This window comes from Chiloscyllium plagiosum, unplaced genomic scaffold, assembly GCF_037043375.1.
Source record: "Chiloscyllium plagiosum isolate Xiang-an unplaced genomic scaffold, Cpla_swu_hap1 HiC_scaffold_3, whole genome shotgun sequence".
Lineage (NCBI taxonomy): Eukaryota > Metazoa > Chordata > Chondrichthyes > Orectolobiformes > Hemiscylliidae > Chiloscyllium > Chiloscyllium plagiosum.
In genome coordinates, this window is record NW_028270141.1 from 16,080,045 (window position 1) to 16,152,133 (window position 72,089).

The following is a 72,089-nucleotide window of genomic DNA, read 5'->3' on the forward strand; positions in this document are numbered from 1 at the left end:
ACTGCAGCGGACAGCTGGAACTGACAACCGGAAGCGGCAGAGACAAACCACTATAAATTCCGGAGGAAACAACACAGAAGTGCTTCACAGGAGGCTCCCAAGCACTGAGGATGTCACCGAGACAGGGGACAAAATGGTTGCAACAAAAATTCCCAGCTCGGCGAACAGAACCACAACAACGGCCATGGAGCGTGTTTAGAGGAGTTTCACGAGAATGGTCTCAGGAATGAAAAGCTTAACATATGAGGAATGTTTGAGGATTGTGTTTTATACCCAGTGGAGTTTAGAAAGATGATGGTGTGGTGGGAATCTAATTGAAACATAGAGAATACTGAATGGCCTGGACAGAGTGGATGTTGGGAAGATGTATCCATTGGGAGGAGAGACTAGGACCCGAGGGCACAATTTTAGAGTAAAGAAAAGACCTTTTAGAATGAAGATAAGGAGAAACTTCTTCAGCCAGAGAGTGGTGAATCTATGGAATTCATTACCACAGAAAGTTGTGGAGGCCAGGTCACTGAGTATATTTAAGACTGAGATAGATAGGTTCTTGAGTATCAAGGGGATCAAGGGTTACGGGCGGAAAGCGGGAGAATGGGATTGAGAAACTTATCAGCCATGATTGAATGGCAGAGCAGACTCAATGGGCTGAATGGCCTAATTTCTGCTCCTAGGTCTTATAGTTTTATGGTCTTATAGTATTTTAGTCTTTTCCTTTTGACCAATAGAAAAGAGTTCATTTTTTGCATGCTTCTTTCAATGGTTTCATTTGGACATATAGTGGTCATCTAGAATATATATATCTAATGTACACACATCTCACCTATATTTGTTAATAGCTTCAGCTAGGTACATGTTATAACTTTCTGATTAGTCCGTGATTGCACTTTGCAGTACAATAAGTGATAAACAACTTGTCGAGTAAATGAGCAAAAAAACAAAATCAAGTTCATATCCTGGGTACCAGGAGACCACGAACACATAATTAAATGATAACTCACAAGTGTCAATGGCATATGGAAATCCTCAGAGACAAAGTTAATACATAAGGCGTGACTACAGCTCTTGGAATGGATTACATATTCCTGATAAATCATAAGAAAAAAAAAGAGTTATTGCTGTAATGCTGCAACATTGTTAAAGACAACGCAGAAGAAATGAGGCAAATGTCAGAAAAACTGAATCCCTTTGAAGGAAGCAAGGTAGCATTCAGGAAGAATTTGAAATGTGTCTGGAATGCAAGAAGGTTTCTGTCAGAATGCAAGGCGTAACAAGGATAGAAACTATTTTTTGGAATGTTAATGGAGAAGCATGAAATTACACTTCAAGGGAAATAAGCAGGTTATTTATTTTTGGAAGTAATTCAGTAGAACTCCATCTCTTTCAGGAATGACTATAATCAGATACTAGCTTCATATGTCATACAGTCCACAGAACAGCATGTAACATTCACTATTATATTTCTTTACAGAGCAGTATTTCAACAACAGAGAATTATGTGATGAGAAATGCATTTGTTTCACAGAGGTTACAGTGTGTTCATTGTCAAGTCAATGACATGGAGTACAAATTGTGGTGGTACCCATACATTAATCTGAAAGTAACAGATTATTTTTGTTTGTTTTATGGGATATAGATTTGATGTCCAGGAAAAGAAGTAAGAATGGCATTTTTAAAATCCTTCTCTACCTATTTTTATTACTCCTTCTTTTCCTTAGCTTCTTTAATTGGAATTAAAAAGACCATTACCAAACTGAGAACAGCAGGTATATGACCTATCCCCTCTTTTGTTGGTACCATACTGTAAGTATGGCTATAAGTCAAAAGTTTTGTTTGTGTTGAAATATGTTTATTTCTTGTTTGATGGTTCAGAGTTTAACTTTCATCCTTTATGGCAATGTTTTTGTTATTGTGGAGAACTAAATATACAGACTTTATAGAATCTTACATTCTTAGACTGATATATCACAGAAGGAAATCATTTGTCTTATGTACACACACACAGACACACACACATACAGACACACACAGACAAACAGACACAGACACACACACACAGACACATGCAAAATCACCATTTTAAATGAATTTGCAAACCAACTTGGACTAAAAACAAAATCCCTGGTGTAACTTCAGTTTTCCTAAAATAAACCGGTTTAACCTGTCGAACTGAGGGACTAATTAAAGGTCATGAGTAAAAAGAACAACAGATGGGTACAGAGAGGCAAGAGACATTGATGTTTGAATCTGTGAAGATTAGACCTTGTGAAGATGATAGAATTAGATGCAATGAAACATAGTTTTCCACAAATATCACTTTTTTAAAATTCTGGACATTTGAGGACATGGGCAATGGAAAACTACTGAGAGGAAGATATAGTGTTTATACATATGAGAAACAAAAAATAGAATTTGCTGGAAAAGGTCAGCAGGTCTGGCAGCATCTATGAAGAGAAATCAAAACCAGTTCTGAAATGCAGTGACCAGTTCAGGTCACTGGTCCTGAAACATCAACTTTGATTTCTTACCACAGATACTGTCAGAACTGCTGAGAATTAGACTCTCTACAGTGTGGAAACAGACCCTTTGGCCCAACAAGCCCACACCAAACCTCCGAAGAGTAACCCACCCAGACCCAGTCCCCTACTACTCAACATTTACCCCTGACTAATGCTCCTAACATACACATGCCTGAACACTACGGGCAATTTAGCATGGCCAATTCACCTAACCTTCACATAGAATCATAGAGTCATAGAGATGTACAGCATGGAAGCAGACCCTTCGGTCCAACCCGTCCATGCCGACCAGATATCCCAACACAATCTAGACCCACCTGCCAGCACCCAGCCCATATCCCTTCCTATTCATATGCCCATCCAGATGCATTTTAAATGTTGCAACTTTACTAACCTCCACCACTTCCTCTGGCAGCTCATTTCATACATGCACCACTCTCTGCATGAAAAAGTTGCCCCTTAGGTCTCTTTTATATCTTTCCCCTCTCACCCTAAACCTATGCCCTCTAATTCTGGACTCTCTGACCTCAGGGAAAAGACTTTGCCTATTTACCCTATCCATGCCCCTCATAATTTTGTAAACCTCTATAAGGTCACCCCTCAGCCTCCGACACTCCAGGGAAAACAGCTCCAGCCTGTTCAGCCTCTCCCTATAGCTCAAATCCTCCAACCCTGGCAACATCCTTGTAAATCTTTTCTGAACCCTTTGCAAGTTTCACAACCTCTTTCCGATAGGAAGGAGATCAGAATTGCACGCGATATTCCAATCGCGACATCTTTAGACTGTGAGAGGAAGCCCATGCAGACGTGGGGAAAATGTGCAAACTCCACACAGACGGTTGCCCGAGGTGGGAATCGAACCCAGGTCTCTGGTGCTGCGAGGTAGCAGTGCTAACCACTGAGCCACCGTGCTGCTTTTCTAACAGCTTCTGTTTTTGTTTCTGGTTTACAGCATCTGCAGTTCTTTCCGTTTTGATTTACACACATGAGGTCTCACTCAAATTCATCTCTCCAGTATTGCTCTTAATATGCTTTCTGCAACAAAAAAACACACTCATCATAATCATTTTTCTTCCTTATTTTACAAACTGAATGAAATTTCATGGGGGACCTAAAAGACATGAGAATAGTGTGAGAAGCCTTTCTCCATGCTGGGAGCAGCTTGTTGCATTTTCAAATGGAGGTTGACATGAGGTTGTTGCTCGGTAGCAGTGAGATGCCAGTTAGTGGGAGTTCTGAGGAAGGGTCACTCAACACAAAATGTTAACTTTGATTTCTCTCCACAGATGTTGCCAGACCTGCTGAGCTTTTCCAACAATTTTACTTTTGTTTCTGATTTACAGCATCTGCAGTTCTTTCGGTTTTCATTAACGGCGATTACTGTTTGTTAACAGCCTCATTAACACTGTGTCTTGACTCTTTAATATGCAGTTCCCTATTCTATCCCTGCCATCAGAAAGCTAGATATTAACAATTCCCGATGTGAAACTCAGAGGGGGCTTCCTGACAACTGCTTGTCCCTCAGGGTTGCCATCTTGGATATCCAACAGCAAGAACTTGAAACACAATCCAGGGCACCATCTGCATGCACCGCACCCCATCTCCACTGACACTGGCATCTGACTATCTCCAGCCTTTCACAACCCTCATTGAGGCTGTCTAATTCACTTACTAGACCTTTGGGCACACCTGAAACAACTACTGCAACGTTGTTGCAGGGACAAATATCTGATGTAAAGGTTGGATCAGCTCACACCTCAGTGCTGCTCATTTGCACTCTTAATGCATGCTCACTTAATGCATAGTTGAATGCTCACAGTAACCTGAGCTTGCTTTATAATGGATGCATTTTAGCATGACAATGCTTCACTCAGAACTTAACGCTCACTGTTTTACCACATTGACTTGCTGTTTAGGACATATACTGAGTGAGGCTGCATGTCATTGCCTTTCCCTAGAGATCAGTCCGGAGTTGAGTGGTCAGCTTGCTGTATGGAATAGTAAGATGTCAATCTCACACCTTCAACATGTGGCAGCTGTCTGCCCAGTGTACATACTGCATGATCTTTCAACCATAAGGTCATCTCTCAAAGTACATTGGGAGGATGTTCCCAGCCATGTTGGGTGTGGGGTGTGGTGTCTGCTATTAGTCTGGGGGAACCTCGTACCATCAGTCAAGGGCAAAGTCCATACACAGTACAGAGGTTTTAGATCACAGTCAGCCATCCACATGGGGTTCTTATGGCCCAAGGGTATATCCAACTGCAGCCTGGAGATTGGGCCATGGTCAGTCCTGTTCAACCATTGTAAACAATCAGGAGTGTCATGTACCATCAGTCAGGGAGCTGCAAGTACAGCAGTAAGAGGTCTGGTCAGTCCTTTCCTGGGTATGTCCATCAGAGTCAGGTGGGGAGACAGTCTCTGTACATAGAGCAGTGGAGAGGGACAAAGGGAGGCTGGAGGGAATGGACTGTTCAGTGGCAATAGGAGGTGGTGGCATTTAAGGCTTGGAATAAGCAGAAGCATGTGTTGAGATGGGGACAAGTCAAGCTGTGGGGGAGCATGAAAGGCAGTGGGAGGGTGGTATTGGCAGTGACTACCAGTGTGGCATCCACTGGGGGGAGTGTACAGGACCATGGTGGGAGTTATCAAACTGTAATGGTGGGACTTGGGGGCAAATAGAAAAGTTGGAGGTGGAGCTCTGTGTGAGAGTTTCCACATGTCGGGGCGTTGTTGGAAATGGGTTGCCTGGATGGAGAAAGGTCAAAGTGTATGTGGAGATTCCGATGTGTATCTGATGGCCAGACACAATCCAGTGCTGAGAGTGTCCACCAGGGGCTGGTTTCCCTCCAATCACTCACCATTTCTTAGACGTGACCTGCAACTCGAAAATACCAGGGTTGGGATGGGCAGAGTCAGAGTCAGTTTGCTGGGCATATGGTTAGATTCCGCCTCTGTAAAAGGAGGGCAATGAGTGAAGGGGAAGACATCAACCGTGCACTTGGAAAATGCAGCTGCGTGTCACTGTGTTTGTCAAATGGGTACAATGTGAAAATGTCTCGGGTGAAACAATGGTCACAGATGACATCATTGGCCTTTGTAAATTGCACATGGAGATCTCAATGAAGCAGATTTTATCATCACGAAATGGAAAAGAGGAAAACTCTAGCTAAAACCAGCTCAGTCAGCCCGGCTGAGGAAGCCTGGCCGGCCAAGTGGCAGGAGCTGGAGGCCAAAGTCTCGGCTCGTCTAGGCCGCTGGACAGGACTGCTCCGAGTGCTGGTCATAAACCAGCTGGTGGCCGCCATGCTGTGGTACCGGCTGGTCACTTTGGTCCCTCCTCCTGGCTTTGTCGCTGACATCCAGAGAACATTGGTCGACTTCTTCTGGGACAAAAAGATGCACTGGGTCGCCGCGCAGGTTCTGAGTCTCCCTATTGAGGAGGGCGGTCAGTCGCTGGTGTGCGTCCGCACCCAGGTCGCGACGTTCCATCTTCAGACCTTGCAGCGATACCTTTACGTCGAGCCTCCTCCTAGGTGGTGCGCCCTGGCGACGTATTTTTTCCGCCAGGTGCGTAGCCTCAACTACGACATGCAGTTCCTGTTCGTCGACGGTGATGGTTTGGAGGTCACCCTCAAGACGCTGCCTGTCTTTTACCAGGACCTGATCACTGTCTGGAACATGGTCGAATCGCGTCACGCCTACCATCCGGCAGGAGTAGAGGCTGTCGCCAGGGAGCCGTTGCTCAGGAATCCGCACCTCCGTACTCGCGGGTTCGAGTGGCTGTCGGAGGGGAGGGCCGTGGCGGCGAGGGTGACCAGGGTCGGGGACGTGCTGGGTGCCGGGGGCCTGGGCTGGACGCTGCCGCAGGACATAGCGAGCAGGGCAGCGGTAGACGTCCAGTACGTGGCCACCGCCATCCGACGCCTTAAAACGGCGGTGCTCGGACCCGACGTAGTACACCAGTTGGAGGACGCTCAGGTGTGCGGTGGGATCCCGTCCGCGCTCACCCCAGCCCGGACGGATTTTCACATTGGCCCCAAGGTCCCGTACTTCCCGTGGGAGCCTGTGCCTCACAACCTGAACCGCCTCCAGAATTTTAGTTTTGTCACTTTTAACGATGGAAAAAGGTGGGCCCCTGTATTGACTGCTGCTGCACACTGTCCACCTCTTCTCCCTCATCCACCGTCCGGACACGCCTTGGCGTGCCCATTTGCCACCGGGCAGTGGGGATCCCCAGTGGAGGGCTCTCTACGCGGGAGTCCGCCCCCTTTCTCTCGGGGATCTGGGGTGGAGGGTGCTGCACGTAGCAGTCCCCTGCAACCGCAGGTTGCGGTGGTTCACGGACTCCCAGCCCAACTGCTTGTTCTGTGGCGCTGTGGAGTCCGTGGACCATGTATATATTGGGTGTGGGCGTTTGCACTCCCTTTCTGATTTTCTTAAAAACCTCCTCCTCTGCTTTTGGCTGCACTTCAGTCCCACGCTCCTGATCTTTGGGCACCCGGTACGGAGGAGGGAGGGCAGGTCTGAAGACCTCCTTGTGGGTCTGCTCCTTGGCCTGGCCAAACTGGCCATCAACAGGTCGAGGCAGCGGGCCATGGAGGGAGTCATTAGGGCCGACTGCATGCCCCTCTTCCGCGGTTACGTTAGAGCCCAGGCATCTCTGGAGAAGGAGCACGCGGTGTCCACCAACACCCTGGAGTTGTTCAGGGAGAGGTGGGCGCCGCATGGAGTGGAGTGCATTATTTCCCCCTCCAACTCTATTTTGATTTAATCCCTGGCCTCCCCCTCACTGTTTGATCACACAGCATCGCCCTTTGATGTGAAGGGCACTGCTTGTCACAGGCCACAGAGGTGTTTCCTTTCTTCCTGGTGGTGGAAATTTGAATAAAGATTTGTGCACCTTGTGTCTTTCACTGTGTCTCACACCTGCAACACACAACATGGGTGCTGGGGAAAAATTAATAAGCACTGCCACAGTTAGGCAGTAGTGTGGGGGTAAAATAAAGGGGAGTGTCAAACATAAGAAAAAATAAATAGGAGTGTCAAAAAAAATAAAACCAGCTCAGTATTTGTGAGACCTTTGATGGCACTGTGGGACGGAGACCCAATACCTTCTGCACCATTCATTGAGTAAAACAATAGAGACTACTGCTTCCAGTGATCATTTCCATGGTTGATGAGGGGCTTGGATGGGAAGGGGTCAGACTGCATGGCACCGAGTGTTGTGTTAGTCACTTAGAGAGTGCAGCACCCCCCCCCGACCAGGAGGCTGTCCCAAAGAGCAATGAAAACTTAATACGTGGCCCCCTGTTGCCAGGGAGCTGCTTGTCTCATTGAGTGTGTGCAGCATCGTCTGCAGGGTATGTCAGTACTGACCCTTTGTTGCACAGAGAACCTGCTCTGTTCCTTATGTTCCCAACATAGGCTGCTGGCAGCAGGAGCCATGGATCCATCTACAGGGAGGATATTGGCTAGAGTGGCTGTCTTGCTCAGAGAGTGAGAGCAGGAGTGACAGCAAGTCCAGGAGTAACTTCAAGTTTAGGAATGACAAGATCAGGAGTGACAGCAAGTTCAGGAGTAACAAAATATTCAGGAGTTTAGGAGTAACAGCAAGTCCAGGAGTAACAAATGCAGGAATGACAGCAAGTTAAAGAGTGACAAGTTCAGGAGTAACAGCGGGTTTAGGAGCAACAGTAAGTTCAGGAGCAACAGCGAGTTTAGGAGTAACAGCAAGTCCAGGAGTAACAATGAGTTTAGGAGTAACAATAAGTTCAAGAGTAACAGCGAGTTTAGGAGTAACAGTAAGTCCAGGAGTAACAAATGCAGGAATGACAGCAAGTTCAAGAGTGACAAGTTCAGGAGTAACAGCGAGTTTAGGAGCAACAGTAAGTTCAGGAGCAACAGTAAGTTCAGGAGCAACAGCGAGTTTAGGAGTAACAGCAAGTCCAGGAGTAACAACGAGTTTAGGAGTAACAATAAGTTCAAGAGTAACAGCGAGTTTAGGAGTAACAGTAAGTCCAGGAGTAACAGCGTGCTTAGGAGTAAATGTAAGTTCAGGATTAACAGTGAGTTTAGGAGTAACAGTAAGTTCAGGATTAACAGTGAGTTTAGCAGTAACAGTACGTTCAGGAGTAACAGCGAGTTTAGCAGTAACAGTAAGTCCTGGACTAACAGTGAGTTTAGGAGTAACAGTAAGTTCAGGAGTAACAGCGAGTTTAGGAGTAACAGTAAGTTCAGGAGTAATAGCGAGTTTAGGAGTAACAGTAAGTCCAGGAGTAACAGCGAGTTTAGGAGTAACAGTAAGTTCAGGAGTAACAGCGAGTTTAGGAGTAACAGCAAGTACAGGAATGACATCGAGTTTAGGAGTAACAGTACGTTCAGGAGTAACAGCGAGTTTAGCAGTAACAGTAAGTCCTGGACTAACAGTGAGTTTAGGAGTAACAGTAAGTTCAGGAGTAACAGCGAGTTTAGGAGTAACAGTAAGTTCAGGAGTAATAGCGAGTTTAGGAGTAACAGTAAGTCCAGGAGTAACAGCGAGTTTAGGAGTAACAGTAAGTTCAGGAGTAATAGCGAGTTTAGAAGTAACAGCAAGTCCAGGAGTAACAGTGAGTTTAGGAGTAACAGCAAGTCCAGGAGTAATAGCGAGTTTAGGAGTAACAGTAAGTCCAGGAGTAACAGCGGGTTTAGGAGTAACAGTAAGTTCAGGAGTAACAGTGAGTTTAGGAGTAACAGCAAATCCAGGAGTAACAGCGAGTTTAGGAGTAACAGTAAGTCCAGGAGTAACAGCGAGTTTAGGAGTAACAGCAAGTCCAGGAGTAACAGCGAGTTTAGGAGTGACAGCGAGTTTAGGAGTAACAGTAAGTCCAGGAGTAACAGCGAGTTTAGGAGTAACAGTAAGTCCAGGAGTAACAGCGAGTTTAGGAGTAACAGCAAGTCCAGGAATGACAGCGAGTTTAGGAGTAACAGCAAGTCCAGGAATGACAGCGAGTTTAGGAGTAACAGCAAGTCCAGGAGTAACAGCGAGTTTAGGAGTAACAGCAAGTCCAGGAATGACAGCGAGTTTAGGAGTAACAGCAAGTCCAGGAATGACAGTGAGTTTAGGAGTAACAGTAAGTCCAGGAATGACAGCGAGTTTAGGAGTAACAGCAAGTCCAGGAGTAACAGCGAGTTTAGGAGTAACAGTAAGTCCAGGAGTAACAGCGAGTTTAGGAGTAACAGTAAGTCCAGGAGTAACAGCAAGTTTAGGAGTAACAGCAAGTCCAGGAATGACAGCGAGTTTAGGAGTAACAGCAAGTCCAGGAGTAACAGCGAGTTTAGGAGTAACAGTAAGTCCAGGAGTAACAGCAAGTTTAGGAGTAACAGCAAGTCCAGGAATGACAGCGAGTTTAGGAGTAACAGCAAGTCCAGGAATGACAGCGAGTTTAGGAGTAACAGTAAGTCCAGGAATGACAGCCCCAAGTCACAGTGGAGGGCAAAGAAAACCCAATTCAAGAAGAGCCCCTCAGGCTGTGCCAGGGTCACAAATAGATCAGAGTCTTTTCCCTCCAATCCATGTTGAAATGAGTGAGGTGCTGTATCGATACTGGCTCTATATGTCCTGGGACACTGTGTCAGAGCTGCTCCAGCTGCTGGATTGGGATCCGAGGGCTGGAGGACTGGGTCTGAAAGGTGGCGGCTTCTTTGAAATTCCTTCTAACTGGCTTTTTCTCGGAACTGGCAGGAGGCCTGTGTGGAATCGCTCAGTCATGTACCACAAATGCATTAGAACAGTGACTGACAGCATCTGTGCAAGGTCACATTGGTTCATTTCGATAACTGTCACACTCTCCACCAGACTCTGGGAATGTGTGGTCAGAGACCTATTTGGTTTTAATGTAAGGTCTTGCTTCACTGTCATACATTAATTCTCCTGATGGAGTAATCGTACCATGATTATAGATATGGTTATCTGAGTTTTACATGAGATATTCGCAATGCATGGGATCCCTAATGAGGTCATTCCAGACAGCAGAACACCATTTTTTAATGAGTGCTTCAGCCAATGTACAAGTCGTTCTGGATTTAGCAGTTCACTAGCTCACTGAGGTACCAATAGTCAAATGGGGAAGGAAGAGTAGTTCACACTTGAGAAAGAATATAACTTCTATATGGCATTGCTAAATTATAGATCGCCTATTCCAATGTGATCCAACACCATCAGTTTTGAATATTCAGCTCCTCTATCGCAGTAGTTGACTTCACACTTATACCTACAGGATTATTAAGATGTACATAAATAAGGGGCAGTGCTATCTTATACCACAGGTCACACTACAATGAGGGATGGCGTGCAAGACAGCTTAGAACAAAGGTAATGGGTATGGATCAGGGATCTGACCTGAAAGGGCCCTACAGACCTCGCACTGACAGGAAGAGATTCAACGTTCATTAGACACCCAGGAGACTGCCATTCTTCCGAGGATAATTTATAACTAGTTGCTAACACCCAATAAACTATATAGCGGTAACAACGAGAGATGCTTCAAGTAAGGCATTGTAGTTTCCTACACTGCAAGAGGATGATGGCAGTAACCTTTATCATGAGCAGCAGTTTGTATACATAGTAAGCTGGCATGATCTTGGAACAGTGACTCCAAGGTTAGAAACCCTGCACTTGGCTCTTGAGATAACTCAGGAGAAAGTGAGGACTGCAGATGCTGGAGATCAGAGCTGAAACTGTGTTGCTGGAAAAGCACAGCAGGTCAGGCAACATCCAAGGAACAGGAGAATCGATGTTTTGGGCATAAGCCCTTCTTCAGGAATGAGGAAAGTGTGTCCAGCAGGCTAAGATAAAAGGTAGGGAGGAGGGACTTGGGGGAGGGGCGTTGGAAATGCAATAGGTGGAGGGAGGTCAAGGTGAGGGTGATAGGCTGGAGTGGGGTGGGGACGGAGAGGTCAGGAAGAAGATTGCAGGTTAGGAAGTCGGTGCTGAGTTCGAGGGATTTGACTGAGACAAGGTGGGGGAGGGGAAATGAGGAAACTGGAGAAATCTGAGTTCGTCCCTTGTGGTTGGAAGGTTCCCAGGCAGAAAATGAGGTGCTCTTCCTCCAACCGTCGTGTTGCCATGGTCTGGCGATGAAAGAGTCCAAGGACCTGCATGTCCTTGGTGGAGTGGGAGGGGGAGTTAAAGTGTTGGGCTACGGGGTGGTTGGGTTGGTTGGTCCACCTTCCTAACCTGCAATCTTCTTCCTGACCTCTCCGCCCCCACCCCACTCCGGCCTATCACCCTCACCTTGACCTCCCTCCACCTATCGCATTTCCAACGCCCCTCCCCCAAGTCCCTCCTCCCTACCTTTTATCTTAGCCTGCTGGACACACTTTCCTCATTCCTGAAGAAGGGCTTATGCCCGAAACGTCGATTCTCCTGTTCTTTGGATGCTGCCTGACCTGCTGCGCTTTTCCAGCAACACATTTTCAGCTCTTGAGATAACTCATGTTGGTTCTTAGTTGTTCAGATTTTCATCTGTATCTCAAGTGGATTTCTTTGACATAATTTGTGCATAAACTGGTAATGCTGACATTCCCTCAAAATATTGGGTAGGAATTGTAAGAGTCATCACTTTTCTTCCTTGATTATAACAGTTTATATTAAGTGGGAACCCCACCATTGGGATTTATTTTTCATGATGTTCACCGTGCAAGGAGATTTGCCTTATTTCAGTGGGTTCCCTGTGGAAATTTAATCTTATGGAATATGGACAGAATGAACCTGATAATCTTTTAGGATTACTACGAGGATCTTGGAATTGTGGGGCTGATTTAAAAAAAACTTCTGATTATCTTGGCCTTAAAATAAATAATTAGAATTATTCAAGTAATCATTATGAACAAGCTGCAATATAGTACACTAAGAAAAAAGACACAACTCCCCCTGTAGTCTTCTTTGAGAATGCAATAATGTCCCAGCTTCTGCGACAGGTATAATGTGATTGGTGCATTTATCCAGTTAATTGATGCATGCTTTGCTAACGTGTAAATCTTCCAGAGACTTGTGGTGAGGAAATGCTAGCCTGTGAATTGTGAATCAGTACAAGTTGTTAGATGTTCAATTACCTGCTCAACCAGTTTCACAAAAAAGCAACATTTTTTCCCTCTGTTCCCCATGGATTTTACAAAATTGCAGAGTTACCACCTTAAATGACACATTAAATTCATCACAGAAAGTTAAAGCTACTACTTACAGCATTTAGCATCTCATTTAAGGAGCGGATTTACTATTTCCCTGCAATGGCTTATAAAGGGGAAAAATTTAGTCATGAAACCTTTTACCTCCAAGTCACAAATCATGATTAGAGATCTTCTAAACATAAAATTTTATTTAATTTTCCCTTCAGCCTGTTTTCTTTCTCTCCAAATCCAATGCGTTTCCCTCTATTTACTTACTTTTCCTTTTTGCTTTGTTCTGATCCATTTTAGAACATAGAACATAGAACATTACAGCGCAGTATAGGCCCTTTGGCCCTCAATGTTGCGCCGACCTGTGAAACCAATCTGAAGCCTAATCTATCCTACACTATTCCATTTGCATCCAGTTGTCTATCCAATGACCATTTAAATGCCCTTAAAGGTGCCGAGTCTACTACTGTTGCAGGTAGACCGTTCCACGCCCTACTACTCTCTGAGTAAAGAAACTACCTCCGACATTTTTCCTATATCTATCAATCTTCAATTTAAAGCTATGTTCCCTCGTGCTAACCATCACCATCTGAGGAAAAAGGGTCTATCTGTCCACCCTATCTAACCCTCTGATTATCTTGCATGTCTCAATTAAGTCACCTCTCAAATTTCTTCTCTCTAATGAAAACAGCCTCAAGTCCTTATGTCTTCCCTTTCAGCTTTATATCCTTCTCCACCATTACATTTCTTTTCTTTTTCAATGCACATGTTTTATGGGTGAAGATTGTTGGTTCTAACTGCTGTTAAACGTTCAGATGTTCTATTGGCCTTACAGTTATTAGCTGACACTTGCAGCAGCCTATGTTTTTTTTCTTTTAGCAGAATTATGGGGGTAAAATCTAACCATTGGAGTAATTTTCAGGACTCCACAGGATTGTGACAAAGTCCTTCTATCTTCATTCGCTTCATTGGTGACTGTCCCTCCACCACAAGCTCAGGAGTGGAACATTTGCTGGTGATTACACAGTGGTCACTCAGTTCCATTAGTAATTCCTCAGAAAATGAAGCAGCCCATGTCCATATTCACAGTTGGGGGTTGGTGAGTGACAAGGGACATCCATGCCACACGGGTGCCATAGTCTCGATTCAAGAAGTGTGAATCTAACCATCTCCCCTTGAAATTTCATGGCAATCGTCATTGCTGAATTACTTAACTGGAATGGCCACTGACACACTGAGTCCTCACCACCCATCCCGTAATAAACTTCAATATCTGCAGGACGCAAATCAGGAATTTGATGGAATACTCTCCACTTGCCTGGATGAGAGAAGCACCAACAACATGTTTCATCAGATGAAACAGAGGAAAGGCTAGCAATGCTTACATCCCCTAAATTAAACCCAAAACATAACTTCTATTGGAAAAAGGGCAATAATGATACTGCAAGGACACTACTTCCCCCAAGTTTCCCTCCATGTTATACACCTTTCCGACTTGGGGATATCATCATTCCTACATTGTCAGTGTGCTAAGGTTCTGGATTCCCCTTCCTAGCAGCACTTAGATTTTACTGCACATGCACCATCTAGACAACAACAGGTCAAGAGGCAGTTCACCATCATCTTCTCAAGGGAAATTAAGATGGGTTGAACCAATAATTGTTGACCTTGCCAATGATAACCACATGCTGTGAATGAATAAATAAATAAGGAAGAAAGTTCAAATAATTCTGGGGCAAAACTCCCCCTTTAGTGAAAGAGTGACAGTATTTTCAAAGTACTGCAGTTCAATTAGCCATCAGCATCCATTACTAACTTGCCTGAAGTGAAAATTGCTAATTAGTCCCTTGGGGGGGGGGGGGTTCCTGACAACCACAATGTTGGATCCAAATAATATTGCAATTTACATGGGTAATTGCAGGTTCATGTTTATTTCTAGAAATGAATCATCAACATCATTAATTGCAACAAGACTGGTGGATAATAAAAACAAAGTGAACAACATCAAGATGTAAAGGAGCAATTTACTTCTTTGCATGACTTCAGTGAAAAAGATTTCCAGCTGAATTCTTTAATTTGTTACTTTGTTTATATAATGCTGCACATTTTGGATTTTTTGATTATTCTTTGCCTGCAATGGTTTGTTATTTTTGATCAATTAATCACTTTGCATATTGCACCTCCTGCGCACAATCTCCATGCCACTCTGTGCAGAGGTGGGGAGGACAGGTTAGAGGAACTTCTCATGGGTCTGCTCCTGGGCCTGGCCACATTGGCCATAACCAAGTCCAGGCAGTGGGCTGTGGAGGGGGTCGTTGTGGCCGATTGCCTGCCCCTCTCCTGTGTTTACCTCCGTGCCCGGGTGTCTCTGGAGAAGGAGCACGCGGTGTCCACCAACACCCTCGAGACTTTCAGGGGGAGGTGGGCACTGAAGGGAGTGGCGTGTTTTATTTCCCCCTCCAACTCTATTTGATTTTTCCTTTCTTCATGGTGGTGAGAATTGAATAAAGATGTGTGTAGTTGTTGTCTGTCACTGTCTCTCACACCTGCACACACACAACACGGGTGCTGGGAACATATAAGCACTGCCACAGTGAGGCGGTAATGTGGGGAATAAATAAAAAAAAACGATAACCAGGACATTTAGAATCTCCAACAAGAAAAAAAACAATCCCCATGCAATTATCCATATTAATTACTATCCCACAACCTATTATCCTCACACTGTTAATGACAGATTTACCGATGGCCAAACAGATATTACTCCAGCATATATTTGAGGTGTGCATGGGGAATCCTGTGGAATCCATAACACTGGGCATTTAAACAGCCCAGTGTAGCAATCTCAGATCGGCATGGTGGTTACCTTGTCCTGGAGGGGTGGTCTCAGTTTGGCATGGGAGTTACCTTGTCCCAGAGGGTGGTCTCGGTTTGCCATGGGAGTTACCTTGTCCCAGAGGGTGGTCTCGGTTTGCCATGGGGGTTACCTTGTCCCAGAGGGTGGTCTCGGTTTGCCATGGGGGTTACCTTGTCCCGGAGGGGTGGTCTCGGTTTGCCATGGGAGTTACCTTGTCCCGGAGGGGTGGTCTCGGTTTGCCGTAGGGGTTATCTTGTCCCAGAGGGTGGTCTCGGTTTGCCATGGGGGTTACCTTGTCCCGGAGAGGTGGTCTCGGTTTGCCATGGGGGTTACCTTGTCCCGGAGGGGTGGTCTCGGTTTGCCATGGGAGTTACCTTGTCCCGGAGGGGTGGTCTCGGTTTGCCATGGGGGTTACCTTGTCCTGGAGGGGTGGTCTCGGTTTGCCGTAGGGGTTATCTTGTCCCGGAGAGGTGGTCTCGGTTTGCCATGAGGGTTACCTTGTTCTAGAGGGTGATCTCAGTTTGCCATGGTGGTTACCTTGTCCCGGAGAGGTGGTCTCGGTTTACAATGGTGGTTACCTTGTCCTGGAGGGGTGGCCTCAGTTTGCCATGGTGGTTACCTTGTCCCGGAGAGGTGGTCTCGGTTTGCCATGAGGGTTACCTTGTTCTAGAGGGTGATCTCAGTTTGCCATGGTGGTTACCTTGTCCCGGAGAGGTGGTCTCGGTTTACAATGGTGGTTACCTTGTCCTGGAGGGGTGGCCTCGGTTTGCCATGGTGGTTACCTTGTCCTAGAGGGGTGGTCTCGGTTTGCCATGAGGGTTACCTTGTTCTAGAGGGTGATCTCAGTTTGCCATGGGGGTTACCTTGTCCCGGAGAGGTGGTCTCGGTTTGCCATGGTGGTTACCTTGTCCTGGAGGGGTGGCCTCAGTTTGCCATGGTGGTTACCATGTCCCGGAGAGGTGGTCTCGGTTTGCCATGGTGGTTACCTTGTCCTGGAGGGGTGGCCTCGGTTTGCCATGACGATTACGTTGTCCTCAAGGGGTGTTCTCATTTAGTCATGAGGTTTACCTTGTCCTGGAGGGATGGTCTTGGTGCGGCATGTTATTTATCTTGTCCTGGAGGGGGGGGGGTTCTCAGTTTGCCTGGGGGCTACCTTGTCCCAGAGGGGTGGGTCGGTTTGCCATGGGGGTTACCCTGTCCCAGAGGGGTGGTCTGTGTTTGGCATTGGGGTTAACTTGTCCTGGAGGGGTGGTCTTGGTTTGGCATGGGGGTTACCTTGTCCCGGAGGGGTGGTCTCGGTTTGGCATGGTGGTTACCTTGTCCCAGAGGGGTGGTCTCAGTTTGGCATGGGGGTTACCATGTCCTGGATGCTTGGTCTCAGTTTGCCATGGGGGTTACCCTGTCCCAGAGGGGTGGTCTCGGTTTGGCATGGGGGTTAACTTGTCCCGGAGGGGTGGTCTTGGTTTGGCATGGGGGTTACTTTGTCCCAGAGGGGTGGTCTCGGTTTGGCATGGGGGTTACTTTGTCCCGGAGTAGTGCTCTCGGTTTTCCCATGGGGGGTACCGTGTCCTCCAGGGGCGGCCTTGCTTTGGCAGTCTGGTCCCAGCGTGGAGGTCTTCTTCGGTCACCATGTCCACATAATCCAGTATTTGTCATTTTAAGCAGCATTCCCTGAACGGAAATTAATCTGTGATGAACTTTGCCTTCATTTTTACTTTTTCTTTTTCTTATCTTTGGCTTATGTCATTAATATGGGGGCGCTGGTACGGCTAGCTAGTGCACTATGGTCTGTTGTCAAATGGTATTTGATCTAGGCCATGAAATATACTGGAAGGAGCACTCACTGTTTCAGCAGCAGTTATGTTCATTGTGTTGCTAAGTCACTGACGATTGGAAATTGACATAAGTAATCTATAACAAGTTTAGATAAGTAATCAATAATAAGCATTGTCAATAATTATTTTGCTACTTTTGCCCAAGGAGTGGATGAAAAATTATAAAGGTGCAGAGACCCTCCCTCCACTGCTGGGGTTGATACAGTTGACATGCCTCACCTGCGTTCATGAGTCATTGAATATCCCAATACATCCCCTGCCAGTTAGTAGACAAGTTGCCTTATGTCTTAGAACATAGAACGTAGAACAATACAATGCAGAACAGGCCCTTCAGCCCTCGGTGTTATGCTGACCTGTGAACTATTCTCAACTCATCCCCCTACACTATCCCAAAATCATCCAAGTGCTGATCTAAAGATTGTTTAAATCTCCCTAATGTGGCTGAGTTGATTACATTAGCAAGTAGGGCATTCCACACCCTTACCACTCTCTGCATAAAGAACCTGCCTCTGACATCTCTCTTAAATCTATCACCCTTCAATTTGTAGTTATGCCCCCTCGTACAAGCTGACGTCATCATCCTAGGAAAAAGACTTTCACTGTCTACCCTATCTAATCCTCTGATCATCCGTATGTCTCGATCAAATCCCCTCTTAGCCTTCTGCTTTCCAATGAGAACAGACTCAAGTCTCTCAGCCTTTCTTCATAAGACCCTCCCTCCAGACCAGGGAACATCCTGGTAAATCTCCTCTGCACCTATTCCAATGCTTCCACATTCTTCCCGAAATATAGGGACCAGAACTGTTCACAATATTCCAAGTGTGGCCAGCATTTTGTATAGTTGCAGCATGACATTGCGGCTCCGGAACTCAATCCCTCTACAAATGAAACCTAACACACCATATGCCTTCTTAACAGCACTATCCACCTGGGTGGCAACTTTCAGGGATCGATGTACATGGACTCCAAGATCCCTCTGCACATCCACACGACCAAGAATCTTTCCATTGACCCAGTATTCTGCCTTTCTGTTATTCTTCCCAAAGTGCATCACCTCACTTTTAGCTGCATTGAACACCATTTGCCACCTCCCAGCCCAATTCTGCATTTTATCCAAGTCTCCCTGCAACCTGTAACATTCTTCCAAACTGTCCACTACTCCTCCGACTTTAGTGTATTCTGCAAATTTACTCATCCATCCACTTATGCCTGCGTCTAAGTCATTTATAAAAATGACAAACAGCAGTGGTCCCAAAACAGATCCTTGTGGCACACCACTAGTAACTGGACTCCAGGCTGAATATTTTCCATCAACCACCACTCACTGCCTTCTTACAGAAAGCCAGTTTCACATCCAAACTGCTGAATCACCCTCAATTCCATGCCTCTGCATTTTCTCCATCAGCCTATCATGTGGAACCTTATCAAAGGCTTTACTGAAGTCCATGTACACCACGTCAACTGCCCTACCCTCATCTACATGCTTGGTCACCTTCTCAAAAAACTCAATGAGGTTTCTGAGACACGACCTGCCCTTGACGAAACCATGTTGACTATTCGTAATCAACTTGTTGTTTGCTAGATGATTATAAATCTTATATCTTATAATCCTTTCCAAAACCTTTCCTATAACAGAAGTAAGGCTCACTGGTCTATAATTACCTGGGTCATCTTGAACAAGGGCACAACATTTGCAATCCTCCAGACCTCTGGTACTAAATCTGTAGACAATGATGACTCAAATATCAAAGCCAAAGGCTCTGCTATATCCTCCCTAGCTTCCCAGAGAATCCTCGGATAAATCCCATCCGGCCCATGGGACTTGTCTACTTTCACTTCTTCTAGAATTGATAACACCTGTTTGTAACTAATCTCGATCCTTTCTAGTCTAATATCTCGTACCTCTTTCGTCTCTTCCACAATACTCTCCTTTTCCTGAATGAAAACCCATGAGAAATGTTCGTTTAGCACCTCTCCGATCTCCACAGGGTCCACACTCAACTTCCCACTTCTGTCTTTGACTGGCCCTATTCCTACCCTAATCGCCCTTTTATTCCTCACATACCTATAGAAAGTTTTAGGGTTCTCCTTTATTTTATTTGCTAAAGACTGCTCGTGTCCTCTTTTTGCTCTTATTAACTCTCTCTTTAAATCCTTCCAGCTGATCTGTAACTCTCCATCGCCTCATCAACACATAGGCCTCCTCTTTTTTTAATAAGAGATGCAATTTCTGCAGTAAACCACAGTTCCCTTACCTTATCACTTCCTCCCTGCCTGACAGGCACATACCTATCAAGGACATGCAATATCTGTTCCTTAAACCAGCTCCACATTTCCATTGTCTGCATCTCCTGCATTTTGCTACCCCATTCTATGTATCCTAATTCTAGCCTAATCGCATTATAATTGCCCTTGCCCCATCGACAACTCTTGACTTATGGCATGCAGCTGTCCCTTTCCATCGCTCAACTAAATGTAACTGAATTATGGTCACTGTCTCCATAGTGCTCACCTACAACTAAATCAAACATCTGGCTTGGTTCATTACCAAGCACCAGATCCAATGTGGCCTCCCCTCTTGTCGGCCCTTCGACATACTGTGTCAGGAAACCCTCCTGTACATATTGGGCAAAAACTGATCCATCCGATGTACTAGAGTTATAGCATTTCCAGTCAATGTTGGGGAAGTTAAAGTCCCCCATAATGACCACCCTGTTCCTTTCACTCCTACTGAGAATAATTTTGCCAATCCTCTCTTCCACCTCCCTGGAACTCTGTGGAGGCCTATAAAAAACTTCAAGCAGTGTAACTTCCCCTCTCCTGTTTCTAACCTCAGCCCACACTACCTCAAAAGACGAGTCATCACCAAAACTTCTCTCAGTCACTGTTATACTATCCTTGACTAACAAGGCCACGCCTCCCCCACTTTTACAGCCTTACCTGTTTTTAATGAAAGATCTAAACCCTGGAACCTGCAACACCTATTCCTCACCTTGTTTCTATCCATGTCTCTGAAATGGCCACAACATCGAAGTCCCAGGTACCTGTCCATGCTGCAAGATCACCTACCTTATTTCGGATACTTCTGGTGTTGAAATAGACACACTTCAAACCACTTTGCTGTCTGCCAGCACATCGCTGTGACCCTGAAATCCTGTCCCTGTCCTTCCTACTCTCATCCTCCTGTGCACTGCAACTACACCTCCAGTTCCCACCCCCCTGCTGAGCTAGTTTAAACCCACCTGAATAGCACCAGCAAATTTCCCACCCAGGATATTAGTACCCTTCTGGTTCAAGTGAAGACCGTCCTGTTTGTACAAGTCCCACCTTCCCCAGAATGAGCCCCAATTATCCAAGTACCTGAAACCCTCTCTCCTGCACCATCCTGGCAGCCACGTGTTCAGCTGATATCTCTCCCTATTCCTTGCATCGCTATCATTGGCACGGGTAACAAACCAGAGATAACAACTCTGTTTGTTCTAGCTCTCAGCTTCCACCCCAGCTCCCTGAAATCCTGCCTTACATCCCTATCACTCTTTCTACCTATGTCGTTGGTAACTACATGGACAACGACTTGAGGCTGGTCACCCTTTACCTTCAGGACCCCAAAGATACGATCCAAAACATCACGGACCCTGGCACTTGGGAGGCAAGACACCAACTGTGAGCCTCGTTCGGTCCCAACAAACCTTCTATCTGAGCCTCTAACCAAAGAGTCCCCAATGACTAACACTCTCCTCCTTTCCTTCCTTCCCTTCTGTGCAACAGGGACAGGCTCTGTGCCAGAGACCTGGGCCCCACTGCATATCCCTGGCAAGTCGTCCCCCTCAGCAGTATCCAAAACGGTATACATGTCTTTCAGGGGAACGACCACAGGGGATCCCTCCACTGACTGTTCTTTCCCCCTTCGAACAGTCACCCAGCTTTCTTCTTGCTCAGGAGTAACTACTTCCCTGTAACTCCTATCTATCACAGCCTCTGCCTCCCGAATGATCTGAAGTTCATCCAGCTCCCGCTCCAGTTCCTCAGCACAGTCTTGGAGGAGTGAGAGTTAGGTGAACTTCCTGCAGATGTACTTGGATGGGACACTAATGGCGTCCATCACCTCAAACATCATGCAGGAGGAACATTGTTCTCCCTGCACTGCCATCCCTGCTAGTCCCCTTATCACAAAGTAAAAAGGATATGTCCCTGATATGTCTTTAATACCCATGTATCTCTGGTGCAATGTGGAAATATACCTCAGTGTAATTGTTTTGGTATTAGGGCTTGTTTGACCTTGAAAATGAAGTGTTGTGGTCTACTGATTTCATCACTGCATGTTTAAAGTGAGCACATCTTCTCAGATACTTCATCAACAATGTCAACTCATCACTGGATAATGATCTTTTGCAGAGCTTGTAGTTGCTCATCTTTACAAGTTGCCAATTCCAACTGTTCACACTGGCTTTAGCCAAACTGTAGTATATGAACCTTGAGATCTTCTTCAACATCGTTGTCTAGAGCATCAAACGCAGCTGAAAAGGAGTATCTTGTTACTTGTTGAGTTACATCTCTTTCAAGATGTTTTGCGCTAGCTCCCATTTAGATTTAGTTTAGAATTTAACTTTCTCTGTGCGTAATCCACCTTTTAAGGACTATGGATCTTCATGGTTATAAAAGCTTCTGTATCATTGACATGGTGAGTGTGATTAGCAATGTGTAAAAGCTTGATTACCTTGTGAAATATACTCCTGGTGGACTCTGATTCTCTTTTTGTGTTGTGCACCTTCTTTATACTTTCCTAACTGCCAGTGTTGTGATGTTGTACATCTCGTTGGTCTGGATTGGTGTTTGGAAGCAGATGTCTTGTACATGTGTGACCAATGTCTCTTGGTATCACATTGTTTACAGTTGTCAGCTTTCCAGCTTCACATTGTTCTGGAATGGTGGTCTCGGTTTGGCCTGGGGATTTATCATTCTTGATTTTCCTAAGTGTGCCATTAGGTCTGTCAAATTGAAAGCCAGTGACTTCAGCTTGTTGGACTCTGCATAAGATTGTTGATGAAATGTGCAGAGTTGGTGATGTAAATGCTCTGCCCAATTAGCACAAGTCTTTAGTTGTTTAAGCAGATATCTTTCAATGTGTCACTGTTGACCATTCCATAAAGAGAACAGTCTGGTTTTTCGACAGGAAGTGCAAACAGCAAAGATTTTCCTGGCACTTTAAAAAGATTCGAAAGGTTCAGTTAGGCCTTAGTCAATCCTTGACTCCTGCCTCATGTTGCTTCATCTTTTACGAGAGCTTAGTGGCAGACAAAACTAGCATTGGAATCAGCCAGCAAACTTCACTGTGATGAACAACTGGCATCTGGAGCTCATCGTTATTAAATCCAAATCTGCCAGTCTGATCATGGCGTCCCCTCGGCCTGGCGTGGCAATCACCCAATAGCCCAACATGGCATCTTCCAGGCACAGCGTGATGATCTCCCAGTGCCCCATCATGGCTTCCTCTCAGCCTGACATGGGGATCTCCCAGTGCCCCATCATGGTATCCTCTTGGCCTGGCGTGGTGATCTTCCAGTGCCCCATCATGGTATCCTCTCGGCCCGGCATGGTGATCTCCCAGTGCTCCATCATGGTATCCTCTTGGCCCGGCATGGTGACCTCCCAACGCTCCATCATGGTATCCTCTTGGCCCGGCATGGTGATCTCCCAGCGCCCCATCATGGTATCCTCTCGGCCCGGCGTGGTGATCTCCCAGCGCCCCATCATGGTATCCTCTCGGCCCGGCATGGTGTTCTCTCAGCGCCCCATCATGGTATCCTCTCGGCCCGGTGTGGTTATCTACCAGTGCCCATCATGGTATCCTCTCAGCCCGGCGTGGTGATCTCCCAGCGCCCCATCATGGTATCCTCTCGGCCCGGTGTGGTTATCTACCAGTGCCCATCATGGTATCCTCTCGGCCCGGCGTGGTGATCTCCCAGTGCCCCATCATGGTATCCTCTCAGCCCGGCGTGGTGATCTCCCAGTGCCCCATCATGGTATCCTCTCGGCCCAGCGTTGTGATCTCCCAGTGCCCCATCATGGTATCCTCTCGGCCTGGTGTGGTGATCTTCCAGTGCCCCATCATGGTATCCTCTCAGCCCAGCGTTGTGATCTTCCAGTGCCCCATCATGGTATCCTCTCGGCCCGGCGTGGTGATCTCCCAGTGCCCCATCATGGTATCCTCTCGGCCCGGCGTGGTGATCTCCCAGTGCCCCATCATGGTATCCTCTCGGCCCGGCGTGGTGATCTCCCAGTGCCCCATCATGGTATCCTCTTGGCCCGGCGTGGTGATCTCTCAGTGCCCCATCATGGTATCCTCTCGGCCCGGCGTGGTGATCTCCCAGTGCTCCATCATGGTATCCTCTCGGCCCGGCATGGTGTTCTCTCAGTGCCCCATCATGGTATCCTCTTGGCCCGGCATGGGGATCTCCCAGTGCCCCATCATGGTATCCTCTCGGCCCGGCGTGGTGATCTCCCAGTGCCCCATCATGGTATCCTCTCGGCCCGGTGTGGTGATCTCCCAGTGCCCCATCGTGGCTTCCTCTCGGCCCGGCATGGTGATCTCCCAGAGCCCCAACATGGCGTCCTCTCAGCCTGGCATGGTGATCTCCCAGCGCCCCATCATGACGTCCTCTCAGCCTGGCATGGTGATCTCCCAGCGCCCCATCATGACGTCCTCTTGATCTGACATGGTGATCTCCCAGTGCCCCATCATGGCGTCCTCTCAGCCTGGCGTGGTGACCTCCTAACGCTCCATCATGGCGTCCTCTCGGCCCGATATGGCGATTTCCCAGCAGCCCAGCTTGGCAGTCTCGCAGCCTGTCATGGTGGTCTTCTGGCGGTATCTAGTGGTCTCTCGGCCTGGCATGGCCTCAATGTGGACTTCCGGTCTTGATGTAGTTTAACCTGAGGCATGGTGACCCTCAGGTTAAGCCACCACCAGTTGTCTCTCTCTAATGGTGCAGCAGGACGATGGTGACTGTAACTTTTACGTTTACTGACATGAGTTGAATTATTATTCTCTGTGTCTGTTTACTTATTGAGTAACTTTAACCTAGCTCACCCAGTAAATAATTAACAGTGTTAGATTGGTTGCTGTTCCACACACCCTGCTCAAATTTGTTTTCCATTAAGTTGAAGAAAATAAAATGAATGCAAAACTGAAGGTTGATCTGATAATTTCAGCTTTCCCATAACCACTGCCCCTCTCATCCCGTGATGGTTGGGTTAAAAGATTTTATTTCACAATTTGATTTATTCCAACATGAAGTAAATCCTGTATCACATTCCAGGATGTTTTGAATGATCAGCACTCAGAGGTATTCTATTTACATTAATATTCTATTAATCTGACAAAAAGAATGGTAGAAAGGTAACAGCTATGTTAATCACTTGTGCATTATTTGTCATGTTTAGTGCAGCTGCATTGCGAGACAAATAACATGAGCCACTGCAAGATGGACAATCTTCTAATTTTTGAACATTATTTTGCACGCCCACATAAATAACTCACAAAAGCCATCAAACTGAAATAATTTATACACAGTTCTCAACTTGGCTCAGCTTTAATAAGAAGGCACCTTTCATTAAAAATTTAGAATATTTAGAGTATCATCTTCTAGCTAAAATTGCCATTTCCATGCCAGTGAACCCGACAACATATTTAAAAGTAATGTGCATTACTTTCCAGATTTCAATTTATTCTGTTTTAAGTGTTCATCAAGTGGTTGTCCACCCTTAGCATCGACACTAACATCAATTAAAATTTAAGCGTTTTTTTTACAGATTCATAGTTTTGCTAATATCTCATTGCATTTTTGAAGTAGCTATCTGGTCCAGCTGTGCACTTAATCTGAATCTGGGTGACCTGAGAAATAGAAATCATTTCCATGCAGTGAATTTTCGTAGAGGACTTGATAAATTTTGCATCATTACAAATGTATTTGTCAAAATTATCAGCTCTCGCCTTGGTTGGTTTGCTTGCGCAACCCAGAACGCTTGAGAGATGAGACTGGCCGGGTAGCCAGCTCCTGAAAAAGTAGAAAGTGCACATTTATCTTTCCTTTGTCTGTCTTCTATGGAGGTTTCATTTGCTGGCCCAAGTTAGAGGCTGTGAATCATTGGCTTGTAACTCCTGCACCAAAGCGCTGAACCTGAGTCCAAGAGCAATTTAATTTGGTCTCTGTTTTGTGCAGATCCTTCATGGATGCCAGTTATGTAACTTCCAAGTATTTGTTGTTTCACCAATTGGAAGGTTGGCACATAAGAAAGGACAAACTTATTCTGTAACAGACGACTGCTGTGTATAAATACCAATCACCATAGGAAACCAAGTAAGCTGCTGAAACACTGTTCAAAAGCACAATTGGTTCCTCAGGAAGCGTTTTTGTTATATCCTTTTCATTGGAGGAACTCAAAAAGAAAATACAACATTTCTTTATTCAATAATATACTTCCACAACATAACAATTCTGTGCGGGATTACTGAAGAGTTGCCAAACTAAAGCAATAACAGCTGTGAAGAGCCAAAGTGAAGAAAAGACCGATGTGATATATTTGTATGAAATTAAATTTTTAAACAGAATTAAGTATTGTGAAAAGAAATGAATGGCATGTGTTAAATAATAAATAAAAAAAGGCTTCGTAACATGCATTCGAATCATGACCGGTCAGGTATGTATTTTGTTTCTGGTGTTTGCTTGATTGTGAAATTAAAAAAAACTTGTATTTAAATCTTGTCTTCCACATTCTCAGGATGTCCTGAAGAGGATACAGTCAGTGGTTGGCATGGAGTTGAATAACCTTTGCTGAACTATAGAACTGATAGGCAAATCGAAAGGAACAAGTGCAACTTATTCTGATTTTTTTAAAGTATAAGTATACAAGTTATGTCTCAGTAAGCTTTGCACGGTCAAGAAAGAGAGATCTTATCCGGAGTGACACACAGTCTGAGTGAATATATTATTCAGGAAATTTGGAGGCAGCGTAGGAATTTGGTGCAGAGGGGAAGAGGTGGTTTTTGCTTCCTTTAATTTTGGCTGATAGTTTGCATGTTTTTTTTTAACAGGATGCATTTAAACTCAGGATCAGGAGCCCAGTACAAATGACTGACATCACAGGTAAACCACAAGTTCATTAGTTAGTGATAGCTACTAATTTAACTACAGGTTATTTTCAGACTGAAGATAGGTAGGGGAAATATTTATAGGTTACAAATTAAATGACCAGTACATTTAAAGAAAAAAATCAAATTAACGAAACTAAGTATTAAAATAGAGATGTCATGCCTGGTGATGTGTTGCATCTGCTTGATGAGGGAGCTGGTGGACCCCGTTGGAGTTCATGTGACCACATCTGTAGCAGGTGTTGGCTGCTTGAGGAACTCCGGCTCAGAGGTGATGAGCTGAACGCTGAGCTTCGAACACTGCGACACCTCAAGAAGGGGGAAATTTACCTGGATGCTGTTTTTCAGGAGGCAGTCACATCCCTTACCTAAACTACTTCAAGTTCGGTCAATGGTCAAGGATCAGAAGGTGTGACTATGAGCAATGCATGTAGAAGGATGCAGGTGGTAATACTGAAGGAACCTTAGCCCTTGAGGTTGTCTAACAGGCTTGAGATTCTATCTCCCAGTGTGGATAAGCATGGGGGCTGCAAGGAGGATGAGTAAACTCCCCAAGCCATGGTACAGGTAGCCATTCAAGAGTGGGGAGAAAAGAGAAATGTATTTGTAATTGGGGATAGCATAGTCAAGGGAATATACACCTCTCTGTGACCAGGATTGAGAGTCCCGAAGGTTATGTTGCTTGCCTGGTTCCCAGACTCAGGATATCTCATCAGAGATGCAGGGGAACTTGGAGTGGGTGGGGAAAGATGTAGATTAGATTAGATTAGATTACAGTGTGGAAACAGGCCCTTCGGCCCAACAAATCCACACCGACCCGCCGTAGCGAAACCCACCCATACCCCTACATTTACCCCTTACCTGACACTACGGGCAATTTAGTATGGCCAATTCACCTGACCCTGCACATCTTTGGACTGTGGGAGGAAACCGGAGCACCAATGTAGTTGTCGTGGTCCAAATAGATACCAATAATAGAGATGGAAAGAGGAAAGAGATTCTGCTGAGGGAATATGAATAGCTTGGGGCTAAATTAAAAAGCAGAACTAAAAGGTAATCATCTCTGGGTTACCACTGGACCCACGAGCAAATTGATGCAGGGTCAACAAGATTAAAGCAGTAAATGCATGGTTGAAAGATTGGTGTGGGAGGAATGGGCTTGAGTTCATGGGACATTGGCTCCAGTCCTAGGGAATGAGGGAACTGTTCCAATGGGACAGGCTCTACCTGAATCATGCTGGGACCAGAGTCTTGGCAAATTGCATAACGAGAGTTATCAATAGAGCTTTAAACTAAATAGTAAGGGGATTCAGCTACGTGGAAAGTTATAGGAAAAGTTAAAGGTGTGTCAGGCTCAGCAGAGGTTACTAAAGCTTCCAGAAGAAGCAAAACGTCAGAGAGTATGGAAAGTGTCTGGAACCTAAGTTCAGACACAGCAGGTAAAAGAGCACAGGACTGAGGGTTTTGTACTGAAATGCACACAGTATATGAAAGAAGCTAAATAAGTTTGTTGGGCAGATTTAAATTAGCACGTATGATGCTGTGGGTATCACAGAGATATTACTGCAAGGGGCTAAGGCCTAGAAACTGCACAGTAGCTCAGTGGTTAGCACTACTGCTTTACAATATCAGGAACCTGGGTTCAATTCCAGCCTTAGGTCCTGTCTGTGTAGAGTTTGGACATTCTCCCTGTTGGCATGGGTTTCCATCAGGTGCTCTGGTTTCCTCCCACACTCCAATGGTGTATAGGTGAGGTGGATTGGCCATGCTAAATTGCCCATAGTGCAGGCTAAATGGGTCAGCCAAAGGAAATATGTGGTTATAGGGTAGGGTGGGGTTGGTGAGTCTGGGTGGGATGCTCTTTGGAAGGTTGGCGTGGGCTGAATGTCCTCTTTCTGCACTGTCAGGATACTATAATTTTATGAACTGAATATCCAAGGATATATATCCTATTGAAAGGACAGGCTGAGGGGATTGTTTTGTGTTGTCAGTAAAAATGTAAGTAAGTTGATTGCATGAAGTGATAGAGAGTAGGAAGGTTAGAGTTGAAGAACTGCAAAGGAAATAGGGCCCTGTGAATAGGCCTTCCAGAAGTAGTCAGAATGTGGGTAGGAAAATAAATCAGGCAATAGAAAAGGTATGTAAGAAAGGCACCCTTACAAAAATCATGGGGTACTTCAATATGCAAGTGGACTGGAAAAATCAGATGGGGAGTAGATCTCAAGAAAAGAAATTCATGGAACGTCTACAAGACTGATTTTGTGTCAACTTGTGGTAGAGCCCACTAGGGAACAGGCAATTCTGGATTTGATGACATGTGATGAGGCAGACTTGAGTGGGGAGCTTAAAGTGAAAGCAGCCTCGGAAGCAGTGAACACAGCATAATAATATTCACCCCATATTTGAAAGGTAGAAGCTGCAATCAGATGTCACAGTATTATAATGGAGTCAAGGTAACAACAAAGACATGAGGGAGTTTCTGGCCAGAGTTGATTGGAAGGGGAGCCGAGCAGAGAAGATGGTGGACCAGCAATGGGAGGAAGTTCATGAGGCACAACAGAAATTCACCTCAAGGAAGAAGAAACATACCAAGGGAAGATGAGGCAACCAGGGCTGAGAAGTCAGGGATAGCATAAAAGCAAAAGAAAAGCATACAATGTGGTGAAGAATAGTGGGAAGCCAGAGGTTTGGGAACCCTTTAAAAACCATCAGCAGGGATAACTAAAAAAGCAATGGGCGGGGTGGGGGGTTTTAGGGAAGAAGATGAAATATGAGACTAAGCGAGCAAGTAATTTTAAAGAAGATTTCAAAAGGTTTTTTTGAGCTAAAAGGTCAGAGAGAAGCAAGAGTGAATATCGGATGACTGGAAAATGAGGCTGAAGAAGTAGCAATGAGGAGCAAAGAAATGGCAGAGGAACTGAGTAGGCACTTTGCATCAGTTTTCACAGTGCAAGACACCAGCTGCATCCCAGAACGATAAGACTGTCAGGGCCCAGAAGCAAGTGTGGTGGCAGCAACTCAGGAGAAGGTGCTGGGGACGCTGAAGGAGGATTAATCACCCAGACCGGATGGACTATACCCCAGATTTCTGAAGGAGGTAGCTGAGGAGATTGAAGAAGCATTGGTGGTGATCTTTCAGGGAGGGTCACAGGGGGCTGCAAAGTGGCTAATGTCACACTCCTGTTTAAGAAGGGAGGGAGGCAGAAAGCAGGAATCTCTCGGCCAATTAGACCAACCTCAGACATTGGTAAGAATTTAGAGTCCATTATTAAGTATGAGATTGCAGAATACTTGGAAGTGCATAGTAAAACAGGGCTGAGACTGCACGGCTTTGTCAAGGGGCTGGGGCAGGGAGGAATCATACCTGACAAATCTTTTAGAATTCTTTAAAGAGGTAACAAGCAAGTGAGACAAAGAAGAGCCAGCGGATGTGATCTATTTGGATTTCCAGAAGGCTTTTAAAAAGGTGCCATGCACGAGTCTACTAAATAGGAGACCATGGTATTAGTGGAAAGGTATTGGCATCGATAGAGGATTGGCTGACTGGCAGAAGGCACACAGTAGGGACAAAGGGGCCATTTTCACTGACAGTCAGTTACTAGTGGTTTTCTGCTGGCGTATGCATTGGGGTCACAACTGCTCACGATATACATTAATGACATGGACAAAAGAACTAAGGGTGTTCTTGCTAAGTTTGCAGATAAGACAAAAATGGGTGGAGGGACAGATAGTGTTGAGGAAGCGGGAGGCTGCAGAAGGGCTTGGGCAGACTAAGACAGTGGACAAAGAAGTGGCAGATGGAAAACAATGTGGGAAAGTATGAGGATATACACTTTGGTAGGAAGAACGCAGGCATAGATAATTTTCTAAATAGGGAAATGCTTCAGAAGTCTGAAACACAAAAGGACTTGGGGATCCGAATTCAGGATTCTCATAAGGTTAATACGTACATTCAGTTGGTAATTAGTAAGGCAAATGCAATGTTAGCATTTAAGAGGACAAGAATAAAAGGGCGGCATAGTGGCTCAGTGGTTAACACTGCAAGACGCCAGGTTCGAGTCCAGCCTCGGGTCACTGTCTGTGTGGAGTTTGCACATTCTCCCTGTGTCTGTGCGGGTTTCCTCCGGGTGCTCCAGTTTCCTCCCACAATCCAAAGATGTGCGGGTTAAGTGAATTGGCCATGCTAAATTACCCACAGTGTTCAGGGATGTGTAGGTTAGGTGCATGAGTCTGGGGTAAATGTAGAGTAATGGGGAATGGGTTTAAAGAACAAAGAACAAAGAAAATTTACAGCTCAGGAACAGGCCCTTTGGCCCTCCAAGCCTGAGCCAATCCAAATCTACTGTCTAAACCTGTCAGTCAATTCCTAAGCATCTGTATCCCTCTGCTTCCCACCTACTCATGCATCTGTCCAGACGCATCTTAAATGAATCTACCGTGCCTGCCTCTACTACCTCTGCTGGCAACGCAGTGCAAGTATTCTCCTACTTAATAATGGACTCTAAAATCTTCTGAGGGTCAGTGTGGACCTGTTGGGCCGAAGGGCCTGTTTCCACACTGTAGTTGTTCTACGATCTATGATGTATGAAATGTACCACTGAGGCTTTATAAGGCTCTGCTCAGATTGCATTCGGAATATTGCGAGTGGTTTTGAGCCCTGCATTTAAGGAAGGTTGTGTGGTATTTGAGGGTGTCCAGAGGAGGTTCACAAGAATGATCGCAGGGATGAAGGGCTTGTCATGAGGAGTGGTTGATGACTCTGGCTCTGTGCTCAATGGAATTTAGACAGACTAAGGGGGCATCTCACTGAAACTTTCAGAACATTGAGAGGCTTGGATTAGAGTGGAGGTGGAGAAGATGTTTTCATGAGTAAGAAAGACAAGGACCCGAGGGCGCAGCTTTAGAGTGAAGGAACGACCCTTTAGAACTGAGACGAGGAGAAATTCCCTCAGCCAGATTGTGGTCAATTTGTGGAACTTATTACCACAGAGGGCTGTGAAGGCCAAGTGAATTGAGTGTACTTAAGAGAGACATAGATAGGTCTTGTTTAATAAGGGGATTGAGGGTTATGTAGAGAAGGCAGGAGAATGGGGTTGAGAAATACATCAGGAGAAAGTGAGGATGTCAGATGCTGGAGATCAGAGTTGAGAGCGTAGTGCTGGAGAAGCACAACAGGTCAGACAGCATCCAAGGAGTTGGGGAATCGACATTTCGAGCATAAGCCCTTCCTAATGAACAGCTTATGCTTGAAATAATGATTCTCCTGCTCCTCAGATGCTGACTGACCTACTGTGCTTTTCCAGCACTACGCTCTCGACTTGAGAAATATATCAACCACGATCAAATGACAGATTGGACCCAATGGGCCGAATTGCTGAATTCTGCTCTTGTACGTCAGGGTCTTTTAAATTATACGTTCAAAAGAGTGCTTACACACTAAAAAAAAGTCCATTCTAACATATGTTTTACAGTTCACAAAATTCACTGTCAGGAATGACTAAAAGCAAAGTTTTTATGTGATGCAACATGAATAAATCAAGTACATCTGTCTGTTTTTGGGTGTGGGCAAATGTGTATCTAGAAGCTTGTCTTGTGTATATATACATGTGGTCTTTTTTTAGATTTCCCAAATGTCTTGGGATCCCAACAGTACTGGTTTATCAGATCTTGACACTAAAGAAATTGGTTCAATTCAAGAGTTTGAGTTTGTTTGTCACTACACCAGCACCGTCCGCAAAATATTTTGCCCCTGAAGTCTGTTTTGTATGAATCTCAAAGAGTTTGTTTCCTGAAGAAGGGCTTGTGCCCGAAACGTCGATTCTCCTGTTCCTTGGATGCTGCCTGACCTGCTGCGCTTTTCCAGCAACACATTTTCAGCTCTGATCTCCAGCATCTGCAGCCCTCACTTTCTCTCAATTCAAGAGTTTGTCCGTTTTGAGGTTTTATAGAGAAAGACAAGCTAAATATGTGGATTGCATTTCCTCATTTCTTGTAAATGAGTATATTTTCTCTGCTCCATCTTTTGTCCAACATGTTCTCAACATGTTCCATCATTCTGTTTTCTATTAACATCTTCCAACTTCCTATTATCTCCACCATTGAAATTCATGGAGAGTTTATTTTTAATTCATTCATAGGGTGTGGGTGCTAATGGAATGACCAACATTTGTTCCTTATTCCGAGGTGAGTGACTTGCTTGGCCAATTCAGAAGACAGTTAAAAGCCGCATTGTGATGGAGTTACGCTTTGAGAAGAGGGTATGGCTGAGTGTTATTGTCACAAGACAATTAATCCAGAGGCACAGGTGATGTTCTGGGGACCATGGTTCAAATCCCACTATGGCAGGTGAGGCAGCATGGTGGCTCAGTGGTTTGCTCTGTTGTCGCATGGCGCCAGGGACCCGGGTTCAATTCCTCCCTTGGGCGGCTATCTGTGTGGAGTTTGCACATTCTCCCCGTGTCTGCATGAGTTTCCTCTGGTTTCCTCCCACAATCCAACAATGTGCAGGTTAGATAAATTGGCTATGCGAAATTGCCCATAGTGTTCAGGGATGTGTAGGTTAAGTGCATTGGTTAGGGGTGAATATAGTGTAATAGGGTAGGGGAATGGGTCTGCGTGAGTTATTCTTTGGAGGGTCAGTGTGGACTTGAAGGGCCTGTTTCCACACTGTGGGGTTTCTAGATTCAAGAGTCAAACATAGGCCAGGCTAGCTAAAGATGATGGATTTCCTCCCTTAGAGGACATTCACATCTTGATTGCTTTTTGCAACAATTGATGATGGCTTCACATTCACGATTGAGATTAGTTTCCAGTTTAGATTTTAGAGTCATAAGTCATAAGAGATGTACAGCACAGAAACAGACTCTGCAGTCTAACTCGTCCTTGCCAACCAGATATCCTCACCTAATCTAGTCCCATTTGCCAGCACTTGTCCCATATTCCTCTAACTCTTTTTTATTCATGTGCCCATCCAACTCCTTTCAAATGCTGTAATTGTACCATCCTCCACCACTTCCTCTGACAGCTCATTCCAGACATGCACCACCTCTCCGTGAAAAAGTTGTCCCTTGAGTACCTTTTATATCTTTTCCCTCTCACCCCACCTCTATGCCGTCTAGTTCCAGACTCCCCCACCCCAGGGAAAAAAAAGCTTGTCTATTTATCCTATCCATGACCCTCATGATTTTATAAACCCCTATGGGGTCACCCCTCAGCCTATGACCCTCCAGGGGAATTCCAACAGCTGCCAGTAATGGGATTTAAAACCATGTTCTCAGTGTAATAGGGACTATAGATGGCTAGTTCAGTGATCTTGTCACTTCATCAGCACCGTCCGCAAAATATTTTGCCCCTGAAGTCTGTTTTGTATGAATCTCAAAGAGTAGTTAACAAACCTCAATGAAACCTGGTGTACATAAAATGTATGGACTAAGGAAGGAGTTTTTTTTCTTATTATGAATCCCAGAGTGGGATTCTGCATTTTTTTAAACATTGCACTAACATTGGGAGATGGAGCAATTTCACATTTTTTTAAAGCATGCTATATGCTGCTTTATCTAATATCCAACTGATCATTTCAGAATGCTTTGGATTGTCTTAGCTACTGTGGTGAGGTTTGTTACAGCTGTCAAAATATGAACAGAGTCTTTGCTGCAGGTTGTTGACTGTGGATTGGTCTGTTTAGGTGCCACACGAATTGGTGCAAATAAAGATGATCTTCCAAACTTTCCATTTATAGCAACCTTATGATTGGGGCTCTGGTGATGCAAATCTTCAATTTGTCAAGCTGCGTTTTTGACTGTCTGCATCTCTCTCGTCTTCCATTCATCATGCCAATTGTGATTAAGCAGAGTGAGAAGGAGGCATTTAAGAAGATTTCTTTTCAGGCTTGTGGTTACAGAGCATCAATCAGGCAGGGAAAAGCCTCGAGGGAGAGCTGCATATTTGTAAGAATATTGAGTTAACACAGCCAGGCAAAGATACAGGGCTTGCCATGTGCCCTCTCTGCCTTTGTTATAACGTGAAACAATGCTTCCACGGGTTGGCTAAGAATAATCATAATCTTGAGAACTCAGTTACATTTGCCAACAGTGACTGATTTTGGAAATAAATAAAAAATATAGATGTTACTTTTTTTTTCTGCAAGAAAGACTTCCGCAGACTCTGCTTGTGCAGTTGAAATGACACAGTATGTTCAGAATAGTTGACAGTGCATATGGCTGCCGTTCCGTTCACTCTTGACCTATCCCATAATGTGGAAGATGTCACAGACCACATGTCTTCAGGACTCTACCACCAAATATAGGCCCCATTTTGTCTGAGCAGCAATTTTTCAGTTCTGTACGGAAAGGCAGGGGTGAGACAGGCAGTGATGACAGCTGATTGCTGTCAGCCTGGAATAGCCCATTTCTCCTTGAGAGCAAACCCCCATTCCTCCACCCAAAGACCGTAACTCCTGCTTTGACTGTCACCCTCTCCAGCCACCACCACCCCCCCCCCCCCCCCCGAGCTACTCTTTGGAAATCTGAATCTGAATCACAAAGATGTTACAGACCAGGCCAGACCCCCTCAAAATATTTCAAGAAGACAGCCCAGACCCTAACTTTGCTCGTTGCTTTAAGCAGGTGTGAGGTGGATATTCCAGGAGTGATGCAGCTGGCCCAACCACTCGGTTTTAAACAACACAGAATTTATTTACACACGGACAAAAAGAAAACAAATTTAGAATAACATAACTATTTGAAAACTCAACTGACACAAAAACGCAACTTATTTCTTGCACCCCTTGGCAAAAAAGTTAATTCAAATACAGTCCTTACAGGAGAAGATGTCAGAGAGAGAGTGAGAGAGAGTGAGAGAGAAGGGATCAGGATGGAGCTGTTTCTTTGGGTCCACAGCTAAAACCAACCCAAAACTAGAAAAAATCCTGAATTAGGAGAACTGGCCTCTCCTCTTTCATTGTACAAGTGTTTTTTTAAAAAAAACTTAAAAGTAGATATTTTAAGACACATCAGAACCTGTGCCTTCACCACCCCTCTCCAAAAGAAAAACAAGGACAGAATAACCTTGTGAAAGGAGCAGCATCATCACAAACAGACTTGTGAGCCCTAGTTCAGGATTTTCTTAAGGTTAACATGCAGGTTTAGTTGGCAGCTATGGAGACAAATGCAATGTTAACATTCACTTCAAGAGGGCTACAATACAAGAGGAGAGATGTACTGCTGAGGCTGCGTAAGACTCTGGTCAGACCGCATTTGAAAATTGTGAGGAGTTTTGGGTGCCATATCAAAGGAAGCATGTATTGGCATTGGAGGGAGTCCAGAGAAGGTTTACAAAAATGATCCTGGGGATGAAGTGTCTGTCATATCTGTAGCAGTTGAGGACTCTGGTTCTGTACTCAACAGAATTTAGAAGGTTGAGGGGGGGGGGGATCTGATTGAAATTTACAAAATATTGAAAGGCTTAGATAGAGTAAACATGGAGAAGATGTTTACACTAGTAGGAGAGGCTAGGACCTAAAAACACAGCTTCAGGTGAAAGGGATAACTCTTTAGAATTCAGATGAGGAGGAATTTCTGTGGTCAATCTGTGAAACTCATTATCACACAGGGCTGTGGAGGCCAGGGCAGTGAGCATATTTAAACAGAGATAGATAGGTTCTTGATTAGTACAGTGATACAAATTTAGGGGGAGAAGGAAGGAGAATGAAGTTGAGAAGCCTATAAGCCATGATTGATTGGTGGAATAGACTTGATGGGCAGGATGGTCTAATTTTGCTCCTATGCCGCATGGCGTTTCTAGGCTAATCTTCACTGAGTTTCTTGTCTCCTCTCATTGGGATCTCCCAGGCATGGTTGCCCTAAAGTTACCTGAAGTTACCTGCCTTCACTTTATCATGGGAAGTTGTAGGTCCATTACTGTCTTGATACTGTTGGGAGTACAAAGTTTGGCCAGAAGCTCTCTTGTCCATATCTATGGTGTGCCAAGTTCTACTGCACTAATTCAAGCTGCTCCTAGTCTATTATTGTTCCATGGCAGCCAATTAGCTCTTGTCAATAAGGTACCAATGAACTTTTAGATTGAATTTTGGGCAATCTGTCTGCCCCTATAAAATCTACTCACTGCACTTGTCCTCAAGAAAATTATGTCCCAAAGGGTGAACAGTCTTACCACTAAATTACCTTTCATAAGCTGCTTGAAAAGATTAGGAATTAAATTTGCTGTGGGTATTTACTAATTGCTGAATATGCAAATTAAAGCTATAATATAAAACTCATGTAGATAAATCTTGAATTGGTACAAAAGCATAAATTGTGAGATAAGTTGGAGCCGATTGTACGTTCTCATTAAAGTCAATGAAAGTAAAAAGTAAGAGAAAGATGAAGTGGGTTGTTGGTTCATTATTAGCTGTGGTACTCTTATGTTCAAAATCAAAATCTGCCCTAATGTCTGTCAGATTGTTGCATTTACAGCATAATGCTTTGTCGTAAGATAAAAATGTCTGGTTGTGGTATTAGCATGCAGTACAGTAGTTTTGAGCTCGGGCATGTCCCTAGAACCACTACAGTATGAAAGTAGGCCATTCAACCCATTGATGTCTGGATCAGTGGTGCTGGAAGAGCACAGCAATTCAGGCAGCATCCGAGGACAGGCAAAATCAACGTTTCGGGCAAAAGCCCTTCATCAGGAATAAAGGCAGAGAGCCTGAAGCATGGAGAGATAAGCTAGAGGAGGGTGGGGGTGGGGAGAGAGTGGCATAGAGTACAATAGGTCAGTGGGGAAGGAGATGAAGGTGATAGGTCAGGGAGGAGAGGGTGGAGTGGATAGGTGGAAAAGGAGCTGGGCTGGTCGGACAAGTCCGGACAGGTCAGGGGATCGGGTTGCTGGAGGTTAGAAGCTAGGATGAGATGGGGGAAGGGGAAATGAGGAAACTGTTGAAATCCACATTGATGCCCTGGGGTTGAAGTGTTCCGAGGCGGAAGATGAGGCGTTCTTCCTCCAGGCGTCTGGTGGTGAGGGAGTGGCGGTGGAGGAGGCCCAGCACCTCCATATCCTCGGCAGAGTGGGAGGGGGAGTTGAAATGTTGAGCCACTGGGCGATTTGGTTGATTGGTGCGGGTGTCTCGGAGATGTTCCCTAAAGCGCTCTGCTAGGAGGCGCCCAGTCTCCCCAATGTAGAGGAGACCGCATCGGGAGCAACGGATACAATAGATGATATTAGTGGATGTGCAGGTAAGGCTTTGATGGATGTGGAAAGCTCCTTTGGGGCCTTGGATAGAGGTGAGGGAGGAGGTGTGGGCGCAGGTTTTACAGTTCCTGCGGTGGCAGGGGAAAGTGCCAGGATGGGAGGGTGGGTCGTAGGGGGGCGTGGACCTGACCAGGTAGTCACGGAGGGAACGGTCTTTGCGGAAGGCGGAGAGGGGTGGGGAGGGAAATATATCCCTGGTGGTGGGGTCTGTTTGGAGGTGGCGGAAATGTCAGCGGATGATTTGGTTTATGCGAAGGTTGGTAGGGTAGAAGGTGAGCACCAGGGGCGTTCTGTCCTTGTTGCGGTTGGAGGGGTTGGGTCTGAGGGCGGAGGTGCGGGATGCGGATGAGATGCGTTGGAGGGCATCTTTAACCACGTGGGAAGGGAAATTGCGGTCTCTAAAGAAGGAGGCCATCTGATGTGTTCTATGGTGGAACCGCTCCTCCTGGGAGCAGATACGGCGGAGGCGGAGGAATTGGGAATACGGGATGGCATTTTTGCAAGAGGTAGGGTGGGAAGAGGTGTAATCCAGGTAGCTGTGGGAGTCGGTGGGTTTGTAGAAGATGTCAGTGTCAGGTCGGTCGTCACTGATGGAGATGGAGAGGTCCAGGAAGGGGAGGGAGGTGTCAGAGATGGTCCAGGTAAATTTAAGGTCAGGGTGGAATGTGTTGGTGAAGTTGATGAATTGCTCAACCTCCTCGCGGGAGCATGAGGTGGCGCCAATGCAGTCATCAATGTAGCGGAGGAAGAGGTGGGGAGTGGTGCCGGTATAATTACGGAAGATCAACTGCTCTACGTAGCCAACAAAGAGACAGGCATAGCTGGGGCCCATACGTGTGCCCATGGCTACCCCTTTGGTCTGGAGGAAGTGGGAGGATTCAAAGGAGAAATTGTTAAGGGTGAGGACCAGTTCGGCCAAACGAATGAGAGTGTCGGTGGAGGGGTACTGTTGGGAACGTCTGGAGAGGAAAAAACGGAGGGCTTGGAGGCCCTGGTCATGGCGGATGGAGGTGTAGAGGGATTGGATATCCATGGTGAAGATGAGGCGTTGGGGGCCGGGAAATGGAAGTCTTGGAGGAGGTGGAGGGCGTGGGTGGTGTCTCGAACGTATGTGGGGAGTTCCTGGACTAGGGGGGATAGGACAGTGTCGAGGTAGGTAGAGATGAGTTCAGTGGGGCAGGAGCATGCTGAGACAATGGGTCGGCCAGGGTGGTCAGGCTTGTGGATCTTGGGAAGGAGGTAGAACCGGGCAGTGCGGGGTTCCCGGACTATGAGTTGGAAGCTGTGGGTGGGAGATCTCCTGAGATGATTAGGTTCTGTACGGTCTGGGAGATGATGGTTTGGTGATGGGGGGTGGGGTCATGGTCAAGGGGGCGGTAGGAAGAGGTGTCCTCGAGTTGGTGTTTGGCTTCAGCGATGTAGAGGTCAGTGCGCCAGACTACCACTGCGCCCCCTTTGTCCGCTGGCTTGATGGTGAGGTCAGGATTGGAGCAGAGGGATTGGAGGGCTGCGCGTTGTGAGGGTGAGAGGTTGGAGTGGGGGAGGGGGGTCGACAGGTTGAGGCGGTTAATGTCCCGGCGGCAGTTGGAAATGAAGAGGTCGAGGGCAGGTAACAGGCCAGCGCGGGGTGTCCAGGTGGATGCAGTGTGTTGGAGGTGGGCGAAGGGGTCCTCGGAAGGTGGGCGGGAGTCCTGATTATGAAAGTAAGCTCGGAGGCGGAGGCGACGGAAGAATTGTTCGATGTCACGGCGTGTATTAAATTCATTGATGCGTGGACGGAGGGGGACGAAGGTGAGTCCTTTGCTGAGGACTGATCGTTCGTCCTCAGTGAGGGGGAGGTCTGGGGGGATGGTGAAAACTCGGCAGGGCTGGGAGCTGGGAGCTGGTGTGGGTGTAGAGCTGGGAGTGGGGTCGGAGCCAGTACCTGGAGTGGGTGTGATGGTGGGGGGAATGGGGGTAGAGTCATGAGCAGGGGTAGTGTTCCCCTCGGGGTTCTGGGGGGTGGGGATAGTGACAGTGGGGTCTGTGGGGGGCGTGTCAGCAGAATGCAGGTGAGTGGCGCTGGTGGGGGCGGAAGTGTTGGCAGACACGGCAGTAGGGGTGGCGGAAGTCACTGAGCGTGTGGCATCGGCAATGATGTGAGGGGTGGGTGTGACGCATGAGGAATTGTGAGGGGTGGAAGTGGCTGTGGGAGTGGCCATGATGGGGGCAGAAGTGACATCATCAATCAGCGTGGGGGTGGTAGCTGCATCAGCCACATGGCTAATGGTGTTTCCGAGGCCAGGGGAATCTTCTGGAATGTTCAAGGAGCGCTGGTTATGGAGCTGGGTAGATAAAAGTTTGTTGTACTTACAGTTTTTGATGTTTGAGATGGAATTGAAATACTGTTTGTTGAGAGTATGAATTCTCCTGAGGATGTAGTACAGAGTGGGTCCTTTGCAATTCTGAGAGAGTGTGGCCCTCAGCTGAGGCAGGGCAGACTGTAGAGAGGTTAGGTACCGGCGCATTGCTGCAAGCGTGGAGCGGAGGATCTTGATGGAGAACCGTTGCTGGTGTTTTTGAATCTGTAGTCTGTACTGTTTGTCCTGTTCGGGTCCGAACTCTGCTGGTTTAAAGGTGGTCCGGAGTCCGTGTGGGGTGAGTTGGTTACGGAGACAGGCACTGAGGAAGCAAATGTAACTGTGATAGCGAGTTTGTTTCAGGACATGGTTGAAGAGCTTCAGGGCTGAGGAAATGACCTGGCCCATTGAGTCAACACTGTGTCTCTAAAGAGCATCCCACCCACATCTATTTCTTTAACTTTGCTTTTCCCAGCCTGCACATCCCTGGACGCTTGGGGCAATTTGGCATGGCCAATCCACCTGACCTGCACATCTTTGGATCTTGGGAGGAAACCAGTGCACCCGAAGGAAACCCATGCAGACACAGGGAGAACATGCAAACTCCACACAGACAGTCGCCTAAGGCTGGAATTGAAACCAAGTCCCGAGCACTATGAGGCAGCAGTGGTAGCCACTGAGCCACTTTGCCACCCACCATGGTGCTTGCATTTACATTGTCCTTCTGAGCTTCATATTAAAATGAAAAAAAGAGCACAATATTCTGTTATGCATCATCTGTAAGATGTTATTATGAATCATTCTCAGAATGGTCAGAATGTTGATGTGATTCTGAGATTTGCCAATTTAAGTTCAAAGAAATTGATTGAATGGGTGAATTTCGAGTTTGCTTACTGCTGATTCATTATTAATGCTTTACAAAATTTGGATGCGACTGGAACTGCAAAATATAATACAATATAAAAACCATGTTGAAAATGCTAAGTATCTTGTATTCATTTTGCATCTGTGAAATTGGCTTGCTGTCTGGTTTACATCAGTGCCTCAAATGCATTCAGCTTATAATGATTCATATCGAATATTGTCAAAACCTTGTCAGAAGTGATAGCAATTAAACATATTAATAGTTGCTTTGTAGTACAGTACTTGAGTATTGCTAAAAAGGAAATGAAGCATTTCACCCTGAACTTAGTAGGATAATTCCCAAGAAATACCAAGGTAAAGGGAGGAACGAAGATAAGCTCTATGAGAGGAGAATGTTGATTGGTTGGCAAGTGATTGATAGAGGCACTTTCATGGAGAATGTGCCCATTCATGATGACTGACAGTTAACTGCCAAACTTTGTTTAAATTTTAAACTAGGCGAGTTGACACTGGTATGTCAAGGTATTGTCTTGAGAATTGGTTCACTTGTTTTTGTGCTGTTGTGCTGGGCTCCCCCATCACTAAGGATGGGAATAATTGTGGAGCTTCATCCTCTTGCTTGTTGCTTAACTGTCCACCACCATTCACAGGTAAATGTGGCTGGACTCCAAAGCCTAGTCCTGATCTGTTGGTTGTGGGATCACTTAGCTCTGTCCATTGAATGCCACTTCTCTGTTTAGCTTGTATCTAATCCTGTCTCATAGCTTTCCCAGATTGTTTCCTCATTTTTTAGATATGCCAGGTGCTGTTCCAAACATTCCCGCTTGTAAAGAGTCAATGTTGGAACAGAGAAAATAAATCTGAAACAGAGTCTTATTAAAAGCTTTATGCCTGAATAGGTTTCTAAATACTTACCGTTTTCATGTTGAAAACACCTTAAGAACACAAGAGTTATATTTATCTTTCAACTTAATGGAATGCTGTATAAGACATGAATTCTTGGAGGCAATGGAGGGAGCCGGGATACAGAGGGGAAAGTAATCCATAAGCTATAAGCACCAAGGAATTGCATGATGTTCATCTGAATTTAACGCCCGGACTGATATGCACTTATGGAATTAATTTTCTGGCTGCAACCTCCTTGAGGTGAAGCAGAGTTTACTCTTAAGTAGGTCAGAATAAAGGAAGACACTGTAGAAGGAGCCAGAAATGATGGGAAAAGGAGAGATAACTGCGGGACTAAAGAGATAAGTGGGAAACAACATAGCAATGTTCATGGAGGACATGTCTGAAGGGGAATATGGCCAGATAGTAAGGTGTTGTGGAAGACATCAGAAGAGCAATAGAACTGGGATAAATGTCCAAACGTTGGGAATGTTCACAGCTTTGCTCACACCCCCATCCATTTTCTACCAGGTTGTCAATTTTAAAATTCTACTCTGCAGTAACTTTGAACATTGTGGAGTGGTTGAGAGCTTTAACTTAGAATCTTAGAATGATTACAGTGTGGAATAAGGCCAGTTACCCAGCTTTGTCTGTACTGGCTCTCTGCAACATAACACAGCTAATGAGCTTCATTCACTGCCCTTTCTCCATTGCAATTTTCTTTTTCCTTTTGGAGCTTGTTTGAATCCACCACTACCACACTGTCAGACAGTAGATTCCAGATCCTATTCACCTCAGATGGGTTTCCTCATGATGTCACTGGCTCTTTTGCCAATTTCCTCAAATCAGTGTCCTCTGGTTCTCAAAATGGGAACACAAAGCTGGAGAGCGTTCTACCCTTTGGACCTTTCCTATCATTCAATATGATGATAATTGAATTGAATAGGGCCTCACCTCCATTTTCCTGTCTGTGACCAAAACTCTTCATTCTCTTATTTATCAAAACCTATCTAACTCAGCCTTAAATAATTGCAGTGACCCAGCTTCCACTATATTTTCTGGAAATGAGAGCATCACTGACCAACAGGATTCATGAGAGAAAAGATTTCTCCTCTTAAAAGAGGAAACATCTTCCTGGTATTCACCCTATCACTTTCACACTGAATCTTACTTGTTTAAATAGGAAGACCTCACATTTTTTTCAAGTCCTCGTCAAGTTTTCCTCACGATCTAATACCTTCATCACAGGAAGGAATCAAGTGAACCTCCTCTAAACTGCTACCAATGCAATTGTATGCTTTTTCATAACAAGATCAAACCTGTACACAATATGCCAGATGTAGTCTCATCAAAACCCTGTACAGTTGCAGTAAAACATCCCTATTCTTGTTTATAAATTTCTTTGCAATAAACACCAATGTTTCATTTGACTTTGGAAAGACCTGCTGAGCCCACGAATTAACATTTTGTAAATTATGTAACAAAACACCTATCCTGACTTGAAAATATATAATCTGAATACATAATGGGAGGCAATGTCCTAGTGCTATTATCACTGGACTGTTAATCCAGAGACCCAGGTTCATGTCCCACCACGGCAAATGGTGTAATGGTGTAATCCCACCACGGCAAATGGTGTAATGGTGTAATCCCACCACTGCAAATGGTGTAATTTGAACTCAGTAAGATCTGGAAGAGTCTAATGATAACTGTCAATCCATTGTCAGTTATTGGATTAAACCCATCTGGTTCACCAATGCCCTTCACAGAAGGAAATTGCCATCCTTACCTAGTCTGACTCCAGACCCACAGCAATATGGTTGACTCTCATCTGCCCGCTGGGCAATTAGGGATGGATAATAAATGGTGGTTTGGCAAGTGAAGCCCTCATCCCATGAACAAATTTAAAAGACAAATTCCTTCATTGGTGCTGGGTCAACACTACGGAACTATTACCTTCTACCACCTCGAAAGAGAAAGAGTGTGGTGGGTTATAATAATCAGTGGGAGGTTTCCTTGCCCATGTTTGACTTGATACCAATATATATCACTATGCTTTCCTATAATATAGAACATAGAACATAGAACATAGAAGAATACAGCGCAGTACAGGCCCTTTGGCCCTCGATGTTGCGCCGATCCAAGCCCACCTAACCTATACTAACCCACTATCCTCCATATACCTATCCAATGCCCGCTTAAATGCCCATAAAGAGGGAGAGTCCACCACTGCTGCTGGCAGGGCATTCCATGAACTTACGACTCGCTGAGTGAAGAACCTACCCCTAACTTCAGTCCTATATCTACCCCCCCTTAATTTAAAGCTATGCCCCCTTGTAATACCCGACTCCATACGCGGGAAAAGGTTCACACTGTCAACCCTATCTAACCCCCTAATCATCTTGTACACCTCAATCAAGTCACCCCTAAACCTTCTTTTCTCTAATGAAAACAGCCCCAAGTGTCTCAGTCTATCCTCATACGATCTTCCTTCCATACCAGGCAACATCCTGGTAAACCTCCTCTGCACCCGTTCCAGTGCCTCCACATCCTTCCTATAGTATGGCGACCAAAACTGCACACAATATTCCAGATGCGGCCGCACCAGAGTTTTATACAACTGCATCATGACCTCAGGACTCCGGAACTCAATTCCTCTACCAATAAAAGCCAGTACGCCATATGCCTTCCTCACCGCACTATTTACCTGGGTGGCAACTTTCAGAGATCTGTGTACATGGACACCAAGATCCCTCTGCTCATCCACACTACCAAGTATCCGACCATTAGCCCAGTACCCCATCTTTTTGTTATTCTTCCCAAAGTGAATCACCTCACATTTAGCTACATTGAATTCCATTTGCCACCTTTCTGCCCAGCTCTGCAGCTTCTCTATATCCTGCTGTAACCTGCCACATCCTTCCTCACTGTCAACAACTCCTCCGACTTTCGTATCATCCGCAAACTTGCTCACCCAACCTTCTAACCCCTCTTCCAGGTCATTTATAAAAATGACAAACAGCAATGGTCCCAAAACAGATCCTTGCGGAACACCGCTAGTGACGGCACTCCATGAAGAAACTTTGCCATCAACTACTACCCTCTGTCTTCTTCCATCCAGCCAATTCCTAATCCAAACCTCCAACTCACCCTCAATGCCATATCTCCGTATTTTCTGCAGTAGCCTACCATGGGGAACCTTATCAAACGCCTTACTAAAATCCATATATACCACATCTACCGCTTTCCCCTCATCAACCTCCTTCGTCACCTTTTCAAAGAATTCAATAAGGTTTGTGAGGCACGACCTGCCCTTCACAAAACCATGCTGACTATCCTTGATCACATTTATTCCTATCCAGATGTGCATAAATCCTATCCCTTACAATTCTCTCTAAGACTTTGCCCACAACAGAAGTGAGACTCACCGGCCTATAGTTACTAGGGTTATCCCTACTCCCCTTTTTGAACAAGGGAACCACATTTGCTATCCTCCAGTCTTCTGGCACTACTCCTGTAGACAAAGAGGACATAAAAATCAAGGCCAATGGCTCTGCAATCTCCTCCCTTGCTTCCCAGAGAATCCTAGGATAAATGCCATCAGGCCCAGGGGACATATCTATTTTCACCTTTTCCAGGATTTCCAACACCTCTTCTCTACATACCTCAAAGCCATCCATTCTACTTATTTGTGACTCAGTATTCACATCGACGACAATGCCCTGTTCCTGAGTAAATACTGAAGAAAAGTATTCATTCAGTGTCTCCCCAATCTCTTCCGCCTCCACACGCAACTTCCCACTACTATCCTTGACTGGACCTATTCCTACCCTAGTCATTCTTTTATTCCTAACATACCTATAGAAAGCCTTAGGGTTTTCCCTAATCCTACCGACTAAGGACCTTTCATGTCCCCTCCTTGCTGCTCTTAGCTCTCTCTTCAGGTCCTTCCTGGCTACCCTATAACTCTCAATCGCCCCAATTGAACCTTCACGTCTCATCTTGAGATAGGCCGCCCTCTTCCATTTAACAAGGGATTCCAATTCCTTATTAAACCACGGCTCCCTCACACGACCCTTTCCTCCCTGCCTGGCAGGTACATAATTATCAAGGACACTCAATAGTTGCTCCTTGAACAAGCTCCACATATCATTTACACTCTTGCCTTGGAGTCTACTTTTCCAAGCCACACATCCTAAGTCATGCCTCACCGCATCATAATTTCCCTGACCCCAGCTATAACTCTTGCCCTGTAGTACACACTTATCCCTCTCCATCACGAGAGTAAAAATCACCGAATTATGGTCACTATCCCCAAAGTGCTCACCTACCTCTAATTCTAACACCTGGCCTGGTTCGTTACCCAGAACCAAATCCAGTATGGCCTCACCTCTTGTTGGCCTGTCTACATATTGTGTCAGGAAACTCTCCTGCACACATTGAACAAACACTGACCCATCTAACGAACTTGAGCTATAGCTTTCCCAATCAATATCAGGAAAGTTAAAGTCCCCCATAACCACCACCCTATTACTGTCACTCATCTCCTGAATCACCTTCCCTATCCTTTCTTCTACGTTTCTAGGACTATTGGGAGGCCTGTAAAAGACTCCTAACAGGGTGACCTCACCTTTCCTATTCCGAACCTCAGCCCAAACTACCTCAGATGGCAAGTCCTCATCCATCGTCCTTTCCACCACTGTAATACTATCTTTGACAAGCAATGCCACACCTCCCCCTCTTTTACCCCCACCTCTGACCCTACTAAAACATTTAAATCCTGGAACCTGCAACAGCCAATCCTGTCCCTGTTCTAGCCATGTCTCCGTAATAGCCACAACATCGAAGTCCCAGGTACCAACCCACGCTGCAAGTTCACCTACCTTATTTCGTATACTTCTTGCATTGAAGTATCCACACTTCAAGCCACTTTCCTGTTTACAGACACCCTCCTTGGAAATTGATGCCATGTTCCTAACCTCCCTAAACTCCAGGCCCTGCACCCTGAAGCTACAATCTGGGTTCCCATGCCCCTGCAGAGTTAGTTTAAACCCCCCCCAAGAGCACTAGCAAACCTCCCCCCAAGGATACTGTTGCCCCTCAGGTTCAGGTGTAGACCATCCTGTTTATAGAGGTCCCACCGTCCCCAGAAAGAACCCCAGTTATCCAAAAACCGGAATCCCTCCCTCCTGCACCATCCCTGTAGCCACGCATTTAAGTGTTCTCTCTCCCTATTCCTCGACTCTCTATCACGTGGCACGGGTAACAAACCAGAGACAACAACTCTGTTCGTTCTAACTCTGAGCTTCCAACCTAGCTCCCTGAAAGTCTGTCTAACATCCTCGGCACTCCTCCTACCTATGTCGTTGGTGCCAATATGGACCACGACTTCGGGCTGCTCCCCCTCCCCCTCCAGGACCCGGAAAACACGATCAGAGACATCACGTACCCTTGCACCTGGGAGGCAACATACCAATCGTGAGTCTCTCTCGTTCCCACAAAACCGCCTATCTGTGCCCCTAACTATCGAGTCCCCAATTACTACTGCTCTGCTCTTCTTCACCCTTCCCTTCTGAGTAACGGGGACAGGCTCCGTGCCAGAGACCTGAGCCCCGTTACTTACCCCTGGTAAGTCATCCCCCCCACAAGTATCCAAAACGGTATACTTGTTCTTGAGGGGAATGGCCGCAGGGGGTCCCTGCACTGGCTGCTTCCTCCCAGTCCCCCTCACTGTCACCCATCTATCTGCCATCTTTGGAGTTACTACTTCCCTATAACTCTGATCTATGACCCCCTCTGCCTCCCGAATGATCCGAAGTTCATCCAACTCCAGCTCCAGTTCCCTAACACGGTCTTGGAGGAGCTGGAGATGGGTGCACTTCCTGCAAGTGTAATCGGCAGGGACGTCGATGGCATCCCTCACCTCATACATGTTGCAGGAGGAACATTGCACTGCCTTCACTGCCATCCCTCTAAAGCTAACTTTTATTTTAAAAAAAAAGTTACCAGTAAGTTACCACCTGGCTATGTCTGTCCTGCTAGTTGGGCAGAATATCCCTAGAATGGTGATATTGGTGACTGAAATGTCTTTAAAGTACGATACTATGAATATGGATGTGTTTGTGGATAGGAAGAGTTTAGATGGATATGGGCCAAATGCTGGCAAAGGAGACTTGGTTAAGTAAGGATATCTGGCCGGCATGGACAAGTTGGATTGAAGGGTCTGTTCGTGTGCTGCACAATTCTATGTTCATGTTAGACTGTTACTTAACTTGACAGAGTTACCTCTCGCAATTTTGGTACAACCCCTCAGACCTAAGTAGGAAGGACTTTTCAGGCTTTACAGACCTGAGTTGACATTTTCAGTGTCTCGGTCAATGTTATGAGGTTTCATTCCTTTCTTTAGACTTTGTGGTGGTTTGATGGAACTGAGCAGTTTGCTAGGCCATTTCAGAGGCAGTTAGGAATTAACCATATTGGCAAGTCATTGATACAGATTGTGAATGGTCGATGTTCCAATAGTGATCAATGTGGTCCTCTTGCCTCAACTTGCCAACTACAAAAGACCTATTTATCCTTACTCTCTGCTGCCTGATCATGAACAAGCCCTTTATCAATGCTAATCACTACCTAAACTATGAGCTTTCTTTTCAGAATTAGAATTTGATTTGATTTGGCACCTTATCATAAATCTTTTGAAACCCAAGTGCACTACATCTAAAGGATCAATCAAATAATACAAGTTTTGTTTTTATATTCTTTAATAAGATGGGTATTGCTAGCAAGGTCAACATTTATTGTTCATCTCTAATTGCCTTTGAGAGGGGCTGAGCTCCTTTCCTAAACTGTTGCAGTCCGTGAGGCAAAATATACCCAGTGCTGCTAGTAAGAGTGTTCCAGGATTTTGATCCATCCTTAGTGAAGGAACAGTAACATAGTTCTAAGTCAGAATGGTGCTATGGACCAGGCCAGATCCTCTCAAAACATTTGAAGAAGTTAATCCAGAGCTTAACTTCTCTTTTTTTTTCTGGCAGATGTAGAGCGGATATTGCAGGGGTGCTGCAGTTGGTCAAACCACTCAGCTTTATACAAAACAGAATTTATTTAAACATTACAGATGAACCACAAACAAAACAAAATCAGAATTTAGAATAATTTAACTTATTTGATAACCCAACCGACACGACATCACAACTTAACAAAACTGTTCCAATCCCTGCAACATCCCATAAACACCCTCATTGGTAAAAGATAAATTTCAATAAACTTCTTACAGGCAGGAGAGATTTCAGAGAGAAAGTTCAAGTGAGACCACAGTTGGAGCATGGAACCTCTTTTCACTGTAGCTGCTTCTGTAGATCTCCAGCAGTTTTTGACTCCCTGCTAAAATTAAACCGAACTAGAAAACACTTGTTTTAAAGTAGACATGTCCAGACACATCGTAACCTCTGTCTTTACAATTTTACAATCCCTCTTGAAAAAAAACAAAGATAACATGGCCTTGTTAAAGGGGCAGCATCATCACAATGGTCAGTTTCTTAGAGGGGGACGGACATGTGATCCCCTTCTCCTTCCAGCTAATAGAGGTCACGTAGATTAGATTCCCTACAATGTGGAAACAGGAACTTCGGCCCAACAAGTCCACACCAACCCTCCGAAGAACAACCCACACAGACCCATCTCCCCACATTTACCCCTGACTAATGCACCTAACACTATGGGCAATTTAGCATGGCCAATTCACCTAACCTGCACATCTTTGCACAGTGGGAGGAAACCGGAGCACCCGGAGGAAACCCACACAGACACGGGGCGAATGTGCAAACTCCACACAGACAGTCACTTGAGGCTGGAATTGAACATGGGTCCCTGGTGCTGTGAGGCAACACTGCTTGGACACTGCTTCACAGGTGCCTTTCGGTATTACTACAGTGCATTTTGCCGATGATGCACACTGCTACCACTGTACATTGGTGAAGGGAGTGAATACTGAAATTGGTGGATGTGATGCCAGTCAAGCCGTTGCTGTGTCTCTTTGAGAAGAGTCATATTCGACTTGAAACATTTAAAGATTCTCTCCACAAATGCTGCCATACTTGCTGAGTTTCATCAACATGTTCTTTTTTTTATTTTATATTCCAGCATCTGCAGTATTTTACTCTTATTACTTATTTTATAAATCTTCCTAGTAGTCACTTCATCTACTAATGATGATCTTTCATCTTAATTTTCTGGAATGATTTCAGACCACGTTCTCTGACTCTTCACCTTTCATGCATCCCTTTCTATTGACATTACATTTTCTTCCACTCACTGTGATAAATGTGGCTTTAGCAATGAAAACCTTTTTTCCACGCTGTCTTCTAAGAAATAATTCAGCCTGATGCTCTAACAGTAATTGTAGGAAATGAATTACGGTAAATAAAAGAAAAATTGCCTGTCTGTGAGTTAATGACACCCAAATGAAAGCAAAGTACTGCAGATGCTCTACAACTATAATCAAAACAGGGGAAACTTAGCACATCTGTCAGCATCTGTGGAGGGAGGTTGAAAGTTAATCTGTTAAGTTCCAAATGACTCTTCTTTGGACCCAAAGGGAGATGGCACATTGTGTTGTTTATGCTATTGACAAATAGGGTGGAGAGCCAAGTGGAACGGATGGCAAAGATGACAGGAACAAAAGACAAAGGGAGTGCTGATTGTGATGGAAGAGCGATGGGGATATACAATAGGTGTTAATAGGAGGCATGAATATTAGAAAATAGATTAGCATTGCTGATGCAAAACCCATGCATGAAGACAATGTAGAGAGAGTTGGGAAGCAGAGGGTTACAATTAAATGGAGGACAGCGTTCATGCTTTTAAGTTTTAAACTCAATATTAGGAATAATGGAGGAATGCACCAGGGTGTCACTGAGGGGACAGTCCTTGTAGAAATCAGTGCATCAGCACACTAAATGACTGAACAAACTCTGAAGACATGTTAGCTCCCCCACCTCCAGTTTTGTCATTGGGGCATTCGGCATCTTACACCTGGGAAGTTAGTGGAGGAGGAATATATAGGGCAGTGGATGGCCTACTTTTTCCACGTTTTCCTGAATGCAGTAGCTGTGAATTGAACAAAGATGGACTTTGTCTTCATTTTCTTTTTTAAAAAAAATTTCTATGCCTTCAGTTGTTAATTTACGTGCTATGGTATGGCAACTTAAACACTTTTCACTGATTTTGTTTTGTAAAATACAAGTGACAATAAATAATGATTCTATTCTAACACAACTGCACTCTCACTACACCTCTTGCTTTCTGCTCAGTTACTTTGGCTAACAGTTAAGAAATGTCTTCATTTCTCACTGGTATTATCAAATTGTTTCATGTCTTTGCTCTTCCCTTTTCCTGTAATCTCCCCAAAACTCACAACCTCACTGGGAGATCTGTGCTCCTCCAGTTCTAGCTTCTTGTGTATCCTTGATTTTAATCAATCCACTTCTAGGAGCCATGCCCTCAGCTGCCGAAGCACTGGGTTGTTAAAGCTCTCTCCCTCACTACACCTCTTTCCTTCTCTAAGGCATTTTTCAAAGCCCATCTCTTTTTGTCAAGGATTTTGTCAAACTCTAATATTCCCTTGCATGGATTTATGTGAAATTGTTTATTAAAGCTCTGATGGAGCAATTTGAAACATTTTACAATGCGAAGCAAACGAGTAGGATTTGTTATTCATGTAAAATTACAAATGGGTCACCTTATCTTTCTGCTAGAGACAATTCAGTAAATTTTAACAACAAGTACATAGGCTGATTAAAATGGGGATGGTTTAAAATGACACTGCTCAATAGTTGCATTTTGTAAGTTAACCTCATTTGATTGTTGCTAGTAGGTTTTTATTAACCTATTTCCTAATCGACCTGTGGTATTACCACTGCACCATAAGAATCATCATAAATTCTGAGGTTGTACATTTTTTCTAATCAACTTCTTTGCAGAGGGCATTACACCATCCACTGGAGCAGGTGGGACTTGAGCCCAGACCTCCTAGCTCAGCAGTAGGGACATCATGAGTGCTCCACAAAAACTATCTCAAAGAACAGAGGGAAAGGAGCACCATGCATTGGCTGGAAATCGAACCTGTTGTCCTGTGAGAAAAGTGAGCATTCTACCTCAGAACCACCAATGCTTGGGCACTTACCCAGTTTGGCAAGTTTAGCAGGGGTTCAGTCAGAATTGGTGCTGTTGAGCCAGAAAGATTTTTTTTTATTTGGAGGAGAATAGAATATTCTGTAAGAAAATAGAGCACAAATATGTACCTGCATAATGCAGATTTTCACAGGAATAAAATAACAAATAGATTAGCTCATCAATATTCATTGCAAGTTAAAAAAAATGTGTTATAATGGTAAAATGAAGTTCACTGCACCTAGAGCTATATTCTTACAAATATTGTTAGTGAGTCACTGTTCTGATAATATTGAAAGCATTTTATTTAGTGTGCTATTTCAGTAACCAGCTTCCACATTTTTTATTCACCCATAGGATGTAGGTTTCACTGGCTGGTCAGTGTTTATTGTCCATCCCTAGTTGCCCTTGGGAAGGTGGTGGTGAGCACTGCCGTCCACATGCTATACATTGTCTTTCAATATTCTCAGGGAGGGAATTCAAGATTTTGACCCAGTAACAGTGAAGGAGTGGTAATACATTTCCAAGCCAAGATAGTATCTCTCATGATTTGCTCTTGGTCTTTATTTGTCTTCTCATTCTATTCCATTTCTGTTTTCCTTAACTCACATTATTCTAAACTGCTGGCTCTTTCACTACTTAGTTTTTGTTTATGATACTTTTCAATGCTAGTCACTGGTATGTCTTCAAATGTTGGTCTCAACTTCCTAATGGTACAGCAAGTGGATCGGAGAGGTGCTATTTGTTTCCTATTGGTTGGCAAATATTGAATGCCAATGTCTATGAACAAGAACAGAATAGAATAGAATACGTTACAGTGTGGAAACAGGCCCTTCGGCCCAACAAGTCCACACCGACCCGCCGAAGCGCAACCCACCCATACCCCTACATTTACCCCTTTACCTAACACTACGGGCAATTTAGCATGGCCAATTCACCTGACCTGCACATCTTTGGACTGTGGGAGGAAACCGGAGCACCCGGAGGAAACCCACGCAGACACGGGGAGAATGTGCAAACTCCACACAGTCAGTCGGAGATGCACGTAACTGGGTCCAGTGGATTGGACCCAGAGATGATGCTTGGCACTGAACTACTTGAAGGATCGTTAGAGCCAACGGAGGACTAAAATAGCCAGATATTTGCTCTGACAAGTATGTCAAGAATTCTCAACTTCTAATTTTCTTGTGGCAGGCAGTAAGATAGGAAGCTGCATATTCATGAGGTGAGATACACAGTTAATGATGTCACGAACAAATAATAATCTTTACTAATCAGCAACTTCTTACTACTGAGCAAGAATTTCAAACTCGACTCCCAGAACTTACTTAAAGGGTGCAGCAAGTTGTTCCCGATGTTGAGATGGCCCTCACTGAATTTCTCTTGCAATTCTGCCACATTTCTTACCACATCGTTCAGGCATGTGTAAGATTTTGCCCATAGGCTTAAGTCCTGCCAATGTTGGGTTGGAGAAAAGTTATTCCCATCCAATTGTGCATGCCAGACAGTTTAGAGTAAGTGGAGGTATTTGGTGAGGTGTTGAAGTAGGGTTTAATTTTGCCAGTATATGTCTAGAATTGAAACGTTTTAGAATGATGGGCAGCATGTTGGTGAGAAATTGAAGGGGCTAAAAATTAATATTGTGATAAAGCTGCCTGAGAGGAGAGAAGTCATTGATGGCAATTCTCTGGCTATGGGAGTAAACTTGAGTTGCAAATGGCAATATAGAAATATTAAGATAATGAAAAGATACAAATTGACTTATTGAAAGATGCATTGCTTTTGATTGCTTCTTTGCAAATCTTTGAGGCTAACTCATAATTCATGACTCTTTTAATGACCGAAGGAATTGCGTTACAGTCAAAAGAGACAGAAGTGAAAGTACAATTCTATAACATAGCCGTTAATTAATCAATAAGAAAGAATGTATATATTTTACAATCACTGGAGACTCAAAACATGTGGCAGTTAATTCAATACTTGATTCATTTTATTATGTGGGAAAATGGCAGTCAATTTCTGCACTCAAAGCTATCACAAACAGCAAAAAGATAATGACCAGATTTTTCTTTGAGATGTTATTTAAGGGATTGGTAAGTCAAGGCATTAGTAAAGCTGTCCTGTTCTTCTTTGAACAGTGCCATGGGACCTTTTATATCTGTCTGCGAATGCTGTTGGACCACTACTTAACTTAAACTGAAAAAAAATAACCTCTCCCAAATTGATGCCATTCTTTCAGCCAAGATTGTGTACTCAAGTCCCAAGAGTTGCACCTGAATGTACAATCTTCTGACTTAAAAGCGAACCGAGCAAAGGCTGATATCACCTGCTCCTTTTTCAAGAGAAGTGACAGATGCTCTGGAATAGTTAACCTTTGGAGAATAATTAACTGGAATATTCAGGTGAACTGTGGCCTAATCCCATTAAAAATGAACTGAAATTATATTGTACTGAAATACTATTCTAAATTAACATGTGAATGTTGAATTGTAATTCAATGTTTTACCTTATTTATCTGTTAATAGGTAAAAACATCCCTTTACTGACTCAATTGACACAAAAATTTCAGGTTGAAAAACTGATTTTGTTACAATTGTGTTGGAGCATTTATATTTTGACCATTGTTGCATATCTCAATCGAGAGAGTTTAGGGCACACTGTTCACTTCTGGCTCTACTTCTCTCTCCCACTTGTATGAGGTCATCCATGGTCCAGACAGGAATTGTTGTAGCTTTGGACAGCCATCAGCAGCCATCATTGTGTTGAGCAGAATCTATAATAATTTCCTCTATCTGCCTTGTCTCAATTCCATCAGCCACTGATTTGTCAACTGATGTCCTTGTTCTGTCAACATTGTAGTTTCTGTGAGCCCTGCAGTCTGCTTAAGCCCATTATCTTCCTCAAGCAGAACAGTTTAAAACTGCAAATCTTTCACTATCTTGAATTTTTCATGTTCCCAGCTCACCATCATAACAGGAGTGCTACAATGAGACATTGATAAAAGCTTAACTTCATTTTCACCAATATGGTTTTTGATTTCCAGTTGACACAATTCAAATTCTCCTCTTAATAGGCTTCAAACGTCATCCACTAGGCGCTCTGAGTCTGTCTAAATTGACATACAAATCTAATTATTTAAACCGGTAATCCATCATAATCTTGACTTTGCCTTCTCTATTCTCAGTGATGGACATTATCTCTGTCTCTCTTGACATTGATGCGAGTCTAAATTTTTGCCTGCAGTTTCTATTGCTGTAGTGATTATCTGCAGATTACTATCATTATTTGCAATCAATGCTAAATTTTCGTCAAATTAAAGACTGGTTGTCACTTTGCTTTATGACAGTTCCAGCAAAATGGATATCGCTCCTTAACAGCTCAATGTAGGGGGGTAGTGGCATTTTCACTAGACTATTAATCCAGAAACTCAACTCGGGTTCAAATCCTGCCATGGCAGATGGTGGAATTTAAATTCAATAAAGAACCTGGAATTTAAAATTGATTGGCGGCCATGAAAATTGTCAGGAAAGAAAATCCATCTGATTCCCTAAAGTCCTTTTAGGCAGGAAAGTTCCATCCTTGATCTGACACGTGTTATTCCGGCTACACAGCAAGGTGGTCCCCTGGGCCGGATGGGATTTATCCTAGGATCCTTTGAGAAGTCAGGGAGGAGATTGCCGAGCCTTTGGCATTGATCTTTAAATTTTCATTGTCTACAGGAATAGTGCCAGAAGACTGGAGGATAGCAAATGTGGTTCCCCTGTTCAAGAAGGGGAGTAGAGACAACCCTGGTAATTATAGACCAGTGAGCCTTACTTCAGTTGTTGGTAAAGTGTTGGAAAAGGTTATAAGAGATAGGATTTATAATCATCTAGAAAAGAATAATTCGATTAGGGATAGTCAGCACAGTTTCGTGAAGGGTAAGTCATGCCTCACAAACCTTATTGAGATCTTTGAGAAGGTGACCAAACAGGCAGATGAGGGTAAACCGGTTGATGTGGTGTATATGGATTTCAGCAAGGTGTTCGATAAGATTCCCCACAGTAGGCTATTGTACAAAATGCGGAGGAATGGGATTGTGGGAGATATAGCAGTTTGGATATAGTAATTGGCTTGCTGAAAGAAGACAGAGGGTGGTGGTTGATGGGAAATGTTCATCCTGGAGTCCAGTTACCAGTGGTGTATCGCAAGGGTCAGTGTTGGGTCCACTGCTGTTCGTCATTTTTATAAAAGACCTGGATGAGGGCGTAGAAGGGTGGGTTAGTAAATTTGCAGACGACACTAAGGTCGGTGGAGTTGTGGATAGAGACGAAGGATATTGTAGGTTACAGAGAGATATAGATAAGCTGCAGAGCTGGGCTGAAAGGTGGCAAATGGAGTTTAATGAGGAAAAGTGTGAGGTGATTCACATTGGTTGGAGTAACCAGAACGCAAAGTACTGGGCTAATGGTAAGATTCTTGGTAGTGTCGATGAGCAGGGACATCTCGGTGTCCAGGTACATAGATCCTTGAAAGTTGCCACCCAGGTTGACAGGGTGTTAAGAAGGCATACAGTGTTTTAGCTTTTATTAATAGAGGGATTGAGTTCCGGAACCATAAGGTTATGCTGCAGCTGTACAAAACTCTAGTGTGGCCACACTTGGAGTATTGTGTACAGTTCTGGTCACCGCATTATAAGAAGGATGTGGAAGCTCTGGAAAGGGTGCAGAGGAGATTTACTAGTATGTTGCCTGGTATGGAGGGGAGGTCTTACGAGGAAAGGCTGAGGGACTTGAGGCTGTTTTTGTTAGAGAGAAGAAGGTTGAGAGGTGACTTAATAGACACATAGAAGATAATCAGAGGGTTAGATAGGGTGGACAGGGAGACTCTTTTTCCAAGTATGGTGACGGTGAGCACGAGGGGGCATAGCTTTAAATTGACGGGTGATAGATATAGGACAGATGTCAGAGGTAGTTTCTTTACCCAGAGAGTAGTAAGGGTACGGAATTCTTTGCCTGCAACAGTAGTAGATTCACCAACTTTAAATACATCTAAGTCGTCATTGGACAAGCATATGGATGTATATGAAACAGTGTTGGTTAGATGGGCTTCAGATTGGTGTGACTGGTCGGTGTAACATCGAGGGCCAAAGGGCCTGTACTGCGCTGTAATGTCCTATGTTCTATGGCCAATTCTTAAATGACTCTGAGTGATTAGGGATGGACATTAAATATTGCCCTACTCAGCAATGCTTGCATCTTGTGAAAAAAAAAGCATTTAAAAAGCAATATTTTTATCTTTCTGCTTGTTTTAAAATAACGGACCAGATTTTTTAAGGGGTGGAAATCTCATGTCGATTGACATTCTGTCTCTATATTCGGAAAGGAAACTTCAATCAGGTCTCCTTCAGAAATGTGAGCCGTACTTCCATTCTAACGTTCTTTCATTGTTCGTGGATACTAGAGGGAATGGCAAACTGCAGTGATTTAAATGAGGGCGAGGTGAAGCTGGCTGAGTAGGAGATCCCTGATTGGTATTGTTAACCTGGGCCAACCAGGGAGCCCTGGCTGACAGATATACACAGGAGATTAGCATTGCCCTTTGATGTGAAGGGCACTGCTTGTCACTGGCCCTTGGGTGTTTCTTTTCTTCCTGGTGGTGGAAATTGAATAAAGATTTGTGCACCCTGTGTCTCTTACTATGTCTCACACTTGCACACACACAACATGGGTGCTGGGGAAAAAGTAAGCACTACTGCAGTTTGGCGGTAGTGTGGGAGTAATTAGGTAATTAGGCGTGTCATAGGTTCTGCTAGAAAAAAAAACCTGGATGTGAGACACCCTGACAGCAGGCTCTGAAAAAAAACAGGAGATTCAGAGAGTCTCCTCACTGGAGGGACTGGCTCCGAGCTGGCTGGTCAGAGCCCATGTACTGTGCACATATAAATAAAGGGTGACTTGGTGATGGGATAGCGACCTCTGTGTAATTATTTTATAAACCACAGCACCTTTCACAGCAGTCAGCTGCAAGTGAAGATATCAGGAGGGTTAAGGTCAAGTGCCAGGTGAGTAGGGTGCCAGATATGTACAAAGCCAGCTGTATAAGATGCCAGGCAGCTAGGTAATTAGGGTGCTAGCAGGGTGCATTGTCAAGGCAGTAGGGTGGCAGGTGGGTACGTTACAAGAGGGGCTTCATAAATGATGTAGCATTTAATGTCAGTTAGGGTGGTTGGGAGAAATCAGGTCTCAGGGAAAGGGACTCAGGGTGGGGAAGAGGAGCTGGGTCCAGAACAAGATAAAGGGGCTTGGATCATGGGAGTGGGATCAAACGGAGCCAGAGGTGGAGTGTACGATAGAGGTTTAGATCCTGAACGTTAAGGTGGGGGTTAGATGCTGGTGTGTGAAGTGGAAAGGGTATAAGATGAGTGTTGTTGTGTCCCAGGTGTATTGTCACAGGAGGGTGGTAGGGTGTTCAGGTCTGGAACGGGTGAAAAGGATTTGGGTGCTGGGGGATAAGGGGAGTTAGGTCGGCGAGGACGAAAACAGCCAGGTCCTGGGAGGGGGGTCAGGTCCAGAGTAGAGTAAGGGTGGATTGGTTGCCAGATAGTGAAGGGAATAGAGTCCTCGAAGATGTTGAGCTTGACTAGGTTAAAGGTGTTTAGTTCAGAGCGGGGGAGTTGGGGTGAAGTTGGTCAGTGACCGGTTTGTGAATGGGGATTGAGTGCAGAGTGGTGACATGGTTAAATGAAGGGGAGTCTGATTCGAAGCAGGTGAAAGAGGAGATCTTTTGAATCTTGTGGAAGGGAAGGGTGCAGGGTCTGGAGCAGGTATGAGGTAGTGGATCCCAGAGGTGAAAAGGAGTTGGGTTCCATGCTGTAGACTCAGGGTCTGGGAGTTTAAATGCTGTGGTGGAGGAGCAGTTTGGGTTGTGTGCATTAAGTTGAATTGTTAAATCGGAGTTGAAAGTTAATCAAGAGTTTAATTATCTTTCCCTTCTGAAGTAAGTTTCTTGTTCGTTTAGTTGGAAACCTTTGAATTCTCTGATTTAAATTGCGACTTCAGGATGGTTTCAGTTGACCAATGGAGACTTGAATTTCCTGGGTCATTCCTCTGGAGTCTGCTATGATGGGGATTCTGTGGGGTCCCCATGTACAACCCCAAATCCACACACAAACAATAACTATCTTGCCAGAGGAAAGTCCAGGCCAGCCTGAGGAACGTCTACATAGAATGTTGTGCTTAAAGTAGACAGATCATTTTGAGAAATCAGCAAAGAAGGATCAAGCATCAGGCCAAAAAGTGTTAACATGACATGGAATACAAAACAAAGACTTAAAATCCAGCCATTACTACAAGACATAATACAACCCTGATGAATTAATGTGTAAAAAGTGTTGTAAAAAGGAAAAAGTAAAAATGATCAGGTGATAAATGCAATCCAACAGTCATAGAAATGACCAAATTATGTATAAATAATAAGTGGTAAGAAACACTTGTTTCATACAAGTACACATGATAATGACTATCTCCAATAAGAGAGAAGTTAACTAACGTACATTGACCTTCAATGGTTTTTCCATTGCTGGTAAAAGAGAAACATATTTCTTAAATTTATTGCCCCCATTTGTCTGGATGAGTGTATTCCCGATGTGTTCAACACCTCTAAAACATAGAACATAGAACATAGAACATAGAACAGTACAGCACAGAACAGGCCCTTCAGCCCACCCTGCCTCCACAACTGCTACTGGCAACGCATTCCATGATCTCACAACTCTCTGTGTAAAGAAACCGTCTCTGACATCCCCTCTATACTTTCCTCCAACCAGCTTAAAACTATGACCTCTCGTGTTAGTCATTTCTGCTCAGGGAAATAGTCTCTGGCTATCAACTCTATCTATGCCTCTCATTACCTTGTATACCTCAATTAGGTCCCCTCTTCTCCTCCTTTTCTCCAATGAAAAAAGTCCAAGCTCAGTCAACCTCTCCTTATAAGATAAGCCCTCCAGTCCAGGCAGCATCCTGGTAAACCACCTCTGAACCTTCTCCAAAGCATCCACATCTTTCTTATAATAGGGTGACCAGAACTGGACGCAGTATTCCAAGTGCGGTCTAACCAAAGTTTTATAGAGCTGCAACAAGATCTCATGACTCTTAAACTCAATACCCCTGTTAATGAAAGCCAAAACACCATATGCTTTCTTAACAACCCTGTCCACTTGGGTGGCCATTTTAAGGGATCTATCTACCTGCACACCAAGATCCCTCTGTTCCTCCACACTGCCAAGAATCCTATCCTTAATCCTGTACTCAACTTTCAAATTCGACGTTCCAAAATGCATCACCTCACATTTATCCAGGTTGAACTCCATCTGCCACCTCTCAGCCCATCTCTGCATCCTGTCAATGTCCCACTGCAGCCTACAACAGCCCTCTATACTGTCAACGACACCTCCAACCTTTGTGTTGTCTGCAAACTTGCTGACCCATCCTTCAATCCCCTCATCCAAGTCATTAATAAAAATTACAAACAGTAGAGGCCCAAGGACAGAGCCCTGTGGAACACCACTCACCACAGACTTCCGGGCAGAATATTTTCCTTCTACTACCACTCGCTGTCTTCTGTTGGCCAGCCAATTCTGTATCCAGGCATCTATGTTCCCCTGAATTCCATTCCTCCTGACCTTCTGATTGAGCCTACCATGGGGAACCTTATCAAATGCCTTGCTAAAGTACATATACACCACATCCACAGCTCGACCCTCATCAACTTTTCTAGTCACATCCTCAAAGAACTCGATAAGTTTTGTGAGGCATGTCCTGCCCCTCACAAAGCCGCGTTGACTGCATTTAATCAAGCCATGCTCTTCCAGATGGTCATAAATCCTAGCCCTCAGAATCCTTTCCAACACCTTGCAGACGACAGACGTGAGAATTACTGGTCTGTAATTGCCGGGGATTTCCCTATTTCCTTTCTTGAAGAGAGGAATTACATTTGCCTCTCTCCAGTCCTCAGGTACGACTCCAGTGGAGAGCGAGGATGAAAAGATCTTCGCAAGTGGCGAAGCAATTGCATTTCTCGTTTCCCAAAGCAGCCGAGGACAAATCTGGTCCGGGCCCTGGCGACTTGTCAATCTTAATGTTTGACAAAATTTTCAGCACATCAGCTTCCTCTATCTCCATCCATTCCAGCATGCACACCTGCTCTTCAAAGGTTTCATTCACTATAAAGTTCGTTTCTTTCGTAAAGACTGAAGCAAAAACTCACTTAGGGCTTCCCCTACCTCCTCAGACTCCACACACAAATTCCCTATGCTATCCTTGATCGGCCCTACTCTTTCTTTGACCATTCTCTTATTCCTCACATAAGTGTAAAAAAATGCCTTTGTGTTCTCCCTAATCCGTTCTGCCAAGCCTTTCTCATGCCCCCTCCTGGCTCTCCTCAGACCATTTTTAAGCTCCTTCCTTGCCTGCCTGTAATCCTGTAGAGCTGAGCTTGACCCTAGCTTCCTCCACCTTATGTAAGCTACCTTTTTCCTTTTGACGAGAAGCCCCACCGCTATCGTCATCCAAGGTTCCTTTATCTTACCACTTCTTGCCTGTCTCAGAGGGACATATTTATTCATCACTTGCAACAACTGTTCCTTAAACAGTCTCCACATGTCTGTAGTGCCTTTACCATGGAACAATTGCTCCCAATCCATGCTTCCTAACTCATGTCTAATCGCATCATAGTTTCCTCTTCCCCAATTAAATATCCTCCCATTTTGCCTAATCCTCTCCTTCTCCTTCTCCAAAGCGGCTTATTTAATAGATGCCCCCAGTTGTCAGCTTCAACACTCACTTGATCCACCACAAAGTGCAGTTACAGAAGTGTGCGGCACCAACAAAATGCATTTCAGTAACTCATCAAGGTACCTTTTAACAGCACCTCCAAAGTCTACGGTCTTTATCATGCAGAAAGTACAAGGACACCAGATACATAGGAAAACCATCACTTGCAAGTTCTTCTCCAAACCACACAACATCCTGAAGTGGAAATGCTGAGCTGTTCCTTCACTGTCACTGGACCAATATCCCAGAACTCTCTTACTATCAGCACATTGTGTGCCCCTACCCACATGGACTGCTGCAGTTCAAGTAGGCAGCTCACCAGCATCTTTTCAAGGACAATTAGGGATGAACAATGAATGTTGGCCAACGACACTCAAACCCCACATACAAGTGAAACTAAATCCCTCAGAAATTAAACCTGTGTATGTCAAACCACATCAAATCCCTTTTAGTCATGCTCTCAACCATCAGGAAGACATGGATAAAAAAATCAAAATATTATCTTGAATCAACAAGATCCTATAAATATTTGTGATTTCCTCGAATTCCAGGAGCAGCAATTACTGTTTTATATGCTGTTGCATTGTTTTGGACCTTTGGAAAAAAAAAGTCAAAACAACAGCAGTTTAAAAGGGAGAAGAGCAGACAAAGGAAGCACATGGTGAGGTCATTGCAGGAGAGAGAGAGAGAGAGACAGAGAGAGACAGAGAGAGACAGAGAGAACCTGCATAGTTACCCCCTTTAATGTTTGAACTTGTGCGTCGCTGGACATCGGAGTGCATCTGGGAAAATTAACAAACAGTGAAATTCACAACTAATCTTGGAGGAACTGTTGGACGAAGTTCACAGCACAGAATCAGATAAGTTTATTGGTGTTTTAAGTCTGTCCAAGAGAAAGGCTGCAATAGTGAATATATTGGATTCTTTCTTGATTATATGTTTTTGGAGATAAGTCTCTTGATTAAACTTAAAATATAAGCCGTAGCTATTAATTTAACCTGGGGCAGTGTTTGTAGAGGAATAAGACGGTTTTATTTTCTGGGTCTGTAGATTGTGAAGGAGCAAAAATGGCCTTTGCAGTGATATGTACTTTTTGTCAGATGTAGAAGTTTAAAGTGAGCTTAAGGGTTACTGCAGATTATATCTGCCATAAATGCTGTTGGATGCGAATCTTATCAGATCGAGTGGATCGGTTGGAGAGACAGATAGAAGCGATGAGGAATTTGAAACAGCAACAGTATGTGATGGATGGCAGTTATAGGAAGGGGGGAGAGTCTCAGATACAGTCACATAGATGGGTTAACTCCAGGAAGGGTGAGAGAGGTCGGCACCTAGGGCAGGAGTCTTTTGCGGATGTACCCATTTCAAACAGGTATGCTGTTTTGGATTCTCAGGGGAACATAGTATGAACAGCCAAGTTTCTGGTATCGAGACTGGCTCTAATGCAACAAGGGGTACGTCAACTTCCAAGAGATCAATTGTGTTAGGAGATTCTGTAGTCCGAGGTACAGACACATGTTTCTCTGGCCAGCAGAGAAAAAGCAGAATGGTGTGTTGATTCCCTGGTGCCAAGATCAAGGATATCACAGAGAGGGTGCAGAATGTTCTCACGAGGGAGAGGGGCCAGCAGGAGGTCATTGTCCACATTGGAATCAACGACATTGAAAAGGGTGAGACTCTGAAGGAAGATTACAGAGAGTTAGGCAGGAATGTTAAAAGGAGGTCCTCAAGGGTAGTAATATCTGGATTACTCCCAGTGTTACGAGCTAGTGAGGGCAGGAATAGGAGGATAGAGCAAATGAATGCATGGCTGAGGAGCTGATGTATGGGAGAAGGATTCACATTTTTGGATCATTGGAATCTCTTTTGGGGTAGAAGTGACCTGTACAAGAAGGACGGATTGCACCTAAATTGGAAGGGGACTAATATACTGGCAAGGAAATTTGCTAGAACTGCTCGGGAGGATTTAAACTAGAAAGGTGGGGGGTGGGACCCAGGGAGATAGTGAAGAAAGGGATCGATCTGAGACCGGTACAGCTGAGAACAGAAGTGAGTCAAACAGTCAGGGCAGGCAGGGACAAGGTAGGACTCATAAATTAAACTGCATTTATTTTAATGCAAAGGGCCTAACAGGGAAGGCAGATGAACTCAGAGCATGGTTAGGGACATGGGACTGAGAAATCATAGCAATTACTGAAACATGGCTCAGGGATGGGCAGGACTGGCAGCTGAATGCTCCAGGATACAAATGCTATAAGAAGGATAGAAAGGGAGGCAAGAGAGGAGGGGTAGTGGCATTTTTGACAAGGGATAGCATTACAGCTGTGCTGAGGTAGGATACTCCTGGAAATATATCCAGGGAAGTTATTTGGGTGGAAGTGAGAAATAAGAAAGGGATGATCACCTTATTGGGATTATATTATAGACCCCCCAATAGTCAGAGGGAAATTGAGAAACAAACTTGTAAGGAGATCTCAGATATCTGTAAGAATAATAGGGTTGTTATGGTAGGGGATTTTAACTTTCCAAACATTGACTGTGACTGCCTTGGTGTTAAAAGATAAGATGGAGAGGAATTTCTTAAGTGTGTACAAGACAATTTTCTGATTCAGTACGTGGATATTCCTACTAGAGAAGGTGCAAAACTTGACCTACTCTTGGGCAGGGCAAGGTGACTGATGTGCCAGTGGGGGAGCACTTTGAGGCCAGCGACCACAATTCTATTCGTTTTAAAATAGTGATGGAAAAGGATAGACCAGATCTAAAAGTTGAAATTCTAAATTGGAGAAAGGCCAATTTTGATGGTATTAGGCAAGGACTTTCGAAAGTTGATCGGAGGCAGATGTTCGCAGGTAAAGGGACGGCTGGAAAATGGAAAGCCTTCAGAAATGAGATAACAAGAATCCAGAGAAAGTATACTCCTGTCAGGGTGAAAGGGAAGGCTGGTAGGTATAGGGAATGCTGGATGACTAAAGAAATTGAGGGTTTGGTTAAGAAAAAGAAGGAAGCATGTGTCAGGTATTGACAGGATAGATCGAGTGAATCCTTAGAAGAGTATAAAGAAAGGAGGAGTATACTTAAGAGGGAAATCAGGAGGGCAAAAAAGGGACATGAGATAGCTTTGGCAAATAGAATTAGGGAGAATCCAAAGGGTTTTTACAAATATATTAAGGACAAAAGGTTAACTAGGGAGAGAATAGGGCCCCTCAAAGATCAGCAAGGCGACCTTTGTGTGGAGCCACAGAAAATGGGGGAGATACTAAATGAGTATTTTGCATCAGTATTTACTGTGGAAAAGGATATGGAAGATATAGACTGTAGGGAAATAGATGGTGACATCTTGCAAAATGTCCAGATTTTAGAGGAGGAAGTGCTGGATGTCTTGAAACAGTTAAAAGCAATTAAATCCCCAGGACCTGATCAGGTGTACCCTTGAACTCTGTGGGAAGCGAGAGAAGTGATTGCTGGGCCTCTTGCTGAGATATTTGTATCATCGATAGTCAAAGGTGAGGTGCCGGAAGACTGGAGGTTGGCAAACGTGGTGCCACTGTTTAAGAAGGGTGGTAAACACAAGCCAGGGAACTATAGACCGGTGAGCCTGATCTCAGTGGTGTTGGTGTTGGGCAAGTTGTTGGAGGGAATCCTGAGGGACAGGATGTACATGTATTTGGAAAGGCAAGGACTGATTCGAGATAGTCAACATGGCTTTGTGCATGGAAAATCATGTCTCACAAACTTGATTGAGTTTTTTGAAGAAGTAAAAAAGAAGATTGATGAGGGCAGAGCAGTAGATGTGATCTATGTGGACTTCAGTAAGGCATTCGACAAGGTTCCCCATGAGAGACTGATCAGCAAGGTTGGATCTCATGGAATACAGGGAGAACTAGCCATTTGGATACAGAACTGGCTCAAAGGTAGAAGACAGAGGGTGGTGGTGGAGGGTTGTTTTTCAGACTGGAGGCCTGTGACCAGTGGAGTGCCAAAAGGATCGGTGCTGGGCCCTCTACTTTTTGTCATTTACATAAATGATTTGGATGTGAGCGTAAGAGGTATAGTTAGTAAGTTTGCAGATGACACCAAAATTGGAGGTGTAGTGGACAGCGAAGAGAGCTACCTCAGATTACAACAAGATCATGATCAGATGGGCCAATGGGCTGAGAAGTGGCTGATGGAGTTTAATTCAGATAAATGCGAGGTGCTGCATTTTGGGAAAGCAAATCTTAGCAGGACTTATACACTTAATGGTAAGGTCCTAGGGAGTGTTGCCGAACAAAGAGACCTTGGAGTGCAGGTTCATAGCTCCTTGAAAGTGGAGTCACAGGTAGATAGGATAGCAAAGAAGGCGTTTGGTATGCTTTCCTTTATTGGTCAGAGTATTGAGTACAGGAGTTGGGAGGTCATGTTGCGGCTGTACAGGACATTGGTTAGGCCACTGTTGGCATACTGCGTGCAATTCTGGTCTCCTTCCTATCGGAAAGATGTTCAGAAAAGATTTACAAGGATGTTGCCAGTGTTGAAGGATCTGAGCTACAGGGAGAGACTGAACAGGCTGGGGCTGTTTTCCCTGGAGCGTCTGAGGCTGAGGGGTGACCTTATAGAGGTTTACAAAATTATGAAGGGCATGGATAGGGTAAATAGACAAAGTCTTTTCCCTGGGGTCGGGGAGACCAGAACTAGAGAGCATAGGTTTAGGGTGAGAGGGAAAAGATATAAAAGAGACCTAAGGGGCAACTTTTTCACACAGCGGATGGGATGTGTATGGAATGAGCTGCCAGTGGATGTGGTGGAGGCTGGTACAATTGCAACATTTAAGAGGCATTTGGATGGGTATATGAATAGGAAGTGTTTGGAGGGATATGCGCCGGGTGCTGGCAGGTGGGACTAGATTGGGTTGGGATATCTGGTCAGCATGGACGGGTTGGACCGAAGGGTCTGTTTCCATGCTGTACATCTCTATGACTCTATGACTCTAAATACAAGTCAACAATGTATCAGTAAACCATTAAAAACCGGGAACAGACAATGGAGCAACTAAAAAAAAAGTAAAGTCAGTATTTAGTTTTTGACATAAGCCTTTCACAAGTATCCCTTTCTCAAAGTCTCTGAAATTCCATGTGTGGATTTGTGTAGTGAGTTGTGAACAGCAAATACCAATGTTCTAGACCGCTTTTCATGGCTAATTCTTTAAATATCTACTGGCAGTAAACAAGTGGGCGGCACGGTGGCACAATGGTTAGCACTGCTGCCTCACAGCGCCAGAGACCCGGGTTCAATTCCCGCCTCAGGCGACTGACTGTGTGGAGTTTGCACATTCTCCCCGTGTCTGCGTGGGTTTCCTCCGGGGGCTCCGGTTTCCTCCCACAGTCCAAAGATGTGCAAGTCAGGTGAATTGGCCATGCTAAATTGCCCGTAGTGTTAGGTAAAGGGGTAAATGTAGGGGTATGAGTGGGTTACGCTTCGGCGGGTCGGTGTGGACTTATTGGGCCGAAGGGCCTGTTTCCACACTGTAAGTAATCTAATCTAATCTAATCTAAGTCCAAATCATGTGTAATACATAAGTGGTATGCCAAGGTTCTTGACTTTTAAATTGTTTTCTCAGTCATTTTCAAGTTCAAATGAAGATCAAAGGGATGCAGCTGGTAAATAGGAATGTAATTCACTCATTGAGTTTGCTGTTGCAGACTGTTAGTTACCTTGGATTTCTCATGTCTATTTTTTTCCACTATTCGATAAAGATTTCCATTGGAGAACCTGACTGAGAAATCTGGAGACAGACAGGAACATTGCACAGAGGAACACCAAGGATATTTGACATTAACAAGACCAAGTCCGAAACCTTTTGGAGATTTAACAAAAGAGAGGGAGATTGGCAGACCTCATTTGAAGGAAGTTACCATTAGCATTGGTTATTAACGGTCCAAATGGGATACCCCAAAATGTCAAATTTCCAAGTGAGGAGAGATGAACTGGCTCCCTTTCTTTATTCACTGCCATGTTGATTTTGCAACAGATAAACATCGACAGGATACCTTCGTTTGTGGACGTCTTTCTCCCAGACGAAAATTAATTCATGCATTAAATGGAGACAATGTTTCAAGACTTTCTGAAGTTAACAGGCATCGTATTTTAGTGACTAAACCTGAGAATAGATTATACTGTGATGCACATCCACACAGGTTGGGAATGAAAGGCAAATCCACAAAAACATAAAAGCTAGAGAATATTTATATCAGTGTTTGAGTTCCATGAATAGTTATTGATGGGATATTTTCATATGTTGAGTGTTGCGTTGGTAGGTGAGCAGTTGAGTTTGAGATGCTTGATGTTGCAGGTCACTGAAAGCCCTGTGTCCTTTCAATTGGTTTCATTTGCTTTTTGATTCCAGTAAAGAGAGTGAAAGATTTACTTTTGTTTTACTCACAGTGCAAGGATGTCAAGTGGTTTTCTCAGCTGTGATCCTCACAGCATACACGTTTTGCTTGCTAGTACACAGAGACCAGGGTGGAAACTAGCTTTAAGCCCTGCTCTTATGTTCTCTCTAAAGGGAAAACACAATCATGTCTACAGTCTGAAATAATTCACGAGAGATTAAAGTGCAGTTTGCAATGTGCTTTCCCTTTTGAAATCCTTCTCTTTGAAACTTTCTTAACATCTGTCAGGTGGGACATTTCACAGTTTCTCTCTAAACTGAGGATAATCAGTATAACTAGTCCAGACACGTAAAAGATTGCATTACTCAAAATTCATTTTCTGGTTGGAGGTCCCCTTCAATTAAAAAAAAAAGCAAAAATCATTAAAGGATTGACATATCCATAGGTGATTCAGGGATATTGAAACCATGGTCATGTTACCATATATAACAATACAGCTCAGTACAGGTGCTTTAGCCCTCGATGTTGTGCTGACCTATGAAACAGATCAGAAGCTTAACTAACCTACTCTATTCCATTCTCATCCATATATTTATCCAATGACCATTTAAATGTCCTGCAAGATGGCAAGTCTACTACTGTTGCAGGCAGGGCATTCCACGCCCTTACTACTGAGTAAAGAACCTACCTCTGACATCTATCCTATATCTATGACCCATCAATTTAAAGCTGTGTCCCCTTGTGCTAGCCATCACCATCTGGGGAAAAAGGCTCTCACTGTCCACCGTAACTAATCCTCTGATCACCTTGTATGTCTCTATTAAGTCATCTCTTAACCTTTATCTCTCTAATGCAAACAGCCTCAAGTCCTTCAGTCTTTCCTCATAAGACTTTCCCTCTATACTCGGCAACATCTTGGTAAATCTCCTCTGCCCCCTCTCCAATGCTTCCAAAACCTTCCTATAATGCAGTGACCAAAACTGTACGCAATACTCCAAGTGCGGTTGTGTCAGAGATTTGAACACCTGCAAATGCTCTCATGGCTCCGAAGACTCAATCCCTTGACCAATAAAAGCTAACACACTGTATGCCATCTTAACAACGGTATAAATCTGGGTGGGAACTTTCAGGGATCTATGCACATAGACATCGAGATTTCTCTGTTCATTCACACTACCAAGAATCTTACCATTAGCTTAGTACTCTGCATTCCTGTTACACCTTCCAAAGTGAATCACCTCACATTTTTCCTCATTAAACTCCATTTGCCATCTCTCAGCCCAGCTCTGTAGCTTATCTGTGTCCCTCTGTAACCTGTAACATGCTTCCACACTGTCCACAACTCCACGACCTTACTGTCATCCACAAATTTACTAACACATCCTTCTGTGCCCTCATCCAGATCATTTATAAAAATGACAAACAGCAGTGGCCACAAAACAGATCCTTGTGGTACACCATGAGTAACTGAATTCCAGGATGAAAATTTCCCATCAACCACCACCCTCTGTCTTCTTTCAGCTAGCCAATTTCTGATCCAAACCACTAAATCACCCTCAATCCCACGCCTCCATATTTTCTGCAATAGCCTACCATGGGGAACCTTATCAAACCCTTTACTGAAATCCATGGACACCACATCAACCACCTTACCCTCATCCACCTGTTTGGCCACCTTCTCAAAGAACTCAATAAGGTTTGTAAGGCACGATCTACCCTTCGCAAAACTGTGTTGACTTTTTCTAATCAATTTATTCCTTTCTAGATGATTATAAATCCAACTCTTATAATCCTTTCCAACACTCTCCCACAACCAAAGTAAGGCTCACTGGTCTATAATTATCAGGGTTGTCTCTACTCCCCTTCTTGAACAAGGGGACAACATTTGCTATCTTGCAGTCTTCTGGCACTATTCCTGTAGACAATGATGACATAAAGATCAAAGCCAAAGGCTCTGCAATCTCCTCCCTAGCTTCCCAGAGAATCCTAGGAAAAATCCGACCCAGCCCAGCGGACTTATCTATTTTCACATTTTCCAGAATTGCTACTACCTCCTCCTCATGAGCTTCAATTCCATCTAGTCTAATAGCCTGTATCTCAGTATTCTCCATGTCTTTTTCCAGCGTGAATACTGATGAAAAATAATCAATTTGTGCCATTCCTATCTCTTTGGACTCCAAACACAACTTTCGACTACTGTCCTTGATAGGCCCTAATCTTACTCTAATCATTCTATTATTCCTGACATACTTAAAGAAAGTTTTAGGGTTTTCCTTGATCCTATCTGCCAAAGACTTCTCATGACCCCTCGTGGCTTTTCTTAAATCTCTCCTCAGGTCCTTCCTGGCTAACCTGTAATTGTCAAGCACCCTAACTGAGCCTTCCTGTCTCAACTATACATAAGCCTCCTTCTTCCTCTTGACAAGAGTTTCAACTTCTTTTGTAAATCACAGTTCACTCGCTCGACCATTTCCTCCCTGCCTGACAGGTACATAAATATCAAGGACACATAGTAGCTGTTCCATGAATAAGCTTCACATTTCAAATGTGCCCATCCCCGGCAATTTCCTTCCCTATCCTATGCATTCTAAATCTTGCCTAATTGCATCATAACTGCCTTTCCCCCAGCTATAACTCTTGCCCTGCAGTGTATACCTATCCCTTTCCCTGGCTAAAGTAAACATAACCAAACTGTGTTCACTATCACCAAAGTGCTCACCTAACCCCAAATCTAACACCTGGCTGGGTTCATTACCCAGTACCAAATCCAATGTGGTCTCGCGTCTTGTTGACCTTTCTACATACTGTGTAAGGAAACTCTCCTGCACACATTGGATAAAAACTGATAATTTTAAGGTACTGGAACTATAGTGTTTTCAATCAATATTTGGAAAGTTAAAGCCCCCATAAAAACTAGCCTGTTACTTTCACTCTTAACCAGAATCATCTTTGCAATCCTTTCCTCTACATCTCTGAAACTTTTCGAAGACCTATAGAAAACTCCCAACAGGGTGACCTCTCCTTTCCTGTTTCTAACCTCAGCCCATATTACCTCAGTAGATGAGTCCTCATCAAACATCCTTTCTGCCACTGTAATACTGTCCCTGACTAACAATGCCACACCTCCCCCTCTTTTACTATCTTCCCTGTTCTTACTGAAACATCTAAATCCCAGAACCCGAAATAACCATTCCTGTCCCTGCTTTATCTATGTCCCCGAAATGGACACAACATCAAATCCCAGGTATCAACCCATGCTGCAAGTTCACCTATCTTATTCTGGATGCTCCTGGTGTTAAGTAGACACACTTCAGACCACCTTCTTGCCTGCTGGTACACTCCTGCGACCTTGAAACTCTATCCATGACCTCTATACTCTCAACCTCCTGAACACCGAAGCTACAATTCAGGTTCCCATCCCCCTGCCGAATTAGTTTAAATCCTCCCGAAGAGCATTAGCAAATTCCTCCCCCGCAGGTTATTGGTACCCCTCTGGTTCAAGTGTAGATCATCCTGTTTGTAGAGGTTCCACCTACCATAGAACAAGCCCCAATTATTCAGAAATCTGAATCCCCCCCTCCTGCACCATTCCTGCAGGCATGTGTTTAAACTGCTCTCTCTCCCTATTCCTCACCTCGCTAACACGTGGCACAGGTAACAAACCAGAGATCACAATTCTGTTTGTTCTAGCTCTAAGCTTCCACCCTAGCTCTCTGAACTTCTGCCTTAAATCCCCATCCGTTTTCCGACCGATTTTATTGGTGCCTATGTGGACCACAACTCGGGGCCTCTCTCCCTCTCCCTAAAGGATCCCAAAAATACATTCACAGACATCACCTGGGAGGCAACACACCAACCATGAGTCTCTCTTGTTCCCACAG

At 44.6% G+C, this 72,089-nt stretch overlaps 1 long non-coding RNA gene across 1 annotated transcript; it reads left to right on the top strand.

The window, feature by feature from the left end:
* The first annotated feature begins 25,795 nt into the window (after positions 1 to 25,795).
* On the top strand, positions 25,796 to 41,084 carry LOC148150523 (uncharacterized). The gene is made up of 3 exons (XR_015751777.1): positions 25,796 to 26,069; positions 26,464 to 26,515; positions 40,582 to 41,084. It is a non-coding gene; the product is annotated as an uncharacterized LOC148150523 (long non-coding RNA).
* Positions 41,085 to 72,089: the final 31,005 nt, after the last annotated feature.